Source organism: Silene latifolia, chromosome Y (assembly GCF_048544455.1).
Source record: "Silene latifolia isolate original U9 population chromosome Y, ASM4854445v1, whole genome shotgun sequence".
Taxonomy (NCBI): domain Eukaryota; kingdom Viridiplantae; phylum Streptophyta; class Magnoliopsida; order Caryophyllales; family Caryophyllaceae; genus Silene; species Silene latifolia.
This window is the reverse complement of record NC_133538.1, coordinates 291,376,815-291,448,903: the sequence shown is the minus strand read 5'-3', so window position 1 is coordinate 291,448,903 and position 72,089 is coordinate 291,376,815.

The window sequence follows — 72,089 nt, the reverse complement described above, 5'->3', positions numbered from 1 at the left end:
TGAAAAGTAGATGATTTCTTTAACCGTGTCTTATTTTAGTGGAAAATTTAAATGCCAGACAAATTTTATAACAGAAACTACCTTTAATTATAATGTAAAGATTCAATCATATCGTAATGTAAGTGAACTTGTGATACTATATCACACTCTTTTTGGTGCAGATAAAAGTCATCACTTTATTGTTCCCCATTTTAACAAAGTATTAATACTTTGGTTTTATAATATGTAGGTGTTGATACCTTTTAACATTCATTGAACTTATTCAAAGAATTTCTCTTCTTACCTCATTAAGTGGATATCAAGTATCTACCTAATTCGTTGGTAAAAGAGATTAAAAAGTAATAACCTTCTCATATTGAAATTTTATTCGACTATACACTTTAAAGTGTAATTAGGGCGAATAACTTGCTCTATTCATAATATTTTTCAAGGAAAAATCATGAATTATCTTGCTTTGAATACAAGATTCGCATACACCAAAGATTCTCAATCAAATGGTTTGGGACACTAGTTAAAACTAGTTTCTAAATGCGATTTTCAATCAAGAATTGCGAAATGATTGGGGTCACCAACTTGAGTTATATATATATGACATTTATTTTTATTTTGAATATAATTACCTTGATTTTCAAGGTCTCACGATAAACTTAATCGTGGTATGTAAGAGTTCAACGGTTGTTTTAATTGCATAATGGTAAAACTCTTTAACTTTTGTGCAAAAATCAAATTATATTCTTATTTAGACATATTCTACATCATAACAATTATTGAGGTACATTTCTAAATACAAAACTAAAATGGGTACACTACAACATTCATATGTTCAAGGATGAAATGGCAACTACACTCTTTCCATTCATGCAAATTTCTAAACTTGTTTTTTGCTAGTCGTCACACGATAATGCCAAAAACCACATATTTGTATCAAATACTCATGACGTGGTGATTGGTAATAATGCAATGTCAATGTCATAGATAATATTCAACAAGGAATATGTTGGAGTAACACGACCAACTTCCTTGATCTTTACCTATTGGGTTTTGTATCTATTTTACTGTCTAACACCTTCTCTTTCGAGCCTAGTTCTATACTTAACAAATAAGATAGGTACTTACTTCTTATTGTTTCCACTTACTTCAAGAATTTCTATTTGACGAAGACTTATCTTCATATAAATTCCTAGTTAATCCTTCACAAGGATGAACTCTATCGTGGTATTTGGTCAATGAAAATTTCTAACAAATCAATTTACCAATTTAATATTGTCATATTCTTAACAACTTAAGTGCTTGATGACAAGTGTTTAGGTTGAGCAATAAGACTTTTAAACCATGGATGCATAGAAGATATAATCAAAACATATTTTGACTAATCATTACCCCTAGTCATATTTCTTCACAAGAAATCATACATAGGTATGTTAAGAATTTTAAGATCCTAATCTTATATGACATAGGACAATTCCTATGGAGTTTTATGGAATAGAATGATTCCTATGGAGCTAGTCCACAATCTATGATACGGTTTATTTTTAGAAAGAGATTCTTTGTCGTTAGCAATAGTGGTTTAGCGGAGACCTGTGTTATAATCGAATGATATCGCATATGAGTAGGAGTAATGAAATAGAACAACATTAAAAAAAAGAACGAAATAGTGGGAAAATACAACATTCATCGTTATAATACTTGTAAATATTAATACAAGTCTAGCATTTATATAGTGATCTCTACCCAACTATAATAAATGATTCCGAGATCCAAAATTCATATTAACTTGGATGTGAGCCTACGGGCCCTCTACATCTTCACTAATATAACTTGGTGGGTTAACCCTCTTAACCGATTCTACAATTAGAACTCTCGGTCGATGATTATAAATTAAATTCATCTTTAGCCGCAACCTATTGCAGCTACGTTGGCAAAATACCTTCGTTAAGATCAATGAAACTTTCGAAGTGTAATAACTACTTATTACCTCACTTACCCTACGTCAATAGAAGCACCCCGAAAAATCGTTTTGTACGCCTTATGAAATTGAGATTCATGGGCTCCTACTATTTGGTAAAGCTAAGTCTCAATCTTTTAAAAGTAAAGGTCTTGTCAATTTATTATCTATCAATTTTAAGTGGGCTAAAAATCGAACTATCGATAATAATAATTGACACGGTCGAAGACTCGATATGATATGCATGTGTTGTTGATGGCGATTTGGCAATGCATGCAACAAATAATGAAAAATGCATAAGCAATAAATAAACTTCTTAGTATGGCCTTCCTAAAATAGAAAATCTAATGTTCTATATACAAATTCGGAAACCAACTCCTTTGGTCCCTTGAACTTCATCTGACACGCCTCCCAAGGAAAAAACACTGTGTCGACCGGAACTCCTTTCCGAATGGCTCCGTCTTTAGGAAACTCCGGAATTACAAAATAATAATAAAAATACATGGCTATTCCTATTATACATTTGTAATAAAAATTTAAATCTATTAAATTACAAAACGGTGATGCGAAATCACATTAAAATTACAACCAAATCGATATTCCATCTCATTATGGGTAATACCAATTAAAAACTAAGGCTATACCAAGATAAAATTACATAAATCAAAATTACATAAATAAAATTATGACATTCATCAAAGAAAAATGCAACATTATTATATGATCTAACATGCCAAATTAATGTGCCAAATCGCCCTAGTTAAACCTTATATCGTATATAATCCGGGTTTATGGAAATGCGTGATAATAGCTTATTAATATCACAAATCAATACTTAAATCAAATTTAAGCCCAAGTAAATTACCCTAACTCTATTAGGACTCAAAAATTAGTCTTTACTCAATTTTTGACAATAATTCAACTTGATTTTCTATTATTGCTTATTAAACTTCTCTTAATCATAACAATTATGAAATAATTCCCAGCAAATAATAAAAATTTGAAAAAATTCAAAATCACATTTTTGTATATACTGAAATATTTCCAAGATTCCAAAAACTTAATAAAATTTTCCCACAAAATATTTATAATTTATTTCATTAATAAATCGTATAAATAATAACTTTTACCATTTAATCCAAATTAAACATAAAGATTATGGAAAAATTAAAATCAAAATTTTCAACATTCTTAAATAATTTCCAGAACTTCGAAATGGCAAAATTTAAACCAAAATTTCGAATTTATTTTTATGACTAATAAAGTTTCCCTTTTATCGATTTTATCACATAAAAATCAATAAACGTACTAAATCAATCAAAATTGATCATGCAACTTTAGATCTGATGTTCATATCATATATACAACCGTAGGGAAAAATTTCATGACATAAAATTCATTTTAGCTATTTTTGCTAAAAATAGTCACTATTTATATCATTTTAACCATTAAAATTATCAATCATGCATAATAAATCATATTTATCTCAAATTTTACATACAGTCTGTAAAATAAGCATGTGGTATCATATTAAAATTTCATGGCATGTTTCGAAGTTAAACTATTTTTAGTCATTCATCCTCCATTTATAGCATTTTTATCACATAAAAATCATAACTCATGCAATATTAATCACATTAATACGAAATTTTATATACAATACATAAAATATGCATGTGAAGTCATACTAAACAATCACGGCTAGTAGTAAAGTTTAAGTATTTTTAGTAAATAGAAGTTCATTTTACTCAATAAAATGTAATTATTTCACTAAAAATAATTAAAAAGCAATAATCATCAATAAATCATCAATATGACCTAAACATATTTTAGAAGCAGAATGTATAACATGAAAAAATTTTCGTGGCTTTATCCTTATAAATCACAAAATATCTAGTTTTAATTAAGTTACATTTAACTCGGAAAAACCAAACCGATTATGCATGCAACAACAAAGCTCTTGATGCCAATTGTTAGGTTCATATACCCCTAATTAGACTCATCTAATCATTTTATAAATTACCCATAATTTATATACTAGTGGATCTAGTTGCATGCATAGCAAAATGAACAAAATAAGGAGAAAATCACATTTCTTACATTGTATATGGTTCGAATTTTGGGCACAAGTAAGGTCTCCTACCTTCACTTGTTCTTGAGCTCAATAATTTGGAATGATCCTCCAAGATCTTCAAGTCTCAAGCATAGAGACACTCTTCTTAGTTGCACCCAAGACTCTTACCCAAACCCCAATACTATTATTAACTAAATAATAGAATTAGTAACCTTCATTATTTCTAATATTCATATTATTACTACACTAGTAATCTTGTGGAAATATTAGATTTTAGAACAAAATACATGCATAAAATAATTTTTATGTAGAGAGGTTTTGAGAGGTAAGCATATGAATAATGTATATTCAAAAATGAGAACAACTTCTCATTTATGGGAGGGGTGTGCCGGTTTTGCCTCAAGAAAAGAGAGGCATGCACTAGCTTTTTGGTCTTTTCAAAAACAATAGGTAGGAGTCTAGACATGTAGGGTAATTATGGTGTTTTTGCATTAATTAGAACAACCATCATAACCCTAATAACCCTCAGCTAACCAGCCCCTTAAGATAAAATGGACATCCATTTTACAAAATGTATTTTGTCAATTGTAATGTGTGACATGTAACATGTAACATGTCATTAATGCATATTTAACTAATTAAATATCATTTTAAAATAAATAAATTACATTTAACAAATTAACTGTTAGGTTCATATACCTATTATTAGACTCATCTAATAGTGAACTAATTAACATTTTAATCATTAGTTCTTTATAGATCTAGTGCATGCATAAGTAAATAAGGAATAAAATGAGAAAACAATGGTTCTTACATTGTTATTTTCGGATTTTGGGCACAAGTAAGGTCTCCTACCTTCACTTGTTCTTGAGCTATGATTAGTAATAGGATGATCCTCCAAGACTCTATATTAGGAGCCCTCCTTTTGATTGCACCGAAGATTTAACCCAAAAATTACTACTAATATTAACTAGATATTACGTAGTAATGTTCCCTTAATTCTTACTAATATTACCAATACTACCACACTAGTAATATATCACAGATATTAGTATTTGAGTGGTTATTGAGGTTTTTTTGCATGTTGGGTAGAGATAGGCATTTTAGAGAGAATAAGTAAGAGAAAAATAAGACCAACAAATGTTCTCCTCTTCTCACTAAAGTTCCGGCCAAATGCTCTTGTTTAGAGCATATTTTTCTTCTCAAAAATTTACATGCAATTGTTTTATGGGTAATGTAATAATATATAAAGGCAACCTCACTTTTGATGCTTGTGTCATAAGGTTTTTAGACATAATAGAAGACGTAGGACAAGTGTCCTATATTGTCCAAAAACCGGTGCCCTACATAGTTTATGGGTCTATTTTTGTCTTATAATATTTGTCCCACAAATGCTTATAAGTCTTATGTTTAACTATCTTACATAATTAAATATTAATTTGATCATACAACAATTATGTGACAAATTAATAAACATATATTCACTCAACTTATTGAGTAATATTTTACCATTATATCAACATATAATGGGTCCCATAATAGCTAGTTAGTTAAATTTACAACCTCTTGTAAATATAAATAACTATTTACCTCTACCTCGAAATATTTATAAAACCTCAAGATAATTTAGTAAATTAATTTATTAATCCACTAAATCGAATCTTATTTAATCACATTACAATAAGATACAAAATCCAACTCACAAAAATAAGGGATTAATTAATCCGTATCGAATACAATTAATTAATTATTTATTTGGGTCTCATCCTATAGGTATGACCTTAATAGATCAATTGATCATCACCGTCAAACGACTGTAATGTCAAACTCTAGTTAGCCAATCATTACTGATTAATGTTGATCAGTTGACTATATTTTTTATCATCCCTTACGTATTCTAAATTTGTGATTTAAACATGTGATCGCACTATTGTTAAGAACACATACTCCAACATTAACAAGAAATTCACAATTACATGTGTATAAAATGGGTCACATTAAGTCTAGTTAATATAATCTACAATATTTTGCAATTATGATTAACTAATTACTCTTATCTCAAATGTTTCATAAATATTAATCAATTTTAGTAATATAACATTTTATTTACTAAAATAAATCTTATTTAATCCTGTTACAATAAGATATAAAATTCTCACTTATAAATAAGTTTGTTCAATTTAAGGATTTAATTCATCTGTATCAATATACGATTAATTAACTTTTCTGTTTGGAAATCGTCCTATAGGTGTGACCTTAAGGGGATCAACTGATCACCACCGTCAAACGACAGTAATTTCAGACTCTAGTTAGCCAATCGCACTATTATTAAGGACACTTACATCAATATAACCTCCCTGGAATCTTCAGCATCCTGCTCCCCTAGAGACTCGACTTCCTCCTCTTCACCTAGGTTGTGCATGTTAGGATATCTCTTAGCAGCAAGGGCCATCTCAGCTTCAGGGTTCCATTCTACCCTGACCTCCACTAGTTCAGACATGCTAGCAACCTTCCCTTTGACAAAGAAATAGACAAAAGCATCATCAAGCTGGCCTTCCAGATCATCCTTCTCAAGGTTGAGCTCCTCATTCCTATCCCAAGCTTTCTGCAGCAGCTGCTTGATGGACCCAGCTTCGACCTTGGCAGCATCATGTTCACCCTGCACTCTCATTCAGTCACCCTTAGCAGCAAGCAGGTCAGCCTGAGCAAAGGAAAGCTCAGACTTCAGCTTATCAACTTCGCAGTTGAGCATATTAATCCGGGGCACCAGAGAAGTAGCCTGATAAGAATTGTTGAGACACGCTGCTGCACCCTAAAGTCATTTTTATTCATTTTTTAGTATTATAAACAATAAAAAAACACCATAATAGAAAATATTAAGAAAACCAAAAATCACAGTAAAGATAAAATACCTCCTGCATAGATGCAAGGGCGCCTGTCAAGAGGCTGACGACATTAGCCACCTTAGCAACTGCCTGGGTGGAAGTCTCAACAGGATCTTGAGTCAGCATTACATCAGATTTGGAAGCTGCATAATCTCGAATTTTTACCCTGGCAGCATCCACATTATCCAGTCTGGCCTTCACCTTCCTAAGAGGGACAGGAATATCAGCCTCTTCCTGCTTCCTCTTGTGGGCAGCTGAACCAGTCTCAGTAGGGACATCAGGTACAACCAGAACAACTGGGACATCAGTATGTTTAATCGTCTTATCAGCCTCAGTTCCAGGACCACCACTACCCTGGGAGTCCTCTTCCTTGACTAGGGCAAGACTGGCATTCATGTCTGCCATACAAAACATGGCACATCTAATGGACGACCTGGTAGCTACAATATGAGGAACTACATAAGAAATAAAGACAAGCCATAATGAATCAAACAATGAAAAAGAAAAGAAGAAGAAAATAAATCTTACTGCCAAAAGTTGAAGTACCAGGAGCTATGATATGCCTGAGAGCCTTGGGAACACCCTCGCCCTTCAGGCAGCAAGGAAAATGCTCCACCCAGAGCAAAACGGCCATGACCTCACGACAGGAGGAATAGCCAAAAGACCAGTTATCGTCTCAGAAGGATATTCAATAGTGTTGACCCAATTATCCACTGCAAAAGAAGTCATATCCTGTTAAATATTTTCCGCTTTACTTTGAACTAACAAAATATGCGCAGGTCAGGTAAAAGTTGTAGGATACTTACCACCAACGCAAGTGTTTTATCTATATTCTGCGCAGGGCTGAATCAGGTCACGGTAGAGAGTTTGCAGGGTTAACTAGCTCGTTTATCTTAAGTATAGCTGCAGGGCAGGCTCAATAAAATGTAAATAAAAAGGAAATAAAGAGACCAATTAAGACAATAATTTTTGTACGTGGAAAACCCTTGAATGGGAAAAAACCACGGGCACCAAGCCAAGAGAGGTTTCACTATAATATTTGGAGAATAATTGTATATTTAGCACAACAACGTATTTTGCTCTTAATAATGTAAAAAGTGCAGCTTGAAGTCTTGTTATGGAAAGTAGGATGAGATTGAATCTCTCTTCAAATGGTCTCAAGTCCTCCTTATATAGTAATCTCCATATGGCTGCACAATCTTCCTCTTAATGGCAGAATATTCCCCTTTAATGATGCCATTAATCACCATTTTTAATGTGCTTAATTACCCAGATGAATGATCCATAATAATGACCAAATATTCTTCTTGATTGCTCTCTTAATTACTGAATTTATATGATAATTATTTCATATAATACTCGTTGACTTGGTCAAATATGATCCATATATTTGTCTGTTATCCTTTTCTGCCTGGTACCAAGCCTGAATTATCTTTGGGGTTTCTATCCTGGACGTTAAGCCAGGGCATGATAGTATCCTGAATATATCGTTGGAATATCAGGCTTAACAATTTCCGCTTTATCTTCTCATTGTCAGTGAGTCAGGTCAGTAATGAGAAGAAAAACATCATTAAGTAACTTGCTTTAGACGGTTGAGTGTAATCATTATAGAGAAACAGCTAGTTGATATAAATGTGAGAAGTGTCTATTTACTGCAACTTCCTAAATAACTACGTGCAACTTGCAGTAACCCTAGAGTTTCACCGCACTATAAATACTCTTTTTACTCTTGTTTCATCCTTCACCAAAAACCCGATTAATTCCTCTGAAAATATTCTAATTTCTTCTTCAATCTTCATCTTTGACCTCTGTTCATCTTCCCATAAATTACCAGAAAATAAAACAATGGTTGTAAAAAGGAAATCCACCAGGGGAGCACTTGCTTCTGGTACTCCTGACGTTCCAAACCCTGAACAAACCTCTGAAAATAAACCTGAATCTTCTGAAATTCCGTCTGGTACTCCTGCTATGGAGATAGTGTCCATCTTTCATGGCGAATTCGAATTTAAGCCAACAAAAGCACTTAGCCAGCACCTTAGCCTTCCTAACCTTCTCAAACCTCAGTTTAAGAGTATTTTGAAGGATAAGGGAGTTATCCCTGCTGATTGTGAGGTCTGGATCCCTGAAGATTCACTGATCAGGGCTGACTGGGCTTGTCTTGGTTGGTTCTATATTCATGATTAGGCTTTTAGGGCTGGTTTTAAATTGCCTCTCTCTTCTTTGATGGTGGAAGTGATTAAGGAGATTGGTGTTTTGTCGTATCAGATCATGCCTTCAGTTTGGAAGGTGGTTCATTCAATCGAATTTCTGTGTGGGAAGCATAACTTGTGCTTCACTTTAGGTGACTTGAAAAGTTGCTATCTTTTGAAGACCCATAACTCTGGTAGGGTTAATTTCAAGGCTAGGCCTTCGACTACTCCTCTTTTTAGCAATTTGGACAGCGATGCTGATAAGAATTGGGCTGGTGGCTATCTGTTTATCAGGACCAATTTTTTTGGGCCTGACCTGGCGTATCTCAATTATGATGCTTGTGTTGCAGGTATGTTGCCTGTTATTTTGTCTTTCCTACACATATTTTGTTAGTAAAAAAGGAAAGCATGAAATATTTAACTGAGTGTACCTTGCTTTTCAGTGGATGATTGGGTGTGAAATGTAGATTATCCTTCTGAGAGGGTAACTACTTTCCTGGCTCTTCCTTCTATTGAAAGGTCATAGCCATTGATACCGTCGTTTAGTATCAAAAATAATATTTATAATTCCGAGCTAAACTAACAGAAGCTAGTGGTAGCACGAGTCGAACCACAGGGAGGAAGGGAATTTCAGTTGTCTAAATCTGGTCTAATGTAACAGTTGTGGGGGTTTAATTGATTCGGTCTATAGCTAAGAGTAATAAAAGACAATAAAATAAATAACGGATTAAACAGATAAAGAAAGGTACTAGGAGGGTCGGTTCACTATAGTTTCGGCGGCAGCATACTAAACAGGTCTAAATCAAAACACATGAGGCGGGAAATAAAGAGGTCCTCTCGGTCCACTCTTAACAAATAGCATCTTTCGATCTCGCTATAAGTCCCTAATATCACTAATACGACTCTCGTCCTGAAAAGTGACTAATCATCTAAACTTTACCTATCTTTCGATCTCAAAGATAGTTTAGTCATTTTAATTGGTGATCTAACAACTGTCCCTATCTCTCGATCTAATGGGTCACCAAATCCTAAACATTCAACTAGTCGTGTGCACTCGATTCGTCGAATTAAGAATTAAAACAATTAAAACGAAGGTAAACCTCACGTGGTCAGTCGATCGACCATGTATGGCGGTCGATCGACTGACATGCGAATTCAGTCCGTGTTCATTATTTTGCCGCCTACACTATAATTCCCCTACATCCTAGCACGAACTATTTAGCTACTCATGACAATGATGAAAACTATGACAACATTCAAGATTAAGACTAAGGAATTCATGCTTGAATTAACGATATAAAGAAATTGCATAAGATGATAATTACGGCTTTCGGGAAACTAACTAGCAAATCTATCTCTACGAATGCAATAAAGATGAACTGAATTAAGAACAAGGAAATACCGAAATTGCAGAGGAACGATTAAGAACAAGAACAAAATTCCGATGCTCACAATATCTCCGAACCCTAATTATTGATAAACTAAATTGAATATGAAAAACTCGCTAAAAAACTGAGATGATGGACTTGATGTTCTAGGTTACGTTATATAGAAAGTGTACGTAACATTATTCCTAAACCTAACATAGCTTTGGGCTTCAAGTTTCTCGATCTATTGTTTTGCGTCAGACCCGTTGTTCAGTCGATCGACCATAATCATCAGTCGATCGACCAACCTATACTGAACAGTAGCTTCTGATCTCGTGCTCTGGTCGATCGACCATAAGCATCAGTCGATCGACCAAGGTTGCTGTACAGTAGTGCATTCTGACGAATTCTGCAGCGCGCACCGATCTTAAAACAGCTGCCATTTCTTCGTTCCTTGGTCAAATCAGGCGTTCTACGCGGCGTTGAAAAGCTAAGAGGATAAGCTTTCACCTCCAACTGGAATTACTCGATTATCAGGTCTAGAACTAGAGATATAGCCATCTGAAGCAGGCTGCAATGTCGAGTAGCACTTCTTCGCTTGTTAAACTCGTACGCACCCATGCTTTTGCTATCTTTAGGCCTTGAAACGCGCACCAAGCTCATTCCTCGAGTCAATACTTCATGTCAAATGCAATGTTAATTACTTAGGGACGGATTTGGCTCGATTTCCGCTCAATTCTTCATATTTCTGCAATAATAGACAAAAACACAAAAGTAGAGGAAAATAGGGAAATAATGGCATATATTGCACATTTGAGCTCTGAAATGCGTGTAGAATAAAGTGTGAAACATCATATTTTAGACACGCATCAAATCTCCCCAAACCAAACCTTGCTTATCCCCAAGCAAGAACTAGACTCGATCTAAAGGAACGAGTTCAAACTCAGAGCGAAATGCAATATGTAAAGCCTAAACCAATTTAATGCACAACCAACAATCAATTAGCAATGTGAATCATGCAAACGAATTATGAAGCCGTTAAAAAACTGCTGAACCGTCAACCATAGAGACTTATCAAATTGGACTCTCACGGGTCGCTCAAATCACTCAAATAAGAACAAGGTGAATATATAAGAGGATAGAAAGAATTTATTTTGTAAAGACTCTCACCTAACTACGACCTATGAAGACATGCCACCAATAAAATATGAAAATGAACTCTATGACCGTACATATGCATTCCAACCAACAAATGACCATGACACATGCCGAGGTATATATGGATATGTGAGGTAAAGGGTAAGAAGGGGCTAAAATGAATTTGGATATGAGGAGTAATAAGCCAAGCTAGTACTACAATCCAAACTATAAACGAATCCCAACTTCAAGCTCAATATAAATGATACAATACGGTGCCAATTCAAGGCACAAAACTCACAATCTCCACAAAATTTGACTCCCCAAAGAATACAAATGATAATATGGGAGTGGAAATCACCAAATCATAACAATTGCAACATGTGATTTTTTCAACTTTTCTTTCTCTCGGGATGCGATCGATCGACCAATATGGTCGATCGATCGACCGGATTCTACAAAGACTCATCTCTTTTTTTCTTCTTTTTCGAGTCATTTTTCTTTTTTTTTTTCTTTTCAATTCTATTCTTTTCTTTTTTTTTTTTCTTTCCTTCCACCATTTCACCCAACATCTCGAAATGAGCATATAACCAAACCGCAAATAAACACATTCCCAAAACTAATACTACTAGCTTGACAAAGGCAAAGCAAATATAGGATGTAGTTAAGGGACAAAAAGGCTATTTTTGGCTATGAGGGGTTCATGGGTAAAATGAATAAAGGGAAACCTCTACCACATGTGTCAACAAACCACAACCCGAATGCATACAGGTATTAAGTAGATCAAGTTCATAATTATGCAAATTAAGGAAACATGTCTCATAAGGAGTACTACTCACATTCCTAGATAAACTGGTCATAGATGTCACCAGTTATAGGCTCTAATACTCAGAAATATGATGTAGCTTGCCAAAAATCCAAGTCAAGTCTCAAGTTCAGCAAGAATGTAACGAAAACTCGTAGATATGCATTTACAATTCTACTAATAACATGTAAGTCAAGCAAGGCTCAGGCAAAACAGATGCAAAGAGCAATATCATCCTTGAAATACTACCGTTCCGACTCGACCTAAATGCTAAAATAAACGTGCATTTTATGGAAATTTTTGAAATTTTTTCAATTTTTTTGAATTTTGTATAAATATGAAATGAAATAAACAATGCAAAACAAAAGTAAACGTGAATGCAAAACAATGATATGCGACGCAAAACCCTTCCCCAAACCAAATCGCACAATGTCCCCATTGTGCAAAATCATGTAATGAAGAAAAGAGAAATGGGAATTTGCGATAAAAGAGAAATAAAAACACAATGACATAAAGTAAAGACTTGGGAACTCACAAGACTTTAAGCGCGACAAAGGAAACCTCCCCAAACCAGCGTGAGCTAGGAGGTTTCAAAAGAGCGTGGCAGCCAGATGCTACCAAAGAAGAGTGCCCGAGAGATAGAAAATACCACGCATAAGACCGAAGAAAACAATTTTGAAGCGTAAAATTGTGCACAAATGAGACAAAAGAAGAAATAGATAATTCGACGGAAAATAAAGTGGAGTAGAAAACTCCCTTAAGTCCGCATATCGACCAAACACAAAGCAGGGGAGAGGTCGTGAACGAATATAGCGAAGAAGAAGTGGTCGATCGACCTAAAGAGGCGATCGATCGACCAGGTGTGGCATGAACGATAGCTCCTCAAACCAGCAATTGATCGATCGACCATGATGGCCAGGTCGATCGATCAAAATCACTTCTTCAGTCGTCTTATTTCTTCGTAATTGCTCAATGATTTGAGCTACAAGCTCGAAATACCTGCAAATGCACAATAGTACGCGCCCAAAATTGCGCAAAACCCAGAACGAAGTCTAAAGTACTTAAAATCCTAAGCAAATAAAGTAAAAGCGAAGTTTTCGCGCACACAAAAGCAATAGAAAATAGTTCGAAAGCAATAAAATGAAGTTTATAACGAACTTGATCAACTAATAGTTGATCAAGAAGGACCACGTATGGCCCACTTCACGCTCGGCTTCGGCTACATGAGGTAGCCTCGGTGCTCATCTTCTCACCGCACTCTTCTCACCCCAACATCCGCAAAACTCAATGGATCAACTTGGTCATCTCCCCAATCAAGGATTTCCTTGGACTCGTCAGAATCCAAATCAGACTTCGTTGCTTTGACCGGCTCGTCATCCACTTCCTCATCAGTCCCATAGCTCAAGCAACCAAGACCACCCCTTGAAATGATTGGCTTCTTTGCAGCTGGAGCAACTTGCAGCTCACCCTTCCCCAAACCAGCTCTGCAATATCGTAAAATAGACAGATCTTCCTCCAATTTGCTCCCAATTTGGGGCGGAGGTGTTAACACAGCAGTAGTAATAGGGATAGGCAATTCAGGAAGCACAAAGTACGATTTCTTTTCAGAAACCGTATTGCAAGTGACCGGCCACATGGGGTCTTTCTTCTTAGCAGGCTGAGTAAAAACGATGGACTGTTTCCCTACTTTAAAGGTCAACGTCCCTGAGCCTACATCTATAACCGCACCAGCAGTGTGCAGAAATGGTCTACCCAAAATAATAGGAATATGAGCATCCTCGGGTATATCAAGTACAACGAAGTCAACAGGGAAGAAAAACTTCCCTATTTGGACAGGAATGTCCTCTAGGACTCCTATTGGCTGGACCGCAGAACGATCAGCCATCTGTACTGTCATGCTAGTAACTGCAAACCTAGTCAAATTCAACTTCCTAGCTAGACTCAAAGGCATGACACTTATACTGGCTCCTAGGTCACACAATGCCCTCTCAATTGAGAAGGTACCTATGTTGCAAGGAACAGAGAAACTGCCTGGGTCCTTTAACTTAAGGGGCGTAGTGTGAGACAGATAGGAGCAAGACTCCTCAGTAAGTGCGACAGTGTGCACTGTTTCAAGTGACCGCTTTTTGGATAACAATTGTTTCATAAATTTAGTATAAGCGGGCACTTGGTTAACTAACTCGAGAAAAGGAACCTGTACATTCAGACTACGAATAACATTTTCAAACTTATTAAATGATACCTGTTCCTTTGTCGGCACTAGTCTCTCCGGATATGGGGCTGAAAGAAGTAATTTAGCCCTCTCCTCTAAGTCTCTCGCACCGGCATTAGTGGATTTAGGCTGAAAATCCACTACCTTCTCTTTGTTGCAGCTCGACCCTTCTTCAGACCGTCTCAAATGTGAGCCATTAACCGACATGGGGTCATACCTTGGAACTGGGACTGACCCATCAGCACTCGGGTCTTGCCTCAATATTTTCGGAGTTGTCGTACCCCGAAACAAATGGTCTCTCAAGTCATTAGGCATTGGGGGACGGAACTGAGCACCTTCAGCAGCTTCCTCGGTCGATCGACTAGATTGGTCGATCGATCGACGAGGTTTTCAGTCAGTAGCACTGAAAGTCGGGGACTGGTCGATCGACCATGATGGTCGATCGATCGACTGTCCTCGTTGTTTGAAGTTTCTGCTTCGTTAATCTTCTGCCACTGTTCTTTCAAGGCGGTCGATCGACCATGATAGGCAGTCGATCGACTGCCTATGCTGCTAGTCGTCTTTATTTTGCCATTATTAACAGACGCCTTTTCTTTCTTCTTCTCAGACACTTCTTTCGCCACAGCGGACCCGGCAATATTAGACCCGCTCCTCAGGGTTATGGCATTCAGAGTCTCTTTTTGCTCGGTCTCATCTTTATCAACAATACCAGCAGTAGGCGATGTCGATTGACTTTCAAATGCAGCAATTCTACTCCTAACGCTATTCTTCTGCTCCGAGAGTTCAGCCTCTTCTCTTCCCAATTCATCTTTATTAATTTCCGGGCTTACCCTTTCCATAGCAGCCTTTCGGGGTCGACCCATTATGACCGCGTATAGCATGCACGGTCTCCATGTGTTGAAGAGAAGAAAGGTCGGCCATTCGGGAGTGAGTTGATTTAAACCATGTCTGCGCTTTGGCCGAAATCTCTTGTATCATAGCTTTGAGATCCGCTATCTCGTTAGAGGGAAGAGGGATTTGCGGAGGTGGCGCAAAAGAATATGAAGGCTCTTGAAAGCCTTGATGATAGTACGGATGGGGCGGCGTATAATGACCTTGTTTATATTGCCTGTAAGCATAAACTTGGTCCATAGTTGCTCGGCATACAGCAGAATCATGCCCCTCAGCACCACATCTCTCACAAAATTCCACCTGCTGCTCCCAAGAACGGAACATGGTGAATCTTCCTGAAGTACTGCTAATATGACCTATAGGACCTATCGAAACAACACTAAATAGGAAGGTAAGAACTGCCTCAAGGTACTCGCCTCTTCCTTGAGGCTAAAGACAGACCAAAATAAAAACAACTAAAACTAGCGCTACCTCCCCGGCAACGGCGCCAAAATTTGATACCGTCGTTTAGTATCAAAAATAATATTTATAATTCCGAGCTAAACTAACAGAAGCTAGTGGTAGCACGAGTCGAACCACGGGAGGAAGGGAATTTCATTGTCTAAATCGGTCTAATGTAACATTGTGGGGTTTAATTGATTCGGTCTATAGCTAAGAGTAATAAAAGACAATAAAATAAATAACGGATTAAACAGATAAAGAAAGGTACTAGGAGGGTCGGTTCACTATAGTTTCGGCGCAGAAGATACTAAACAGTCTAAATCAAAACACATGAGGCGGGAAATAAAGAGGTCCTCTCGGTCCACTCTTAACAAATAGCATCTTTCGATCTCGCTATAAGTCCCTAATATCACTAATACGACTCTCGTCTCGAAAAGTGACTAATCATCTAAACTTTACCTATCTTTCGATCTCAGCATAGTTTAGTCATTTTAATTGGTGATCTAACAACTGTCCCTATCTCTCGATCTAATGGGTCAGTCAAATCCTAAACATTCAACTAGTCGTGTGCACTCGATTCGTCGAATTAAGAATTAAAACAATTAAAACGAAGGTAAACCTCACGTGGTCAGTCGATCGACCATGTATGGCGGTCGATCGACTGACATGCGAATTCAGTCCGTGTTCATTATTTTGCCGCCTACACTATAATTCCCCTACATCCTAGCACGAACTATTTAGCTACTCATGGCAATGATGAAAACTATGACAACATTCAAGATTAAGACTAAGGAATTCATGCTTGAATTAACGATATAAAGAAATTGCATAAGATGATAATTACGGCTTTCGGGAAACTAACTAGCAAATCTATCTCTACGAATGCAATAAAGATGAACTGAATTAAGAACAAGGAAATACCGAAATTGCAGAGGAACGATTAAGAACAAGAACAAAATTCCGATGCTCACAATATCTCCGAACCCTAATTATTGATAAACTAAATTGAATATGAAAAACTCGCTAAAAAACTGAGATGATGGACTTGATGTTCTAGGTTACGTTATATAGAAAGTGTACGTAACATTATTCCTAAACCTAACATAGCTTTGGGCTTCAAGTTTCTCGATCTATTGTTTTGCGTCGGACCGTTGTTCAGTCGATCGACCATAATCATCAGTCGATCGACCAACCTATACTGAACAGTAGCTTCGATCTCGTGCTCTGGTCGATCGACCATAAGCATCGATCGATCGACCAAGGTTGTTGTGTACAAGAGTGGTGCATTCGACGAATTCTGCGCGCGCACCGATCTTAAAACAGCTGCCATTTCTTCGTTCCTTGGTCAAATCAGGCGTTCTACGCGGCGTTGGAAAGCTAAGAGGATAAGATTTCACCTCCAACTGGAATTACTCGATTATCAGGTCTAGAACTAGAGATATAGCCATCTGAAGCAGGCTGCAATGTCGAGTAGCACTTCTTCGCTTGTTAAACTCGTACGCACCCATGCTTTTGCTATCTTTAGGCCTTGAAACGCGCACCAAGCTCATTCCTCGAGTCAATACTTCATGTCAAATGCAATGTTAATTACTTAGGGACGGATTTGGCTCGATTTCCGCTCAATTCTTCATATTTCTGCAATAATAGACAAAAACACAAAAGTAGAGGAAAATAGGGAAATAATGGCATATATTGCACATTTGAGCTCTGAAATGCGTGTAGAATAAAGTGTTAAACATCATATTTTAGACACGCATCAGCCATATTGTAGTGGGGCTGCTTATTTTCCACGTTGCTTGAAAGCTGAAAATGTTCCCAGGGCTCTCAAGCCTGCCAAGCCTGCTAAGGTTTCTATTTCTGGTGGTATGGTTTCTTCTCCTTTGGTCTTTTTCACAAGGAAATCTGTTTGTAGCGAATTCTTCCTTACTGCTGATATTGTGTCTCGTCTTGCAACTACCAGGTAATCTTCTAGGCGTGGCAGGTTTGGCACGGCTAATCTAAATGCCAAGATTGCTCAGATCAAGGAAGAGAGTTCTCAGGGCAGTGGCGGTCCTGGTACTGAAGCTGACAAGCCAATTGACTTGACTTATATGCCTGCGATTCTGGATACTACTGTTGCACCTTCTGTAACTGTTGAGACATCGTCGGCAGCCAAAAAAAGGAAGAAGGATACGGCTGGTATTGTTCCTCCTATCAGGGAGGTCAAGGCCAGGGTGGATAATATGGATGCTGCTAGGGAGACGATCCAGGATTTTGCTACCTCAATCTCTCATTCAACCCTGTCAATGGATCATGTTGAATCTTCTACTAAAGTAGTTGCCGTGGTGGATCATGTTGTCAATCTTGTGACAGATGCTCTTGCATCTTTGGGAGAGGTAGCTTAATTCTTCTTTTAGCCCGATTTTTCATCTTGGCGGCTTCTCGAGTTGTGTTATTGATAATTTGGTTTTATTTCCATATCCAGGCTGCGATGACATGCCTTCTCAATGCTTATCAATCTACTTCACTGGGGGCCAGGGTCAATTCACTTGGCTCTGAATTTCATAAGATAAAGTCTGAGTTTTTCTTTCCTCAGGCTGACTTAGCTGCTGCCAGGGCTTATTTGAAAAGGCAAAGATTGAGCGTGATGCTGCCAAGTTGGTGGTCGGATCTGCCAAACAGCTGTTGCAGGAGGCTTTGGAGAGGAATGAGGAGCTCAACATGGAAAGGGATGATTTCGAAGGCAAACTTGATGATGCTGCTTTCAACTTCTTCGTCAGGGGGAAATTTGATGCAATGACTGAGCCTGTAGAGGCTAGAGCTAAATGGGACCCAGAAGCTGAGATGGCTCTAGCTGCTAAGAGGTATCCTGACCTGCACAACCTTGGTGAAGATGAGAAAGTAGACTCTCCGGCGGAACAGGATGTTGAGGTTGCCAAGGAGGCTAAGGGTGACGGTGTTGATGCTGCTTCTCAGGAGAAGCAGTAGTTTTTAAGAAAATTTAATATCTTTGGTTTGGCCCATCCAGGGGGGATGTCCCTGGATAAACAATCTGATATTTTGTTTCCTCTTGTTAGGGAAGGTATCCCTGACTAGTTAAACTTTTTGTTGCCTTTGTCCCATAGGGTAAGGGTTTGGTATTAATCGCAAGTTTGCCTTTCTGACTTTCTTTTTATTTCTGGATTTGTCATTTCGTTGCTTCTTGACTTGGCAAATTTTTACTTCAACCTGTTAACCTGTTGAAAATAGTTTTTGACCTGTTAACATGGCATATGCTTTATTAGTTCTTTAATCATATGCAGTTTTTCTGTTATGATTAAAGTGGGTGGGACCCGACGTGACTGGAGGGCTTATGTCCCCTACCTGGCTGGAGGGCTTGGTATTCGGCCTGTCAGGAGGACATTTGGACGGTCGTCAGGGTCACTCACCTTCTTATACTCCAGTGCTGCGTCGAGCCGTTGTAGAGGTGTGCAGTAAATACCTATGTTGGGCAATGTTCATATTTATATTTACCGTATCTGGTGTGGGTTACCAACTTTCGTTTGGGCACGACGTGGTGCAGGAAATTTTTGAAAGGTACTTTGAAAAGTACAGCTAAAATTGGGTAGCCCTCAATCCTGAAGATTTTATTCATCCAACAATAATTCATGTATAATATTTTAAGGATTAAAATATTATATTAAAGTATGTATAAGCAAGGTTGAGCATATAAGTTTTTTCATACAGGGTACACATAGAATTTGCATATTGATCATATGAGGCATGCAATTTCATCAAGCAAAGTGAGAAAAAATCAAATAATTATGAGTTTAAATTTGAATTTTACCTTGTCAGGACAGGGTATAGTTGTTTTCATTCAAAGAATCATATATGAAATAGTTTCAAATGAGTTACATTCCAGGACCTTGGGATCATTTCTCGTTCTAAGGTTAATAGCATGTATGCTCCATGTCCGACGATTGAGTCTATTCAGTATGGACCTTCCCATGCAGGGGCTAACTTGCTTGCTGATTTTTCTTTTTTGTTTGGGAATTCTTTTCGTAGGACAAGGTCCTCCCCTTCTCTGAAAACTCTGATTTTGACATTCATGTTATAACTTTTAGCTACTGTTAATTGATATGAGGCCATCCTAATTTTAGTAGAGTCCCTAAGTTCTTCTGTTAGGACTAATTCATCTTGCATCAGGTTGGTATTTGCTTCGATGTTGTTCAGGCTATATCTTCAAGTTGATATGTGTACTTCTGCAGGGATGACCGCTTCACAACCATATACCAGGGAATAAGGGGTCTGCCCTATTTATGTTTTTGGAGTTGTCTTGTCTACCCAGAGTACTAGTGGAAGTTCTTCAGCCCATCTGCCTCGTCTAGTCTTCAGCTTCTTTTTTAGGCAGTTAATGACTACCTTGTAGCTTGATTGAGCCTGGCCATTTGCTTTTGGATAGCCTGGGGTTGAAGTCACCAGCTTGATGTTCCATTCATCACAGAAAGCCTTGGTTCTTTTCCTAACGAACTGAGTGCCATTATCGCAGACTATCTCTGAAGGGACTCCATACCTGAATATGATATTTGTCCTGATGAAGGATATTACTTCCTTCTTAGTAACATGCCTGAAAGAATCCGCTTCAATCCATTTGGAGAAGTAGTCCGTCATGGTTAACATGAATACTTTTTGGCCTGGCGCTATAGAAAGTTTTCCTACTATATCCATGCCCCACTTCATGAATAGCCAAGGTGCAGAAATTGAATGTAGTAGTTCTGATGGTTGATGAATAATTGGGGCGTGTATTTAGCAGGCCTCACATTTTGCACAATAGTCAAGACAGTCGGCCCTCAGGGTTAGCCATTAATAGCCAGTCCTGAGTACCTTGCTTGCCCGGCTTCTTCCTCCTTTATGGTTGCCGCAGTATACTTCATGAATTTCTTGAAGTACTTTCTTGGCTTCATGTGGTTCAAGGCACCTTAAATAGGGTCAAACCTGAGATCTCTTAAACAAAGTGTTATTGATGATGGAATAAGAAGAGGCCCTAATTTTAAAAGCCCTGGCTTGGTGCCTGCCCTGAGATAGTATGTGTCGTAGGAACCAGTCATAAAAAGGTTTAGTCCAGGAGTCGCTGTCAGTGTTGACAGGACTAACTTGTTCAGGTTTGCTGATAGCGGGTTCAAGTATATGAACAAAAGGTATCTTATCAAAAATAGTAGGGGTAAAATTCGAACGAAGGCTGGCCAAATCATCAGCCTGGGTATTCAGGTCTCTTTGTATTTGCTCAATGATAAGTGCATTTAATATAGCCTTTTTAGTCTTATTTTGAACGTATTTCTATGCATTTTTAAACCGTTATGTATTGCAATATGCCCCGAATTGGCTACTTTGGTTTGTTTTGTCTGAATTGCATAAATGAACCAAAAAGTGGTGAAACCGTACTCTTTTCGTCCTGTTTTGCATCCATTTTTAAGAGTCGGGAATGTTTGAGCGAGAGTTATGCATTGGGATACCTGAAGGGTGGTCAACGGAGTAGTCAAAGACGATTTTGAAGCTGATTTGGAGGAAGAACACTTGATCGAGAAGCATTCTGGTTCGATCGAGTGGTTTGGGAAGTTGAAGAGGTCGATCGAGTGCTTTCCTGTGCTCGATCGAAATGCTGTTTAGTGGGTTTCCTCGATCGATTAATCTTTTTACTCAATCGAGAGGATAAGCTGCTGAAGACCTCGATCGAGTGGTTTTATATCACTCGATCGAAAGGTTTTGGATTTTAGACGGGCTTAATTAACCCATGTTTTGTTATTTCGTGATGGACTTAGTTTTCCTATTTAAGCATTCAATAATTAGGTTATTAAGGACGCTGGTTTTTACGCTACTTACACATTATTCATCTCTGAAACTATAAATCTCTCCTTTGCAGTTTCTACTGTAAACTCTCTTCTCCTCAATCGTTTGCTTAGTGGATTTAATCTTTACGTCGGAATCGCTTGAGATTGTAATCCCTCTTCTCCTTTTAATCTTACTCTCATTATTTCCTTACTTTAATCCTTGTTTTATTGTCTTAATTATTCTGCCCTAATTTAGTTTATGCATTATTATTGTTATTTCATCATGCCTTCAATTAGTTTATTCATTACTATTATTATTAACAACATTAGTAATATGAGTAGCTAAATTCTTTCATGTTGGGATTAGGGAATCCATGGTAGGATTGTGACGATGTAGCGAATAGACTAGATTGTTTACTTGTAAGAATCTGTATCCATGGCAATTTAACTATAATACCGACTTAGTTGAGTGCACGCTTCCAAGTTACTTTTAATCTGGTTAAATTTACTCCTGGATCGGAAGATTGGACTAAATAAACCTGCCATGAACAGTAGACTACCCTGACAAACACGGAAGTTAAGTTAGTGGAAATCTAGGATAGAAAGTGGACCAGAAGGACCTTTCCTATATCCGTCTCACAATAGATTGTCTAGGCTATTTGCAGCTGACTCGATAGACTACCATGGTGAACCGAAATCCTGGCATGCTCTCTCTATTTGATCGTTTTATTTATAAATCTCTCACCTTTATTGCTCTATCTTTACTGCTCTTCCCTTTAAAACTTTCATTAGTTTAGAAATCAAAATCAAACCCCCCATTTTTTGACAAAATAGACGGACCTTTAACAAAGATCTTGCCTCCCTATGGAGATCGACCCGACATCCCTAGCTATATTAGTTAGTGCCAGTTGATTATTTTTGGTAGGTACACGACTAGCCTGTCACTCAACGTCAAATGAAAGGAATTTATCGCAAAGTTTTTTGGCATATTCTAAATATAAAATCATTTTTTCATCCTTTGCTGTATAAATGCCTTTTATTTGATTTGCAATTAGAAGTGAATCAGTTTTTACCTTTAAGTTTTCAACACTGAGGTCTAGACATAGCTTGCGTCCTGCAATGAGGGCTTCATATTCAGCCTCGTTGTTAGTAGCTTTGAATTCACAACTCACAGCCTGGGCTATAGTGTCCCCTTGTGGCAATTTTAGCACTAATCCTAATCATGTTCCCCATACATTGGATGCCCCATCTGTGAACAGGGTCCACTACTGGTCTGAGGTTTTGTTTTCTAATTGATTGACTTCCTTGGCTAGGTCTGATTCTAGGTTAGGGCTGAAATCAGCCACAAAGTCTACTAAGGCCTGTGATTTGATTGTTGTCCTGGGTTCAATGGTAATATCATAGGTGCTAAGCTGGACTGACCATTTGGCCATCCTTCCTGACAGCTCTAGCTTGCGTAGGACAACTTTTATAAGTAGGTTGGTCTTAACTATTGTAGGGTGAGACTCAAAATAAGGACGCAACTTGGCACATGACATGATGAAAGCTAAAATATACTTTTCAAGTAAGCCATACCTCATTTCTGCATCTAGTAAGCTTTTACTTACATAGTAAATGTTGGATCATATAGCTTATATGTTTATGTTTTGATGATGTCAAGGTGTTTTACATTTTATATACTTGTTGCATGTAATCGTTTGTCAAGTGTTTTAGAATTAATTTATTACAAACAAGCAACAAAGAAGAATGTGACAATTGCATGTTAAGTTAAAGCCTTCGTTCAAAGATCAAACGGTTCAAAGATTGTTTCAAGAATTATGTGCAGACGAAGTTCGTCTAAAGATTAATCACGCTTGGATGATGACGTAGCCTATACTCGAAGATCTACATGAAGATTAGAATAGTATAGGTGATTATCTCGTAATGGTAATCAAGAATGAGTTTCTTGAATTGGTAAAGTTATAGCTTTGCAACTATAACATTACTAGTAAAAGAGCTCAATGTTATAGCTCCCCTACTATAACATTGAGATGGTGAGTTTTTACACACGACTTATATTGTTTCGAAAATTGTTTTTATAATTGTTTAAAGTTTATTTTAAATGTTTTAATGAATGTATTTATATAATAAAGCCCGGTTTAGTGAGGAGTTCGGCTTTGTATTGGACGTTGATTAGTAGTCGTGATGGATCAACTTATGAGTTGGACTTTGCTACTAATTAGGGTTTCAACATAGCCTCTATTAAAACCTATATTCTAAATCATATGTTAAGGCTAGGGTTTGCAGGAGTCACGAGGCATATGGGCCGTGACATCTCGTGTTACCTAGGGTATATTAGGTAAAGATTTTATTCTATAATAATATCTTTACATATCTTATATATCTTACTTAATATATTTGTTTATGATAAAAGATATTCTTGTTTTAGGAAATTTTATCATGATCTTAGAATTTATAGTAAAGATAATATTTGAATAGATTATATTCTATCTTTTGGAATATTCTTTACTATCTTTTAAGGCTTTTAGGAAGGAGATAATAAGAAGATATGATTTGCTTTTATATCTTATTATTTCGGCTATTAGGGTTTGTGCAAAACCGTGTAGCCTACTCCTTCCTTCCCTATAAATAATTTGATATTTACAACATCTAAAATAGAGACCTTAAGCATAAAAACTGATTTCAACTTTACAAAACAAACAGTGTGTTTTCAAAGAAAACTCGTTTTGTTATTTTTAAAGGTCGTGTGTTTTAAAACTCGTATACTTGTTCTTATTTTATCGATATAAGATAATAGTGCTTAGTTGATTTCTTAACTTGTTCATTAACGTGAACCTTTGTTAAAATCATTAGTGCTTTCTTATTAGCGTAAGTTAGTCACTCGAGTATTTAACGGTACTCATTGAGTTATAGCTAGAGTTAGTTGTACGAGTTGGGTTAGTAAATTTGCAATCCGTAGAAAGATACTAAATTTATTAATCGAGAATATTGGACGTAGGTTTCGACTTGTGAAACTGAACCACTTCAAAAACCGTGTGTCTTTTCGTTCTTTCGTTTATTCCGTTTATTCCGTTTACTTTCATTAGTTGATTAGTTAAAGTTTAATCAATAAACTTTAAATAATCAATTATATACGCATAAACGAAATAGTTTTAAAAAGTTTTTAATCCTCAATTCACCCCTCTCCCCCTCTTGAGTATTTTGGATCAATAGACTCTTCAATTGGTATCAGAGCCTCGTGCTCTTGATTGCCTAACCGCAAAGAGGCCGATCTATCTTGTTTTTCATTTATTTTATCGTTTTATATTCCGCTGCCTATCACGTGATAAATGGATTCCAAATATCTCAAGTGTCCCGTCTTTGGCAGGAAGAATTATGGATTGTGGAAAAATATGATGACTCACTATGTGAAAGGTCAAGATTGGGAGTGCTGGAGGATCATTCAAAATGGACCGCACAAAATTCTTATGGCATCCGAGGAAGGCACTACCTATGAAAAGAAAGAAGAGAACTATGTCGAGGCCGACTACAAGAAGGCCGAAAAGAACTCCAAAGCAATATGTCTCCTGTAAAACGGAATGACTTCTACTGAGTTTGATCGGTTTTCTTCATGTTCCACGGCCAAGGAGATATGGGATGGGCTTGAATTAGCTTATGAGGGTACTTCCATTGTTAGGAAGCACCAAATAGATTTGCTTATGAAAAAATATGAGCTATTCATTATGGAGCCTAATGAGTCCTTAGATAGCATGTCTACAAGGTTTTCAAGCATCATAAACAAACTGAAAAACCTAGGTAGGAAATTCAGTACTCAGGACATTGCTAGAAAGGTTCTTAGGAGCCTTACTAAGAAGTGGCGTGCTAAGGTCACTGCAATGGAGGAACCACAAGATCTTGAAACCCTTTCCTATCAAGAACTCATTGGTGCTCTCATGGCCCATGAAATTAATCTTAACAAAGATGACGCTAAACCAAGTCGCAATAAGAGTATGGCCTTAAAGAGTAAAGAAGTTGACTCTGAACTAGAGGATAAAACTGTTCTGTTTGCACGCCGTTTTAAAAATAAGATATTTCGAAACAAACAAACAAAATCATCCTACATCAACAACAACAAATCGTCCAATAAAAAGGTTACTGATTCAAAGTCATCGTTCGCAAATAGAGGATGCTTCAAGTGTGGAGAATCTGGTCATATGATCAAAGATTGTCCAACATGGGAGAAGATAAAGGACAAGACAAAACGTGAGAAGACAAAGAGAGAATTCAAACAAGTTATGATGGCTTCGTGTTGGGGAGACCTTGACTCAGAAGATGATGAGGAATCTGAAGACGACGAAGTGGCCAACCTTTGTCTCAGCAGTGTTAGTCTTGACCTAATCTCCGACAGCGACGATGAAAGCACAAATTCTCACTCAAACTATTGCTTTCTCGGAGAATCAGACGAAGATGACGATGAAGAGGAAGAAGTGAAAGAAAACAATCAATGGTATCTTGATAGTGGATGCTCAAGACACATGACCGGAGATAACAACCTGTTTCTTTCACTCAAGCCCTTCAACGGAGGAAAAGTGACGTTCGGGGACAATAAAAAGGGAAAAGTCATCGGCATTGGCAAAATCGGAATTTCTAAATCTCACGCAATCAGTGATGTTTATCTTGTGGACGGTCTAAAGCATAACTTGCTAAGCATATCTCAACTATGCGACAAAGGTAACAAAGTATTTTTTCATACTAATAGTTGTCGCATTATTATTGAAGGAATTAGCAATGTTATTCTAGAAGGCCTCAGGAAAAGAAATGTTTATATGGTAGATTTAAATGATGTGCCTACTAACTCCTTTTCGTGTATGAAAGTCACACTTGATGATCCTTGTTTATGGCATAAACGTTTTGGTCACATTAGCTCACTAACCTTGAACAAACTCAAGAAGTGGGACTTGGTTGAGGGGTTACCTAAGATCAAGTTCGACCAAGAAAATACGTACGACACGTGTGCAAGGTGCAAACAAGTAGGATCATCGTTCAAACCAAAAAGAGTAGTAAGCACAAATCAAGCCTTGGAATTGGTACACATGGACTTATGTGGACCTATGAAGGTAAGGAGTAGAGGGGGATCAAGGTACGTCTTTGTTCTTGTAGACGATTACTCAAGGTATGTATGGCCTATCTTTCTTCATTCAAAAGACGAAACTTTTGATGAATTTGATTGTCTTATGAAACGTGTTCAAAACAATTATAAGACTAATCTTGTATCTATTCGTACAGATCATGGTACCGAGTTTGATAATCAAACCTTTATAGAATATCGTAGAGTTAATGGTGTAGGGCATAACTTTTCTGCACCAAGAACTCCTCAACAAAACAGTGTCGTTGAACGTATGAATAGAACTTTAGAAGATATGGCACGTACAATGCTTTTGTGTAGTGGTTTACCTCGTAACTTTTGGGCTGAAGCCATTAGTACTTCTTACTACATCCATAATCGTGCTATGATCCGACCTATTCTCTACAAAACCCCCTACGAACTCCTTAGAGGTCAAAAAACTAATATCTCCCATCTTCGTTGTTTTAGGAGTAAATGTCTTGTACACAATAACGGTAAAAACCGGTTATGTAAGTTCGACCCTAGGAGTGATGAGACTATTTTCATAGGATACTTAGATCATAGAAAGGCTTACAAAGTCTTCAATAAAAGAACTCTTTGTATTGAAGAAAGTGTCCACGTTATTTTTGATGAAGATAACGTGTTTGATAAGCCTTTACAGGATGAGGAAGAAGACTTGGATGAACCCGACTTTCGTCTTTCAAGAGACGATCCCCCGGAATTGGAATTGGAGGACAATGAGATTGAGGGAACGAATGATGAGCTTGATCGTTCCTCAAAAGATAAAAAGGAGAACAACAAAGTTATAGTTGATGATACTATAACATTGACTCAAGACAAGAACTCCCAAACCAATGTTATAGATGATGTTACTATAACATTGAATCCAAATCAAGGTGTAGAGTCCGAGGTTATAGTCGGCTCTAATACAACACCCAGATTGGATTCAGGGGGAACTTCCTCTAATTCCGAACCAAATGAAGTTGGGTCAAGCTCAAATAACGATGAAGAACCAAGCACTTCAACAAAGTGGAAATACAAGAGCTCACACCCCAGGTACAATATTCTTAGGAATATTAAGAAGGGTGTTCAAACAAGACGTTCCTTAAAAAACTTCTGCTCTTTCTACTCTTTCCTATCCATGATTGAACCAAAGAACATCAATGAAGCTCTTGCTGAATCAGATTGGATTATAGCTATGCAAGAAGAGCTACAACAGTTCGAAAGAAACAAGGTTTGGCATTTAGTTCCTAGACCAAAAGATCGTTCAGTCATTGGAACTAGGTGGGTCTTCAGGAACAAATTAGATGATGCCGGAGTCATTGTCAGAAACAAAGCAAGATTGGTGGTCCAAGGGTATAATCAACAAGAAGGAATAGATTATGACGAGACTTTTGCACCTATTGCTCGTCTTTAAGCTATTAGACTTCTGATAGCATTCGCAGCACACAAGGGTATGAAGCTCTTCCAGATGGATGTCAAGACACCATTCTTAAATGGTTATTTACAAGAGGAAGTCTTCGTTGAACAGCCCCCTGGTTTTAAGAATATCAAATTTGAAGATCACGTATTCAAATTGGATAAAGCTCTATATGGATTAAAGCAAGCACCTAGGGCATGGTACGATCGATTATCTAAGTTTCTACTTGACAGTGGATTCAGTAGAGGATCCGTCAACAATACCCTATTTCTAAAAACTGAGGGTTCTGACCTTTTGGTTGTTAAAATATACGTCGATGATATTATATTTGGATCGACCAATCGGAGCCTATGCAAATATTTTTCTGAGTTGATGACTTCCGAGTTCGAAATGAGTATGATGGGAGAATTGAAATTCTTCCTAGGTCTGCAAATACAACAAACTGATGAAGGCATTAAAATCCATCAACAGAAATATATCAAGGAGTTGATTCGGAAATTCGGAATGGAAATTTCACATGCTATGCCTACTCCAATGGTCGAAAACAAGAAATTGACATTGGATGAAAACGGTAAATCAATTGATGAAACTACTTACCGTGGAATGATTGGGTCACTGTTATATTTGACCGCAAGTAGACGCGATATTATGTTTAGCGTATGCGTTTGCGCGAGATATCAATCATCTCCCAAAGAATCGCATATGACGGCCGTAAAACGAATTTTACGATACTTGATTGGAACGGCCAACTTATACCTATGGTATCCAATGGAGTTTAATTTTGATTTAGTCGGTTATTCTGATGCCGACTACGCAGGATGTTCTCTAGACAGAAAAAGCACGTCGGGTGTCGCCACGTTTTTCGGACAGTGTATCATCACGTGGGGTTCGAAGAAACAAAATTCGGTTGCTCTCTCAACTGCTGAAGCCGAATATATTGCTGCAGGACTGGTATGTACTCAACTTTTATGGCTTAAGCAACAATTACATGATTATGGTGCTGACGTAGGATGTATTCCTATTTTATATGATAATACAAGTGCAATTATAATTTCTAAAAATCCCGCACAACATTCACGTACTAAACACATTGAAATAAGACATCGTTTTATTCGAGACCATGTTGAGAAGGGAAATATAAAACTTGAATTTTGTAGTACTGAAAAACAATGGGCAGACATTTTGACAAAATCATTAGCTAGAGAACGTTTTGAGACTTTACGGTTGGAAATTGGTTTAATCGGTGGTACAGTTTCTGTATATGTTCAATTTTCTTATGACTGACTAGTTAAGTTAAGATTGTATGACTGTGTCCGTATATTGCGTTGCATGAATAATTTCGTATGTAGGAATATTTTTATCATAAAATTCTATTTGTAATTTAGAATTTAATTGTTATACAAACTTATTCCTTATCACAATAAACAAAGCACACCATATCTTTTATCCTTCCAATTCACAAAAATCTTTCCTAAATTGCTTTCCTTGTACACACCTAAATGTACTCCCCATACAATTCTATTTCCTTATTCTTATCTTTTACCATAATAAATATACCACTTAAATTCCTATACCTACCATAATTCCTATTCCTAATTACGACTTACCATAATTGGTCTCCACTTGTTAAACCTGGACCTAGTCTACACCTATATCTACCCCCCTTGCGTGTAACCCGTCCAAACAACCCCACTTGCATACTTTTCTTCCTCTTAAAATTTTACCATCATCACAAATCTCCTTCTTTACTCAAACCATCACCATCACCTCCTTTTTCAACTATCACCATCATCATGAATCCAACCCATGCAAAAAATACCCTATCTTCAACCCGTGACCACCAAAACCGCCACTTTCATAACCAAACATCACCACTACCACCACATGATCCTAGTTCCACTAATTTTCCTTCACCACAACCAAATCAAACTACGCCCCTGTTTCGTGGTCGGGACGAGTCGTTGTCCGAAGGCAAAAGACATCGTCTTTTTAAAGGAAAAAATAAGGTAGTTGTCGATGAAAGTGAAGCTATGGAGGAACCCGAGGTTATAGTTCGGAATGGTGTTGCCCGTACCTTGCTTAGGGATGTTTCGAAAGCCGCGACCAAGGAAGGGTTGAATCGTGTTCGGTTTACTAATGACGAAAGCATCCTAGTTAATCGAGTTTTGAGGTATTCCATTCATGGTGGAAGGTATTATCCGAAATCTTGGTTGGTTAATGTTCCCGCTCTTGCTTTCTTTGTTAATTTTCTTGATTTTCAAGGGTGGAGTCACATTAGTCAGTTTTCGGGTCCTATTTATCCAGTTGAGGTGGTTCAATTCTTTGCTAGTGTCTCAATTAAGAAAGGAGTCTTGCATGCGGTTGTTAATGGGTTAATGTGACGGTCTCTGTTTCGGATTTTTGCTCTGCTTTTTCGGTTCCCGATGACGAAATTGAATTAAATCCGAGTCTTGAATGGTCTAATGTCGTAAGTGAAAAGGAGTTGTTAGTGAAAAAGTATTTTGAGAAGATGACGGAAGGAGGTAATATCGTGGTTCGTCCTCTCTCGGCAAAAATCAAGTTCCTCATTAACTTTTTGTGAAACACTGTGGTGCCGAGGAGAGGAGGCCATGATAAGGTGTCGAGCTATGAAGCTATCATGGTCTATTCTTTGTTGGAGGGTCAGAAAGTGAATTTGGGTAGTGTCGTGTTGCACCGTATAGTTCAAACAAGTCTCACGGTAACAAAAGAAAAGTTGAGCACCACAATCGACTTACCATATGGGATGTGGTTGTCTCGGTTGTTGGAGATAAAGTGAGTGGTGGAACAAGATAGTTACGGTGTTAGTGCACGGGATTGTATGTGTGATAGGTTGATCAAGCTTATGGGTCTTGTTATTGATGGACCCGAGTTGCTTCTTGTTAAGGATGTTGAGAAAACCCCGGGTGATTCGGGTTTAGCGGCTATGGAGGCGAAATTGGAAGGGTTTATGAGTGGTTTAATGGAGAAGTTTGAGGAGCATTCCACGAATTTGGCTACGGTGGTATTGTCTCGAGTTGGACCATCACGGTCTTTAGACTCGGGTTTGGATGCTTCTGGGGTGTATTCTTGGATGGAGGAAGTGGATAAGCGGTTAGCGAATTTTGAAAGAGAATTAAGGCAATTCGTGGGGAAGTGTTCCCACACGGTGATCGTCTTACTTTCCTTACAAGTCAAGATGGAGCATTGGTTATGCACGGGAATGCCATGGCAAGTGATCAAGCGTTCACATTGGAGGCCACGAAAGCTCTCTCCCTGAAATTGCTTAACTTTGAAAGGAGTATTCAGATTCTTTCTCAGCTTGTGCGGAGTTCTTTCGATCGTCTTGATGTCTTAGAGCATCATACTAGACCCGACTACGTTAACCCGTATAAGACCCGCAACATTTGATTTCCTCTCGCCTTACCATATCTAGCCCTTACCTTATTTAGCTTTCTTTTTATTTTATTTTCTTGGTGTGTTTAAACATTCTCATTCGGCCCATTTTGGCAATACACTTGAGGTTATGGCCCAAGTGTTTCATTAGACATGTGTTCATTCGGCTCATTTTGGCTTAAACATGTTTAATTCCTAAGTCTGTATGATACTTCTCTTTTGGATGCTTATAGTTTTGTGTGTTATTTTTATTTCTTATGGCGTTTTATCTCTTGTCTCGTCTTATTTTATTCTAGTCATTTTTGACTTGTTCTTAGCTTTTCGATGATGTCAAGAGGGGGAAAGAACGTCTATAGTAAGCATCTACCTAAGCTTGCTCCTTATCAAGACCAATTGTCTCTTAAAGTCCTTAAAGTTTCGGTTTTTGATAAATCGTTTTGATCTTGCATTGATCTTTATTATTGAGATGACGATGTTATATTGAGGGGGAACTACATACTTAGTCACAATTTTAGGAGACTTGCCATCATCAAAAAGGGGGAATTTGTTGGATCATATAGCTTATATGTTTATGTTTTGATGATGTCAAGGTGTTTTACATTTTATATACTTGTTGCCTGTAATCGTTTGTCAAGTGTTTTAGAATTAATTTATTACAAACAAGCAACAAAGAAGATTGTGACAATTGCATGTTAAGTTCAAGCCTTCGTTTAAAGATCAAACGGTTCAAAGATTCATTCAAGAATTATGTGAAGACGACGTTCATCTAAAGATTAATCAAGCTTTGATGATGACGTAGCCTATACTCGAAGATCTCCTTGAAGATTAGAATAATATAGGTTATTATCTCGTAATGGTAATCAAGAATGAGTTTCTTGAATTGGTAAAGTTATAGCTTTGCATCTATAACATTACCAGTAAAAGAGCTCAATGTTATAGCTCCCCTACTATAACATTGAGATGCTGAGTTTTTACACACGACTTATATTGTTTCGAAAATTGTTTTTATAATTGTCTAAAGTTTATTTTAAATGTTTTAATGAAAGTATTTATATAATAAAGCCCGGTTTAGTGAGGAGTTCGGCTTTGTATTGGACGTTGATTAGTAGTCGTGATGGATCAACTTATGAGTTGGACTTTGCTACTAATTAGGGTTTCAACATAGCCTCTCTTAAAACCTAAATTCTAAATCATATGTTAAGGCTAGGGTTTGCACGAGTCACGAGGCATATGGGCCGTGACATCTCGTGTTACCTCGGGTATATTAGGTAAAGATTTTATTCTATAATAATATCTTTACATATCTTATATATCTTACTGAATATATTTGTTTATGATAAAAGATATTCTTGTTTTAGGAAATCTTATCATGATCTTAGAATTTATAGTAAAGATAATATTTGAATAGATTTTATTCTATCTTTTGCAATATTCTTTATTATCTTTTAAGGCTTTTAGGAAATAGATAATAAGAAGATATGATTTGCTTTTATATCTTATTATTTCGGCTATTAGGGTTTGTGCAAAACCGTGTAGCCTACTCCTTCCTTCCCTATAAATACTTTGCTATTTATAACATCTAAAATAGAGACCTTAAGCATAAAAATTGATTTCAACTTTACAAAGCAAACCGTGTGTTTTCAAAGAAAAACCGTTTTATAATTTTGAAAGGTCGTGTGTTTTAAAACTCGCATACTTGTTCTTATTTTATCGTTATAAGATAATAGTGCTTAGTTGATTTCTTAACTTGTTCATTAACGTGAACCTTTGTTAGAATCATTTTTTTTTTTTTTTTTTTTTTTTTTTTTTTTTTTGCAAAAAGATATCATTTCATTTCATTGAAGAAAAGAAATTACAAATTGCAAGGATATCACACTAGCAAACTACTTAAGTAAAACACTTAAGCAAAAAAAAAACTCTAAAAATTAAGAGCTAAGTCTAGCTAACAAGACAGCAGAAATGATTAGTGCTTTCTTATTAGCGTAAGTTAGTCACTCGAGTATTTAACGGTTCTCATTGAGTTATAGCTAGAGTTAGTTGTACGAGTTGGGTTAGTAAATTTGTAATCCGTAGAAAGGTACTAAATTTATTAATCAAGAATAGTGGACGCAGGTTTCGACTTGTAAAACTGAACCACTTCAAAAACTGTGTGTCTCTTCGTTCTTTCGTTTATTCCGTTTACTTTCATTAGTTGATTAGTTAAAGTTTAATCAATAAACTTTAAATAATCAATTACATACGCATAATCGAAAAAGTTTTAAAAAGTTTTAAATCCTCAATTCACCCCCCCCCCCCCTTTCTTGAGTATTTTGGATCAATACTCTTCAGTAGACAAGGTGTTGCTGGCCTTTTAGCTCCTTTACTAAGACTGCACTTACCGCGGTTTGAGTGACGGAGAGGTATACCCATAGGGGTTCCCTCTTTTCTGGCTTGGCCAATAAAGGTGGAGATGAGAGATATAATTTTAAACTTGAAAGGCTTCTTCATGTTCAGGGGTCCATTGGAACTGCTTATTTTTTTTTGAGTAGGTTGTAAAACGTTTTGCACGTTTCAGATGACCTGGATATGAACTTGTTCAGGACTGCTAATCTTCTTGTCAATTTTTTAATGTCTGACAGACATGGGTGACTGTAACTTTAGTATGGCCTTGATTTGTTTTGGGCTGGCCTGTATACCTCTCTTGGTCACCATATAGCCTAGGAACTTACCTGCAGAAACTCCGAAGTGGCATTTTGCACAGTGGAGCTTAATGTTGTATCTTTCTAGGATTTGAAATGCTTGTTCCAAGTGCTTCACATGGTCTTGTGCATTTTTGGATTTCACTACCATATCCTCAATGTAGACCTCCATGGTGTCCCCTATCAGCTCCTTGAACATCATGTTGACCAGGCGCTAGTATGTTGCCCCTGTATTCTTTAGACCGAATGGCATGGCAGTGTAACAGTATATGCCTTGGTCAGTAATGAATGCAGTACTTTCCTGGTTAGCAAGGTACATTTTTATCTGATTGAATCCACTGGAAGCATCCATAAACGTGAGCATTTCGTGTCCTACTGTTGCATCTACCATGGCATTAATATGTGGAAGAGGGAATGGACCTTTTAGACATGCTTTGTTTAAGTCAGTGTAATCTACACAGACTCTCCATTTGCCATTCTTCTTTTGCACGACCACTACGTTTTCTAGCCATTCAGGGTACATTACTTCTTTGATCATGCTCATGTCAAGGAGTTTGTCCACTTCTTCATTGATAATGGTGTTTCTTTCTGGTGCAAATTTTCGTCTTTTCTGTTGCACATGCTTCAAATATGTGTCAATATTAAGCTTATGAGTGATAACATAAGCACTAATTCCAGTCATATCAAAGTGAAACCAAGCAAAATAGGAAGATTTATTTTTAAGAAAACTTACTAATTCTGGCTTGACTGAGTCAGGGGCATCAAAGCCAACTAGAACATACCTATCAGGATACCCAGGGCTGAGGATTACCTAATTTGTTTTCATCTTGGGTACCACAACATAAGTGCTCCTGATAGGGTACGGTAATTGCTATGCGAGAGACTTACCTGCCTTGGAAGGCTTTAAGGCCTCGGTATAGCATTCTTGGGGTAACTAATACTCACCTTTGATAGTTGCTACTCCCCAATATATCGGTATCTTGATGCACTGGTGATAAGTTGATGGGACAGCCTTGACGTTGTGAATCCAAGGTCTACCTAGGATGACGTTGTAAGAGGACAGGCAGTCCAGGACTCGAAAACTTTCGTAGGATGCGACGCCTTCAACCTAAGTAGGAAGATAGATCTCTCCCAAGATGTTATTTGTCTCGCCACTGAACCCTACTAAGACACTGTATTTCTTAGTGATTCGATCCTCTTTGATCTTCATGGCTTTGAGCACATCTAGCATGATCAGGTTCACTGAGCTGCCTCCGTCTACTAAGATCCTCCTTATATTGGCGGTTTCGATTTGCATGGAAATTACCAGGCCATCGTGATGAATGTCAGGGATGCCCACCAAATCATAGTCACTGAATGTGATAGGTGGTATGTTGCCAGGCTTGCACGGTGATTTAGTTTAAGGTGTCCTTGCTATTTTCTTTGTTGTTGAACAGGTCACGCCACAAATCTCTGATCCACCATCTATAAATTTCACTTCGTAGAGTGTGGGTGGTGGAGGGAGATTGCGTTCCTGCCTCTGCTCCTGATTATTTTTGCTGGGGTCTTCAATTCTGCCCCGCCCCTTGCCTTGATCAGGTCTTTGAGGTATCCAACTTTCAACAAGTAGGCTACTTCCTTTCTGAGGGTAAAGCAATCTTCTGTCGTGTGTCCCATATCCATGTGAAATTCGCACCATTTGGTATGGTCCTTCCTTGGATTCGGGTTATCAGACTTCCTTGGCCACCTGACTACTGGCCGCATGTTGTCTAGTCACTTGATCAAACCTGCAATGTCAATGTAGTAGTTATGTTCAGACATAGGTGGATGAATTTTAGCCTTACCTTAATGTTCTTGTGTCAGGTTGACTTCTGATTGATCAGGCCTGGTATATGGACCACTCTGGTAGTTGTTGCTCCTACCGCCACTTTTCTTGTTCGGCTTATCATAGTGTTTTGAATTGTAGGATCCTCCAAACTTGTAACTCTTATCTTCCTCGAGCCTGATGTAGGCAAGCGTTTTTGCCTGAACGTCTTCGAAGGAGTGACAGGGATACTTTGTTAACTCAACATAAAGATCACTGTTGGGTAGCAATCTCTGTCAAAACGCTTTCACTGCTATGCTGATGTCACACCTGGGTATTAATACTTTTTCCTTGTTGAACCTATCAAGGAAGCTTCTAAGGCTTTCATCTTTTATCTGGGTAATCATGTATAGGTCACTGAAGCGTTTTTCCAATTTCCTGCTACTGGCGAACTGTTGATTGAATGTATTGACCAATTCAGCAACGGACTTGATACTTCTATTTGGCAGGTTAATGTACCATTGCAGTGCAGGTCTAGTCAGGGTGGTTCCGAATCCCTTGCACATGCAAACCTGCCTAAACTCACTGGGAATAGATCCAGCCAACATTTTTTGTTTGTAGAAGGCCACATGATTATGTGGATATGAGGTCCCATCATAAGTCCTTATATATGGAATCACAAACTTCATGGGGAGATCCACTCTAGCTATCTCGTCTATGAAGGGTGAATCAGCATAACTCTCTGGGCAGCTTCTTCCATGCTGGCAGGGACTTCAGCTATTTTTCCGAATTTTTCGTTGAGTTTCTTGATCTCCTGGACTATTGCCATTATGACAGCTGCTCGTGTCTCGTCAGGGTTCTCGTTGTCATCTCTAGGAATGTCATCATCATCAATGTTGATCACTTTCTTAGGACCACTTGGACTTCTAAAGTTTGAAAAATCAAAGTGCTTGATAATTGATGAGAATGGAGTTCCTGGGTTGATCTTGGAGTTGATCTTTACGATTTTTCAAACTTCTGTTTTAAGGCTGACTCAGATTCTTTCAATTGTTGGATTTCAACCTCGAATGCCACTTTCTGTAATGCCGCAGCCAATTGCTCCTCTATGGTTGGGGTGGCCATTTATAGTTTCTTTTTGGAATTTCTTTGTTAAAAAAGGAGGAAAAAGATATTTAATGAGCTAGATGCCCCCACGGTAGGCGCCAATTATTTGATCTAGATTCTGCGCAGGGCTATCACGTTAGGGTAGAGAGTTAGTAGGGTTAACTAGCTCGTTAATCATATGTATAGCTGCAGGGCAGGCTCAATAAAACGTAAAGAAAAAGGAAATAAAGAGAACAAATAAGACAATAATTTTTGTACGTGGAAAACCCTTGAATGGAAAAAAACCACGGGCACCAAGCTAGGAGAGGTTTCAATATAATATTTGGAGAATAATTGTATATTTAGCACAACAACGGATTTTGCCCTTAATAATGTAAAAAGTGTAGCTTGAAGTCTTGTTTTGCAAACTAGGATGCGATGGAATCTCTCTTCAAATTGTCTCAAGTCTTCCTTATTTAGTAATCTCCATATGGCAGCATGATCTTCCTCTTAATGGCGGAATATTCCCTTTTAATGATGCCATTAATAACCGTCTTTAATGTGCTTAATTACCCGGATGAATGCTCCATAATAATGACCAAATATTCTTCTTGATTGCTCTCTTAATTGCTGAATTTATATGATTATTGTTTCATATAATACTCGTTGACTTGGTCAAATATGATCCTTATATTTGACCGTTACCCTCTCCTGCCTGGTGCCAAGCCCGAATTATCTTTGGGGTTTCTATCCTGGACGTCAGGCCAGGGCATGATAGTATCCTGAACATATCGTGGCAATATAGGGCTAAACATCAGGCATCAAAATTGAGAAGGTCAGGCCCAACCGAGTTGGTCCTGATGAACATATAACCTGCAGCCCAACTCTTGTCGGCATCACTATCCAGGTTGTTGAGAAGAGGATTAGTCGAAGGCCTAGCGTTGAAACTAACCCTGCCAGGACTATGTGTCCTCAAGGAGTAGCAGCTCTTAAAATCATCCAGAGTAAAAGACAATTTGTGCTTGTCACATAAAAAGTCAATAAAATGAATCACCTTCCAGACCGTGGGCATGATCTGGTAAGGAGGAATACCAATTTCTTTGATCACTTCAACCATTAAAGGGAAGAAAGGCAACTTACAACCAGCCCTGAAGGCCTACTCATGAATACAGAACCAACCAGGGCAGGCCTAGTCAGCCCTGATTAGAGAATCTTCAGGAACCCAGACTTCAGCATCAGCAGGGATAACCCCCTTCTCCTTCAGAATTTTCTCAAACTCGGGCTTCAGACGATTAGGAAGAGCAGACTGTTCATCAAGCGCCTTTGATGGCTTGAATGCAAAATCTTTGTAGAAGATGGACACCATCTCCATAACAGGAACAGAGGATGGATTTTCTGAAGATTCAGGCTTATTTTCAAAAGTATGTTCAGGGTTTGGGAAGAAAGGTGTGCCAGGAGCTACAACACCCCTGGTTGATTTTCTTTTTATAACCATGATTTGATTTTTTGGTGAATTCTTGGAAATTAGACGAAGGTTGAAGATGGAGATTGAAGAAAGATTGGGAGAATTTTAGAGAAATTGATCGAGTTTTGGTGAAGAATAAAGCACGGGTTAAAGAGCTATTTATAATGTGGTTAATACCTAGGGTTTACTGCAACTTGCACGCAGTAACTGAAGCAGTTGCAGTAAATGGGACACTTGGCATATTTAAATTAACTAGCCATTTTTCCTATAATGATTATAACTCAACCATCCTGAAGAAGTTACTTAATTAACTGGATAATTATCTTCTCATTTCTGGCCTAACCCAGTGACAATCAGAAGATAAGGGGTAATTGTTGGGCCTCATATTTCTGCACTACATTCAGGATACATTTCTACCCCGTCCTGACAATTAGGATAGAAATGTCAGGGTAACACGAGACTGGCACCAAGCAGGAGAGAGCAACGGTCAAATAAGAAGATATTATTTGACTAAGTGAAGGATAAATATGGAGAATAATTATGCATTATTACACCAATTATGGAGCAATTAAGCAGAAGATTTTACCATAAATATCAAGCATTACACCGGGTAATTAAGAGCAGTAAAGGAGCAATCATTGGCGTTATTAAGAGGGAATATTACGCCGTTAAGAGTGAAGATTATGCAGCCATATGAAAATCACTATATAAGGAGCATCAAGGATCATTTCAGCATACATTCCAACACATTTCTAGCAACACGATTGCAATACTTAGGCAGAAAACTCTATATTGTGCTTATTATATTACTATTTTCCAAATTCGTGGTGAAACCTATCCTGGCTTGGTGGCCGTGGTTTTTTCCCAATTAAAGGGTTTTCCACGTACAAAATCTGTTGTCTAACTTATTTACTTTACTTTACATATATTTTATCCTGCCCTGAAGTCTTAGCCAAGGTAGTCCAGCTAGTTAACCCTTTGATAAACTCTACCCTGATCTGATTCAGCTTTACGCAGAATCCACCCAAAATAGGCAGCATACTTCAAAGCTGGTGGCAAAGGGGTCAATGTAATCTTCTTTTTCCCCAACTTGAATGAGTAAGTATTCTCCCTTCCCTAATGAACACAATCCCTGTCAAATTCCCATGGTCTTCCTAGTAATAGATGACAGACATCCATTGGCAGCACATCACACATGACCTCATCTGAATACTCTTTTCCAATTGAGAAAGAAACCAAGCATTGCTTATCAACCCTGACTTCAGCTCCCTTGTTTAACCATCTCAATTTGTATGGTTGAGGATGGTCCAAGGTAGGCAAGCTCAGTTTCCCAGTCAGAGTTCTTTAGGCAACATTGGTACAACTACCTCTATCAATTATAAAATTGTAGACCTTTTCCTTGATGGGGCATCTGGTTCTGAAAATTTGATGCCTTTGATCCAACTCAAGTGGTTGTGGTTGTGGTTGTGCATGCAAAACTCTCCAGGTTACCAGGTTTAAACCCAAGTCAGTCATCACTACCATCTCAGTCTCCCCCACCTCCTCAACTGTCTCAGTTTCAAGCTCCTCTTCGTTATCACAGACCAAGATTTTATCATCTCCCCATTGCACCACTTAAAGAGTACTCAAAGCTCTCTTGGTAGGACATTCCTTAGAAAATTGACCATATCCTTGACATTAGAAACACTTCTTCATGGGAATGATTTTCCTTTGACTAAGATTAGTGGCCTTCCCCTTGTCAACAACAGGTGGCTTAGGAATTGTGGTAGGTTCCCTAATCTTTACCCCAATAGGTGGCCTATAGAATGATGGTCTGGCTGGGGCTTTGGTCACAACAGCTTTCCCTTTACCCAGCTTTTCAACTCTTAAGGCTAGGTTGATAGCTTCCTTAAAGGACCATACTTGTTTCATTCTAACCTTACCATAGATTTTTTCACTTAAACCCTGAATGAATCTAGCAATAGTTTGCTCAGGTTTCTCAGTAATTTCACATTGTAAAGTGAGCTGCTCAAACTCCCTAAGGTAGGCTTCTACAGTTTATTGTGGCTCTTGTTTGAGTTAGGTTAGTTTAATGAACATATCTTGGGTGTAATCCTTGGCTATAAACTTCTCTTTCAGTTTCTTTTCTAATTTAATCCAAGATTTAATTGGTTCCTTACCTTCCCTAATTATCTGATTTTATTTATTTTCATAACATAGAGGCATAACCCTTAAGTTTCATGACAGACACCTTGAACTCTTTCCTATCTGTGTATCCTTTAAATTCAAAGACTCTCTCAACAGACCTAAGCCAGTCTAATGAATCCTTAGGCTTTAAACTACCATGGAAATCAAGAATTTCTACCTTTAGGTCCTTGTCTCTTTCCATGTAGATCCCCTCTGCCATGGATTCATTAGAACTTGAGTTCATCTCTTCCTCAAAGTGCAGCTTGCCAATTCCTGCTCCTACAAAGCTTCTACCCCTGCCTGTGCCTATGTTGGGTGGTGGCCTTCCTCCAGGAGGGTTTGGTGTATTCTCCATCATGGTGTTTAATGCATTTACCATGATGTTAATAGTTCCTTCAAGCTGCTCCACTTTCTACTCAATCCCTGCTAATCTCTCTTCACTCGCTGGGTTGGTTTTTTGTATTTTTGTTGTAGTTAGGGAAATAATGAATCTCTCTCTCTCTCACTCTCTCTCTCTCTCTCTCTCTCTCTCTCTCTCTCTCTCTCTCTCTCTCTCTCTCTCTCTCTCTCTCTCTCACACACACACACACACACATACACACACACACACACACACACACATACACAAGACTCATCCCCAGACTAACACAAGATCGAATTGTGTTAAACCTGGCTCTACTTACCAGTTTAGACTGCAATTAAGGGTCTAATTAACCTAAAATCACAGAATAAACACTCAATTAAAAGATTAATCTACCTGGGTGCAGTTAAATGTTTAATTTTGTAAAAACTAGTAAATGGCCTCCTAAAATCCTGAAAATTAAGGAAAATTTATTTAAGGGGGTAAACTAGAACTGTACCAAATTTAGTAATTTTTAAGGACCTCTAATTATTTTTAATAATTGCTGAAAGATGATACTTAGACAAACTTTCTGAAAATCTATTGAACTTACTATGAACATGGTAGAACCCTTCTTAAAGCACTAAGCCAATGAGAGAGGGGTGTGAATAAAAAACACAACACATAGCAAAGGTCCAAGCATCACTAACCCAGCACTAACCAAAGGTTAATTCTCCAGCACACATCCAAGAGAGTTATTTCAGAAACAATGGTTTCAGAAATCTGATATTTTGGTTAGAAATTAGTTTGTTGTTCTCATTGCTGTTGCTTGGCTTATATAGGCCAAGTAAAAGTAGGTTACAACGTTTATGAATGATCATCTAAAGGCTCAGATTGACCCTTGCTACCACACAAGAATAACAGCTATGGTTTTTGGAAAATATAACACAAAGGGACTGAAAGTCATTGTTGTAACACCCCCACATACCAAGGTGCCTTACCAAGGACCACCCTAGCATGAGAAGCTATTACCATCTCAGTTGCCCGAGGTTAGTATATCAATAGTAACCATTCAGAAACATTTATTAAAGTATAAGTTTAACGATTATATGTCTCAAAGAAATACCAAAACAAAAGTGTAAAAAATCACAATACAACCAAAATCCAACACATCTAAACTCCTAACAGCGGAAGCTAGACTCGAAGGGATGACATTCTATCCTTGTCCCAGTAGCTAAAGACAACCATCACCTATCACAATCTGCTCACCATGCCCGAATGGATCACCACAGTTTTACAAAACAACAACGGGGTCAGTTCACTGCATCATTAAAATAAGTAAAATACAAGAATAACAATGACAACAACTCTACAATCATTTCCATTCTCAATCATGTCTCATAACTGACTACACACTAAGTGTGTAGTCACTAAGTGTGTAGTCCTGCCAGATTACTGCCGCAACAGTTAATCCACACCGCCAGTAGGGGACCGCACCCTTGCTGGCCTAAACCCCGCTCATCGCAACGAGCAACAACCCATGTTCCTTAATGTGCACATCCGCCTTGTGGCAAGTTCCACAAGGGGCGAATCAAGGGCGTGAAACCACTCCCGCAAGTGACTCCACTAAGCCGGGGGCGCACCTCGTCATTATAGCCAAACCACCACAACTCCAACAATCAAGAAATACAAACCAACAATAATGCTAAACATGCCAATACAATCACAATCACCACATGTTAAATTAATTATGCAATCAACTGAGTAGGGAAACCCTGACTTAGCACAGATCCGAATACGAGTCTACAACGGAAGCTGGAAATGCTCTTCTACAAATCCTTCACCTAACAACAATCACAACAATCCTATCACAACATGAAATCACCTCTTTTCCCAAAATTCCAATACTTGGGTAAAACCCTAAAAGACAAATCTAACAAAAGATATAAGACTAGTGACTTACCGACGCAACTGACGCGAGAAAGATGAACAAGACTGATGAACAATCAAAGGTCTTGGGAGTGATTAGGGATGATTGGAGAACGTAGAAATGATTTAGGTTTTGGTAAAAAGTGAAAAGTGAAACTGTTAAATGTAATTTATAACTCTAATCATCCTTAACCAAACCGAGGAAATAATTCCCGTCAGACCGGATACTCGGTTGAGTACTGAGAGTACTCGGTCGAGTACCCCTTACTCGGCTGAGTATGGACAGTAGCATGACCAGAAAACATACGACACACTACTCTGGCGAGTTAGCCCTATTCGGCCGAGCAACCAAACTCAGAAAACCGTGGTATTACATTCTTCCCTCCTTAAAAAGAACTTCGTCCCCGAAGTTCATACCATACCCAAAACGAAACACCCAGCACCACACTAACTTCTCAAAAACAACAACCACAACTACTCAAATTATCAACAACTTCCACTATACATGACAAAACACTCATCCCAAACTCAAAAGGTGACAAAAACATAGCTATGTTGACCTCAACTAACCCCAAAAACCTGCATGCGACCATCTCCTACCCCCTCTTAAAAGACAATGGTTACATCCCCGTAACCAATCATACCTGATCGAAAAGGTGAGGAAAACGCTCTCTCATCGCCTCCTCAGGTTCCCATGTGGCTTCTTCCACATTGTGATTAGTCCAAAGTACCTTTAGTAAGACGGTCTTAGTGTTCCTTGTCTTGCGCACTTTTCGTTCTAAGATCTCCTTGGGAACCTCCGCATAAGTTAGAGACTCATCTAACTCTATGTTCCTAACCTCAAGCACATGTGATGGATCGCTCACATACTTCAGGAGTTGCGAAAATGAAACACGTTGTGGACTCGATCCAGCGATGGTGGTAAAGCTAGTCGGTAGGCTACTTCTCCTATGCGGTCTAGGATCTCATAAGGACCGATAAACTTCTGACTCAACTTCCCTTTCTTGCCAAACCTCATCACCCCTCGCATAGGTGATACTTTCAAAAGGACCTTGTCACCTACTGCGAACTCAATGTCCCTATGGTGCAAGTCTGCATAACACTTTTGGCGATCTTGAGATGCTTTCATCTTTTGGTGAATCATGCGAACCTGCTCAATCATATCATGCACCATCTGTGGCCCAAAAACCACAGTCTCAGCACTATCGTCCTAACATACTGGACTCCTGCACTTCCTGCCATACAAAGCCTCAAAAGGTGCCATCCTAATGCTGGTGTGATAGTTGTTGTTGTATGAGAACTCGATCAAGTCCAACCTATCTTCTCTACTTCCACCAAACTTCATGGCACAAGCCCTCAACATATCCTTTAAAATCTTGATAGTCCTCTCAGTCTGATGATCTATCGCAGGATGAAAAGCTGTATTCATCTTCAAGGTAGTTCCCATCAAATCCTGTAACTCTTGGCAAAACCGTGATATGAACCTCGTATCTCGATCTGACACTATATCCTTTGGCACCCCATTTAACCGAACCACATGCTTCCTATAACACAGAGCTAACTATATCTTAGTCCAAGTACCCTTCATCGGAATGAAGTGAGCTGACTTTGTTAAACGGTCGACGATCACCTAAATCATATTGTTACCTTGATAATCCTTGGTAACCCCACGATGAAGTCCATAGAGATCGACTCCCATTTCCATTTTGGTACCTCAAGTGACTGAATCTTACCTTGTCGTCTGTGTTATTCACCCTTTACTCTTTGACATGTTAGACATTTAGCCATGAACTCGGCCACATCTTTCTTCATGTTAGGCCACCAAAATGTTTTATTTAGGTCTTTTTAAAGCTTGTCACCACCCGGATGAACTGAATAAGGAGTGCAATGAGCCTCCGTTATGATCAACCTTTTCATGTCCGCATCACTAAGAACACACCATCTCCCATCAAAACGAACACTCCCATCTGTCTGGATAGAAAACCTCGAAATTGTGCCACTCTCTACCCTTGACTTCCACTCTTGAATCTTGGAATCCAGCTCCTGTTTCCTCTTTATGTCATCATAAAAATCAGGTTTAATAGTCAAGTCCTCAATGGCAACCCCCTTTCGAATTATATGGATCCCCATCTTAGACATCTCATCCTTCAGTTTCATCAAAGACATAGCTGTACAAAACGATTGTACACTCTTCCTACTCAAAGCATCTGCCACCATATTGTCCTTACCCTTGTGATTGATGATCTCCATGTCATAGTCCCCAATCAACTCCATCTATCGTCTCTGTCGCATGTTCAACTCTTTCGGTGTGTAAATATACTTTAGACTCTTATGATCTGAAAACACCTTAAAGGTCGCTCTATAAAGATAGTGTCTCCAAATCTTTAGAGCAAAAACAATTGCACCCAGCTCTAAATCGTGAGTAGGATAGTTCTCCTCAAATGGCTTCAACTGCCTCGACGCATAAGCGATAACTTTCCCAATATGCATCAACACACAACCCAAACCATTCTTTGAAGCATCGTTGTTTACTTCAAATTTCTCACTTCCCTCAGGTAGGGCTAGAATAGGAGCTGTGGTCAAACGCTCCTTTAAGGTTTGGAACGTCGTTTCACAACTCTCATCCCAACGAAATCTGGTCTCTTTCCGTATCAAAGCTGTCATAGGTCTTGCGACCTTAGAAAAGTCTTTCACGAACCTCCTGTAATAGCCAGCTAAACCCAAGAAACTCCGAATCTCGGCAACATTCTTCGGTGATTCCCACTTAGTCACTGCCTCAATCTTGCTAGGATCCACCGACACACCCTCCTTAGATATCACATGACCCAGAAAGGCCAATTTCTCCAACCAAAACTCGCAGTTGGATAACTTCGCATACAACTGACTATCTCGCAAAGTCTGCATTACTAAACTCAGATGCTCCTCGTGCTCCTCCTTAGTCTTAGAGTAGACCAAGATGTCATCAATGAAGACGACCACAAACCTATCCAAGAACGAGCTCAAAATCCGGTTCTTAAGATCCATGAAAATTGTTGGTGCATTCGTTAACCCGAAAGGCATCACAACGTACTCATAGTGACCATATCGTGACTAAAAAGCTGTTTTAGGAATATCCTCATCTACTATCCTCAGATGGTGATAACCCGACCTCAGATCAATCTTAGAAAACACCCTTGCGCCACTCAGCTGGTAAAAAATATCATCAATCCTTGGCAAAGGATACCTATTCTTCAGCGTGACATGATTCAACTCCCTATAGTCGATGCATAGCGTGATACTCTCATCTTTCTTATTCATAAACAACACTGGTGCTCCCCAAGGTGACATACTAGGCCGAATATACCCTTTGTCTAACAGGTCATTCAGCTGCTTCTTCAACTCTTCCAACTCTTTAGGCCCTATACGGTACGGTGCTTTAGATAAAGGTCTCGTCCCCGGTTTGAGCTCAACATTAAAGTCGATATCTCTCTTAGGTGGTAACCCCGATATCTCATCTAGAAAAACATCACCAAACTCCCTAACCACAGGTATGTCAGATGCCGATGGCTCCTCCACACGCATATCCCTCACTTGACGAAGGATCAAAGGACACTTGTTCCTCAAACATGACTTTAGAGTCATCACCGCGTTAAACTTAAGCTTAGGTCTCACCACGAACCCCCTATATGATACTTTGACTCCTTTAGGCCCCTTTAAAGACACCCTCTTTTGTCTGCAATCTATCTTAGCATCATACTTGCGCAACTAGTCCATCCCGACGATGACCTAAAACCCATCCATATGAAACTCTAACAAGTTGACTAGTAAGTCTACCTCCCCCACCAACATGAACTTATCTCTATACAACGTATAACATGACACCGAAACCCCTGAAGGTATAAACATGCTATCTTTCACCAGTTCATATTCTCGTAAACCCCTAGCTAAGGCATGACTCCTAAACACAAAAGAGTGGGTTGCCCCCAAATCAAATAGGATAAAAGATGGCGTATTATGAACAAGAAAGGGCTTTTACACTTAACTCAGAATCCCCTCCAATAACCAAGAACGAGTCTTTAGTCCTTCTCAAGTACTTAAGAATATTCTTGATGGCCAGTGACTCTCATCTGGATTATTTTGGTAACGACTCGCCATACTCAAAGCATACAAGACGTCCGGTCGGGTGCACATCATAGCACACATGATCGTTCCAACAGCAGAAGCATAAGGAATCGATTTCATGCGTTCAATATCATTAGGTTTAGTGGGACACTGTGACTTACTAAAAATAATCCCACTACCCATTGGCATAAAACCCCTCTTAGAGTTTTTTATGTTGAACCGATCAAGAATCTTATCAATATAAGCTTCTTGACTCAAAGCTAGTATCCTTTTGGTTCTATCCCTATAGATCCGGATACCTAATTTGCTCTGGGCTTCTCCCAAATCTTTCATTTGCAAATGATTTTCCAACCATTGTTTTACCGAAGTAAGCATTGGCACATCATTTTCAATGAGTAGTATGTTATCTACATACAAAACAAGGAATACTACCTTGCTCCCACTGAACTTCATGTATAAACACGGCTCCTCGACACTTCTAGTAAAGCCATTCTGTTTAATAACATGATCTAAGCGATGTTTCCAACTCCTTGATGCCTGCTTAAGGCCATAAATGGACCTCTTAAGCTTGCATACCTTGTTAGGATTTTTAGAATCCACAAAACCTTCAGGTTGTGTCATGTACACTTCCTCTTCAAGAAACCCGTTCAAGAAGGCGGTCTTGACAACCATCTGCCATATTTCATAGTTATGAAATGGAGCAGTTGCTAACATAATCCTAATTGATCGAAGCATTGCAACTGGTGCAAAAGTCTCGTCATAGTGTAACCCATGAACTTGAGTAAATTCTTTTGCCACCAATCGCGCTTTGTAGACATATTTATGTCCATCCATGCCCTACGCCCAATAAGACCTTCAATAACGGTCAGATAATGCAATTACCGTTATTAAATAGAAACACGGAACCGTAATTGCAATTACCGTTGTTAATATATATCACGGTTGTATACAAACACGCGACCGTTATATAACATCAATAACGTTATATAACATCAATAACGGATCTATAATACCGTTATCACAACTCAAGAACCTTATAAAACTGTTGTTAAATATGTTTATAGCAACAGGTATACTTTTAAGAAACCGTTATTAAATATTATGAACGGTTTCAAATGCGTTGTCCTAGTTTACTCTTGACAACGGTTTAGTGGTTACAAAACCGTTGTTAAATATTATATATGATAACGGTTCATTTCGTTATCTTATTTAGTTAAATGTCAAATTTTAACAACGGTTTTATTGCGTGCTAAACCGTTGTTATATTTATCAGTTGATGAATCTTTGACAACGGTTCTTCTTAAATAAACCATTTTTAACATTTTGAACTCGACAACGGTTATCGTTCGTTATCTTATATTTTTGGCGGTTTGAATGGGAGGGAAAAGATGTCAACGGTTATTTATCCAAATAAAACCATTGTCAAATAATTGTTTGCAACGGGTTGTTTTTAACCTTTATCGTTTTTAATTTTTTTTTTTTTAAAAAAATGATTTTAGCTTGTTCTAGCAGCTGCTGAAATGCTATTTTTTCAGCAGCGTTTGTAGCAGCTGCTGGAATGCTATTTTTCAACTGCTGCTGAAAATAGCATTCCAGCAGCTATGCACTGCAAAAATTCAGTCCTGCATCAAAATATAACACCCCGTGATCAGTTAAACCTAGTTTCAAAACAGTACAAATAGGATGATCAAAAGCCATAAAACACAACTTCCTCAAAAAAACGAAAGAAGCCAATACACTATGGCTCTATATATACACACACACACACGTACATAAAGCATGAGCAAACTATTGAGACTCCACTAATGAAACAACATAACTGGCCCACATATTTCTCATCTGATTGATGTCCTCTGGCGAATATTCTGGGGCTTCGTTGAGTATTAGTGGAAACTACAATTCAAAATATATATAATCAAAATAGGTATAATACATAAATTGAATCAATTTACGTCAGAAATAGTTTTAAATCACACTAACCCGTATCGGAATGGTAGAAAGTTTTTCGTCGATAACCTTCCACATGGAGTGTCAAACGTAAAAGCTGCATTGTTTGTCGTCTGATGCTTTAGGAGACTATTATATAAATCACACACAAATCAGCTGAATTAGATAATCAACCGCCCGCATAAACATTAACTAAATGATACGAGTAATTATTAAGAATACATTTACTATTGGCGTGATAAAATTGGGATTAGTGTTGCTTTCATATTTCCCAAGTGGACATAATCTTTTTTTTGCTTCAAAAGCACAAATTCATAAATCTACACACATGCCAATGTTATTTGCATATATATGGCTCAAGTCATACAATAACAAATGACATTATTAAAGGTTGTAAACTTACTAAGTTATCATCATTACACAAATGTCAGAGGGTTTGCCTTCGCGAGAGTCAATCCAAAGATAATCGCTTTTTTTTGTTTCTACATGGATTGCCGATGTGACCAATGCTTCCTATTCATTTGGGACATTGAACTGTTAGTTCATTTACACGCATTTAACCATGTTAATAATAAAAGTATAGAACCGTGATTCATTACAATAATCACGTACTATACATACATACATTGTAGGAGGAAAGCCATAGTTTTTTGGACGACATCAACCGACGAGCAATATTATTGATTTTTTCTTCGTCTGAAATTCTGTGCACAGATAACGCCTTAGGACTCAAGAATCCGTAGGCATGAATTAGGACCTTGCACTCCGCGAACTGATTATTGAGGTACATATTACGCCACATGGAACAAAGATTGTTATTATAATTAATAATTTAACCAAACATCATCATTTGTACATGGAAATGACTAAATCGTTTTATTAATAAAACTTACTTCACCCAAATAAAAATGTAAACAACATTTAAATTGTCAAGGTCGACAAATTCCATCAGTTGCTTCGGGTCCAGTATGTCTATATCAGCTGCGCCCATAACTTCCTTGTCAATGTTAATCATGACTACATCCCTTGTAGGTGACCTCTTTACAGCCAGGTTGTGCAAAGCCTTCAACGAAGCAGTTTTCATATTTTCCTTATATTCACACGATTCATAATAAGAAACATAAGCAGGCTTGACTGCAACAACTTTCGTTAACGTAGTAGTAATTGATTTAGCTGCCACCATGGCTTTGCTTATGTCCTGCAAATGTAAAAATTAAAGTATTTACGATATGTAAATATTCCTACCCTAATCTACTTGAAGATTAAGTAATAATTAACGTCTGCATATAGGTACCTCGGGGATGACAACATTGATGAGGTTGCCAGGCCATTGCACATAAGAGCTTAGGGCTTCTTTCAAATAAGTGACTCCTCATTAGAAAATGGTACTTGTACTTCCCCATACTCGTCTTTAAATAATTGGGACATTTCCACTTTCTTGCAATTGTGACGAAGGGGTATACCATGAACCTTAACATGCTGAAGCCGGTCGTAATTGAACACGTATCCCCTGGTAACAACAACTTTATGTTTCCCCAGTAAATAGGACTGTGACACCCTCATTTTTTAGCATTAAATAAACACGTAAATTCTACAGAAAAACTGACAGGATATGTTTGTAATTGGTTCAACTAGATAAAACCTGTAATTTTTAAAACTTTTCTAAACCATTCACAAACATTTCCAAATGAAGAGTGCCAAAACCTGCAAATACTAACAAACTAATTTACATAACAATACTAAGTCGTGAGAATAAAGTGATACAAACCAAAGTAAAAGAGGGAGACATATGTCCCTCCAAAATATAAACACAACCATATGTTTAAAGGTTTACTACAAAATATAACCAAACTAAGTCCAAGGTTCTTTTGCTCACTAGCTCGTCCGTGTACCCCATCTAATCATCATCAACCCACAATCGCATTTTATACAAACACGAAAGCCACAATTCAGTGGGGAGTAACTTCGAGTCCTCCCAGCCACGAAATGTCATATTTAATGTAACATGTAATGTAACATGTAAACAACATCATAAATAAACTAATTATCGAATATTCTAACATATGAACACTAAACTGACCAAATTAAACTATCATGTGAAACATATAACAAGCAGTAATCCAAACTTTATCAATTGTAACCGGCTTGCATCTCACCTATTACAATTCATAAAATCACCATACAAGAAAGGGCAATATATCAAAGACAGGCATAAGTTCTTAGCACCGTCAATAGTCACTCTGTAACTCGAGTCTATACCACGAGGTAGGGAAGGTAATCGAACCGGTATCTTGGCTCAGAGGTTCTATCAAAACATGGCCAAGACACAACACAACCCTAGTCCTAAATCTGCGCAGACCTAGACATGCGGATACACACCACCGCACCCAAGACCCACAATTTTATAAAACCATGTGAGTCCCCTAAGGAGTCCACCAAAGGGTTGGCTAGTACTTAAGCCGACCACTTACCCTCAAAATAAGTAACGAGGTCATGCCCCAACTTGGATATAAACCCACCAAGTCAGGAACACAAAGGCTATTAAGCAGTGAACATATACTTGTCAAAGACTATAAAGACCTATCTATGACAAACACAACAACCTGCAAGAAGTATTCAATACCAATTCCATTTCAAGCAATATTAACAATATTAAAGGTTTCAGGGAATCTAAGGCCGTTTCTACAATATAAGAACCCATTCCAAATCAACCAACAACATATGTGAAATAAAAACATAATTAATGGCCTAAAACAAGAATATGGCCAAATATCCATTTTTCACAATATTTTCATCCAACCGAATTTTTACCCGCAACCCCAGCCCTGCGACAGGTACGGGTTCAATCGCGGCTGACCAATCACATAATTGACTGACATCGATTCAGTCAAAGGGACTAAGGCTCAGTTTTCGGCATAATCATCCAAACATTAAAATTATCGTTATAAAATTCATTTTAAGCCTATTCATTACAATTTCATATTATAACCTATCCTAACATGTGCCAACTACCAATATAAACATAACTTTACCATCAACATTATATTTACTACTAACATTATTCATTTCATAAGACTACCCATATGTTACTTATATTAAATATAACATTAATACGCCCGAAACGACGAACAACGCATGAAAAACCGCGAAACAAGCAACGGGCCGACCCGGGCCAACCCCAAGGCCGCTGGGCCTGCGAGACTCTGGCCGGCCGCCACCCCCTTTCCTTCGTTTCTCCGTTTTTGTTCATTTTAACATCGTTTTAAGCATCAATTAATCATTCCCATTTCATTTCCATACTAATATGTGAACTTAACATACAAAAGACATGAATTTAACACATATTTTCATGTGAAATAAACTACTCAAATAACAATCACAAAATCATACAAAAAAAAACAAAGAATGTGACATTAATTCGTCGAGTAACTCGAAATATGTTACCTTTAGCAACAAAATGAGCAATTAGCGCCTTGAACACCAAACCCTAATATGCAATCTAGCCACTATCTTCAACTATATACGAGTCTCCAAACTCGTCTTCTAAATCTTCACCTAAATAAACAATAAAAACACAATTATAAGCACTAATAATCAAAACCCTAAAAATGGTGGACAAAATAAATTTAGGGCAAATGAATTTAATACATACTACGATGTTGGAAATGAAGAGAGGATTCCAAATATGTAATCCTTATGAAATTTGGAGTAGAAACGAGTAAATTACGATGAAAATTAGCTTAGAAAAGCTTATGTTTTGTTATAAAAATGGTGTTTTAGTGTAGAATAGTTTAGAACATTCAAGGGAGATGAAGATGAAAAAGAAAAAAAAAACAAAAAGGAAGGAGGGAGTAGTGGTGCCGTGAGAAGGGGGGGAAAGAGCGGGATTTGGCGGAAATTTTATTAGTCGGTTTTTGGCTGCGTTTAAATAATAATTAAACCGTTTGTCAAACGCAAATTCCGACATTGCCAAAATTCTTAAACACGAGTTTACAAGAAGATTGAGTACTCATATGACCCATTTCCAAAATCGTTTGCCCAATTTTCAAAAGAATTGCCATTTTTCCCGATATGCCCTTATTTCGATATAAAAGGTTTTTACATGGTTTAAACTATTTTTAAACATTTCGAAACTATCAAATTAAATAATTTACTTCAAAATATAATAGAATTACATTTCGTTGAATTATTATTACTTCAAATACATTAATATTAAATTCAACTTGATTAATAAATTACTTTAAAAATAATAATCGGTCCAAATTACGGGGTGTTACAATCACCCCTCCTTTTAAAAAGTTTCGTCCTCGAAACTTAGAAGGAGAAATTTTAATAAACAACATCTTAATAATTTAATCATAGGTAAAATATAGGTATCTTTTCAATGAAACGGTGATACTCTTGTTGATCAGACAAGAACATCCACATTTCATATCCAGATATATAAATATTTCTACACCAATAAATGAGAAAACCCATTATTGGGACGTCACCAATAACGAGATTTAACACTCATTAATGTTAAAACCATTAAAAATCATAAAAGCATTTTCAAAATTTTATTTTAAAATTCTATAATAAGAATAATATCTTTACTAATTATGATTAAATACGGCTTAGTAACGCGGAAAAAGAGTAAGAAAAAGGAATACCTTACGAGAATAATTCAGGATATTTAGCTAACATAGAAGCTTCAGTCTCCCAAGTCTCTTCTTCGACATTTCCACAACGCCAAAGAACTCGGACTAGAGGTACAACTTTGCTCCTAAGTTGCTTGTTGGCTTTTTCATGAATCCGAATTGGCCTTTCTTCAACCGCCAAGTTAGGTTCCAATTCAAGAATCTCTTCTTGGATGATATGGCTAGGGTCACTAATGTACTTCCTCAACTGAGAAACATGGAAGACATTGTGAACCTTGCTCAGATTTGGGGGCAATTCTAAACGGTAAGCAGCAGGACCAATCTTTTCAATCACCCGGAAAGGTCCAATATATTTAGGGCTCAGCTTCCCTTTTACGCCAAACCGTTTCACCCCTTTCATAGCTGACACTTTAAGAAATACTTGATCATCAAACTCAAAAGAAAGTGGTCGACGACGGACATCGATATGATTTTTGACATCTGAGCGCTTTCATCCGCTCCCGGATGATTTTAACTTGTTCAATGGACTCGGTCACCAAATCAGGTCCTAACATTGGAACATTTTGGGTTTGATCCCAACAGACTGGTGTACGGCATTTTCTACCGTACAGAGCTTCATATGGTGCCATTTTAATGGAGGCTTGATAGCTGTTGTTGTAAGAGAACTCAATCAGAGGTAAACATTTCTCCCAGGAAGTTTGGAAATCTAAAGCACAGGCACGAAGAAGATCCTCTAAAGTTTGAATTGTTCTCTCGGTTTGACCATCAGTGGCGGCGTGAAAAGCAGTGCTCATCAATAGTTTACTACCCAAGGCCTCCTGTAATGCAGTCCAAAAACGAGAACAAAATCGAGGGTCCCGATCTGAAACTATATCTTTAGGAACCCCATGATAACGCACTACCTCATCCACATAGACACGAGCTAGAACTTCTAAACTCCAGGTCTCTTTGATGGGAATAAACCGAGCACACTTAGTCAATCGGTCCACAACCACCCAAACAGCATTCTTCCCAGTGGAAGTCCTGGGTAAAGCCATCACAAAGTCCATGGAAATAGACTCCCATTTCCAAAGAGGAACATCCAAGGGTTGAAGCAAACCCCCGGGCTTTTGATGCTCTATCTTTACTTTCTGGCAGGTGAGGCATTTACTGACATACTCCACAACTTCAATCTTCATCCTAGGCCACCAGAATTGTAATCTCAAGTCTTTGTACATTTTGGTACCTCCCGGATGAACGGAGTTAGGAGAGAGGTGTGCTTCATCAAGAATTCTTTTTCTCAAATCAGCTGCCTCCGGAACATAGATTCTACCATGATAACGAAGATACCCATCATCATCAATCTTACAATCCTTAGCTTGCCCAAGTTGAATTTTAGCTCGAATGGATTTGAATGTAGGATCATCGGGAAGGCAAGCACGGATCTCACGATAGAAGTTAGGTTCGGCTGACATGGCATTAAGATGATTAGAGCCCCTTTTTACAAGACTTATTCCCAATTTTTGAAGTTCTAAAGCAAGTTCAAGAGGTAATTCCCGAAAAGAATTCAAAGAATGACAAGATTTTCTGCTAAGAGCATCGGCCACCACATTAGCTTTTCCTTCGTGATAAATTAGATCGGCATCATAGTCATTCACCAATTCCAACCATCTTCTTTGCCTCATGTTCAGATCTTTTTGGGTAAAGAGGTATTTCAGGCTTTTGTGGTCGGTGTAGATGTTGCAATGGACTCCAATGAGGTAGTGTCTCCAAATCTTCAAAGCATGCACCACCGCAACTAATTCAAGATCATGAGTCGGGTAGTTAACTTCATGAACTCTAAGCTGTCGAGAGGCATACGTAATGACTTTCCCTTTTTGCATCAAGACACAACCTATACCATGCTTAGAAGCATCACAGTAAACATCAAAGTCCACTCCTTCTTCATGTAAGGTCAACACCGGAGCGGTAGTCAACCTCTTTTTCAATTCCTGGAAGGCATTTTCACACTCCTCAGACCACACAAATTTAGACTCTTTCTTCAGCAACTGAGTCATCGGTCTAACAATCTTTGATAAATCCTTCACAAATCGCCGATAGTAACCCGCCAAGCCAAGGAAACTACGGATTTCAGAAACATTGGTCGGACTTTTCCAATTAACAACGGCTTCGATTTTGGCAGGATCTACCATAACGCCCTCTTTCGAAATGACGTGCCCAAGGAAGGTCACTTTAGGTAACCAGAATTCACATTTAGAGAATTTAGCATACCATTTTTCACGGCGCAGAATCCCCAAAATAGCACGAAGGTGTTTGGCATGTTCTTCTTCAGATTTAGAATAGATCAAGATGTCATCAATGAACACCACAACGCATTTGTCAAGGTGTTCTCTGAAAGTACGGTTCATCGATCCATGAATACAACTGAGCATTGGTCAATCCGAATGGCATCACCGTAAACTCGAAATGACCATATCTCGTACTGAAGGCGGTTTTAGGAATGTCAGCTTCTCGGACTGGAATTTGATGATAGCCCGAACGAAGATCAATTTTAGAAAAAGTGGAAGCACCTCGGAGTTGGTCGAAAAGATCATCAATTCTAGGAAGAGGATATTTATTCTTGATAGTAACCCGGTTAAGTTCACGATAATCTATGCATAACCGCATAGATCCATCCTTCTTCCTTACAAAGAGAACAGGAGCACCCCAAGGTGAAGAGCTAGGTCGGATAAAACCTTTGGCAATCAAATCATCCAAATGAGTCTTGACTCTTTCATTTCGAGACGGTGCCACCTATAAGGAGCTTTAGCAATAGGGCCGGTACCGGGAATAAGATCAATAGTAAATTCGACTTCCCTTTCAGAGGAATTCCCGTAGCTCATCCTAAAAACATCGGAAATTCACATACCACAGGAACATTCTCTTTAGGAGGCAGAGAGGAAGAATCTGAAGTAATCACCATACACAAGAAGGCTTGATGACCCTTTTTCATCGCATTGACAAACTTCATAGCAGAAATTAATTTAGCACCGGTTTGTCTTTTAACCACTTGATAAGACACACGGTGACCTGAAGGGCTTGTAAGAATTATTTTCTGGTCTCGACATTCAAATCAAGCATGATAAGTATGTAACCAATCCATGCCCAAAATGACATCAAATTGTTCAAGCGGAAATCGGAAAAGATTTGCTGGAAATATTGATCCCGCAATAGATATAGGAACTCCCGGATAGATTTTAGAACAGGAAAAGACATCACCAGAGGGTAAGGATATAGATGTACTTTCTTCATGTGATGATTAAAGTGATAACTTATCGGAGAGTTTCATTGAAATAAAAGATAAAGAGGCACCCGTATCAAATAGTACCAAACAAGGAACATCAAAAATAGAAAATGTACCCGTAATGATATCAGGGTGTGCTTTTGCTTCAGCTCGGCTCATGACAAAAATCCGGCCTTTCGGCCTCTCTGGGGCAGCAGGAGTAGTAGGAGCCGTCACCTTCTTCTCCGGGCAAATATTAGCCTAGTGGCCCGGTTTGTTGCAAGAAAAGCATATGATAGGATCAACGAAGCATTTACCAGGATGTGCTCGTTTCTTGCAGTTATAGCACACTCGGTCTTTAGCACCTTTATTGTTGTTAAGAGCCGAAGATTGACCACCCCGGTTAACTTGCACAGTAGGATCAAATCTCCTCTTATTTGGGTAAGAGGGAGAAGAGGTGAACCTGGGTGAAGGAATATAGGGCCTAGAAGATGGATATAAAGGCCTCTTGCCAAGACTGGAACTGGTTGCACGAGCTTCATTTTCAATGTCTTTCAGGGAATTCTCAGCCCATAAAGCATCATTGTAAATTGAAACAAAGCTGGTGGAGTCTCGGCGGACCATGCTTTTGATTTTAGGAGAGAGCTTTTCAAGATAAAAGAAAGCTTTTTCATTGTCATCCTTCACCAATCTAGTAGCATAATGAGCCAACTCGTTGTATTTATCAGTGAAGGCCTGAACAGGAAGGCTTCCTTGCTTTAATTCCATGAATTCCTTCAACTTCTGCTGTTTAAATTCTTGCGGATAGAACCGGGCCTCCACTAATTCCTTGAAACGTTCCCAGTCAAAACCCGGTTCGGATGAAACAAGAGGCCCAACATAGACCACCATCGATCTGCTTCTCGTACTAGGAAGTGAGATGCCAGCTTCACTTTATGTTCCTTCTGGACATCATACAACGAAAAGCTTTTCTCTAACTCTCGAAACCACCCCGCAAGAGCAACTGGATCAATTTCTCCACCATAAGTGGGAGTGTTGTTTCGGGTTAATTGATTAGCCACCCAAGTATAGGTGCCTGGAGTACCCTCAAGAGGCGGGGGAGGAGGAGGAGCTTGTTGATTCTGCTGATTTTGTTGGTTTTGGAGTATAAGAGTAAGAGCTTGTAAAATAGCATCATCAACTCTCCTTGGTGGAGCCATCTTGCAAAAGAGAAAATTTAATTAGTACCTAACAATTAGCAATCACAAACAGACTACCACATAAAATCCTAAATCTACCCATCCTACCCATCTCTCAAGTTTATTATTTAAAGGTCAAGTGATTTTAAGTGGGGTGCACAAACGTGCGTCGGGAGCAACAAGCTCTGATACCAACTGTGACACCCTCATTTTTTAGCATTAAATGAACACGTAAATTCTACAGAAAAACTGACAGGATATGTTTGTAATTGGTTCAACTAGATAAAACCTGTAATTTTTAAAACTTTTCTAAACCATTCACAAACATTTCCAAATGAAGAGTGCCAAAACCTGCAAATACTAACAAACTAATTTACATAACAATACTAAGTCGTGAGAATAAAGTGATACAAACCAAAGTAAAAGAGGGAGACATATGTCCCTCCAAAATATAAACACAACCATATGTTTAAAGGTTTACTACAAAATATAACCAAACTAAGTCCAAGGTTCTTTTGCTCACTAGCTCGTCCGTGTACCCCATCAAATCATCATCAACCTGTCAATCGCATTTTATACAAACACGAAAGCCACAATTCAGTGGGGAGTAACTTCGAGTCCTCCCAGCCACGAAATGTCATATTTAATGTAACATGTAAACAACATCATAAATAAACTAATTATCGAATATTTTAACATATGAATACTAAACTGACCAAATTAAACTATCATGTGAAACATATAACAAGCAGTAATCCAAACTTTCTCAATTGTAACCGGCTTGCATCTCACCTATTACAATTCATAAAATCACCATACAAGAAAGGGCAATATATCAAAGACAGGCATAAGTTCTTAGCACCGTCAATAGTCACTCTGTAACTCGAGTCTATACCACGAGGTAGGGAAGGTAATCGAACCGGTATCTTGGCTCAGAGGTTCTATCAAAACATGGCCAAGACACAACACAACCCTAGTCCTAAATCTGTGCAGACCTAGACATGCGGATACACACCACCGCACCCAAGACCCACAATTTTATAAAACCATGTGAGTACCCTAAGGAGTCCACCAAAGGGTTGGGTAGTACTTAAGCTGACCACTTACCCTCAAAATAAGTAACGAGGTCATGCCCCAACTTGGATATAAACCCACCAAGTCAGAAACACAAAGGCTATTAAGCAGTGAACATATACTCGTCAAAGACTATAAAGACCTATCTATGACAAACACAACAACCTGCAAGAAGTATTCAATACCAATTCCATTTCAAGCAATATTAACAATATTAAAGGTTTCAGGGAATCTAAGGCCGTTTCTACAATATAAGAACCCATTCCAAATCAACCAACAACATATGTGAAATAAAAACATAATTAATGGCCTAAAACAAGAATATGGCCAAATATCCATTTTTCACAATATTTTCATCCAACCGAATTTTTACTCGCAACCCCAGCCCTGCGACAGGTACGGGTTCAATCGCGGCTGACCAATCACACAATTGACTGACATCGATTCAGTCAAAGGGACTAAGGCTCAGTTTTCGGCATAATCATCCAAACATTACAATTATCGCTATAAAATTCATTTTAAGCCTATTCATTACAATTTCATATTATAACGTATCCTAACATGTGCCAACTACCAATATAAACATAACTTTACCATCAACATTATATTTACTACTAACATTATTCATTTCATAAGACTACCCATATGTTACTTATACTAAATATAACATTAATACGCCCGAAACGACGAACAACGCATGAAAAACCGCGAAATAAGCAACGGGCCGACCCGGCCAACCCCAAGGCTGCCAGTGGGCACCCGGGCCTGCGGCCTTTGCCGCCGCCACCCCTTTCCCCGTTTCTCCGTTTTTGTTCATTTTAACATCGTTTTAAGCATCAATTAATCATTCCCATTTCATTTTCATACTAATATGTGAACTTAACATACAAAAGACATGAATTTAACACATATTTTCATGTGAAATAAACTACTCAAATAACAATCACAAAATCATACAAAAAAAACAAAGAATGTGACATTAATTCGTCGAGTAACTCGAAATACGTTACCTTTAGCAACAAAATGAGCAATTAGCACCTTGAACACCAAACCCTAATATGCAATCTAGCCACTATCTTCAACTATATACGAGTCTCCAAACTCGTCTTCTAAATCTTCACCTAAATAAACAATAAAAACACAATTATAAGCACTAATAATCAAAACCCTAAAAATGGTGGACAAAATAAATCTAGGGCAAATGAATTTAATACATACTAGGATGTTGGAAATGAACAGAGGATTCCAAATATGTAATCCTTATGAAATTTGGAGTAGAAACGAGTAAATTACGATGAAAATTAGCTTAGAAAAGCTTAGGTTTTGTTATAAATATGGTGTTTTAGTGTAGAATAGTTTAGAACATTCAAGGGAGATGAAGATGAAAAAGAAAAAAAAAAACAAAAAGGAAGGAGGGAGTAGTGGTGCCGTGAGAAGGGGGAAAGTGCGGGATTTGGCGGAAATTTTATTAGTCGGTTTTGGCTCGTTTCGACAATAATTAGAACCGTTTGTCAAACGCAAATTCCGACATTGCCAAAATTCATAAACACGAGTTTACAAGAAGATTGAGTACTCATATGACCCATTTCCAAAATCGTTTGCCCAATTTTCAAAAGAATTGCCATTTTTCCCGATATGCCCTTATTTCGATATAAAAGGTTTTTACATGGTTTAAACTATTTTTAAACATTTCGAAACTATCAAATTAAATAATTTACTTCAAAATATAATAGAATTACATTTCGTTGAATTATTATTACTTCAAATACATTAATATTAAATTCAACTTGATTAATAAATTACTTTCGCAAAATAATAACGGTCCGAAATTACGGGGTGTTACAAGGACAGACGACAAGCCACCTTGCAATCGCCCTTCAAGTCAGCTTTAATCAATTACTACACATACATTCACTACCTTTAATAAATTTCATAAGTAAAAAACGTGTATGATATGAATAATTATAAACTAGCAGCTATTACCTTTTTCGGTGTTGAGAAGAACATCTGATCATCAACTACGTCCACTTCATTTTGTGTCACGGCCTTCCTGGCATCCTGTTTCTCTTCAACTGCCTGATATCGATCCTCGGCTCCCACTTCAATCTCCTTTCCCATTTCCCACTCCCTTGTCATGTCATCCTCGGCTTCCTTCTGTAAATTAACACTTGTCCATATAACACGTACCGATTTTCCAAATTATATAACACACTGAATATAAGACATAAATATTATTACCTCTTTTTCCTCCTCCTCCTCCTCCTCCTCCTCCTCCTTCTCCTCCTCCTCCTCCTCCTTCTCCTCCTTATCCTGCTGCTCCTCCTCATCCTCTACTTCCTTTATAACTTGTTGAACCATATCCAACTCCTTCTCTGATGGCTTTTCCCCAATTTTCAACATTCTCACCATCAGCTTGGCTATTTTCTGTAGCTGTGTAGTAGAAATTAATGTCAATATATATAGTTGTAAATTAATTACGTTGGTTCAAATACTGTATTTATAGATTACCTTCTTGGAATCATCACCACGTCGAGTAGTTTTTCCAAAATACTTAGTGATACCGACATGCAATCCTACGCCTCTCACACGACCTGGATGCTCTGCTTTGCCGATTGCCCTAGCAAGAATGTCATCACGTCCTTCAGGCTTCCATTTCCCTTCTTGTACCTCCTTCTCACAGATCCTCTACATACACATAAAACCATTATGCAACTCACAATTATATAACTCCGACCACCAGCAGTATGTGTGACATATTTATTCAAACTTACAATTTTCTCTTTGATGTCCTTATCATATTCAGTTTCCGTCTTTCCATTCTTAGGAGTGTGACCTTCTACCCAAGCGTCGTGATGACCGAATTTTCCAAGCTTTGCCTACAATTCATTCATCACATTGATATCCTCTCAAAATATGTATGATTACTATGAACATATATAACATTCATCACCTAATAGTCTAATACTATGAGAATTATGTACTTACAAGTTTCTTCTTAATAAATCTATAACCACCTCGAGAGCCGTAAAAGACGGTCTTTTTCTTTGAAATGTTCGCCTTGTTCATCTCACTCATAGCCTTCGTCAAATAAATTGTATCAAGAAACGTAAGCATGACCAAACACTAAACTAAGTATACTTCTTTACTTATTATTATTATTAAGTTACCTTAAACTTGTCATGCTGCCTATATGCGATATAGCTATCCCAATGGTCTTGACTGACATACAGATACTTCTTTTTTGGTGGGTTCTTGTTCATCTCCCCGGTTTCCTTGTTGAACAAGTGGTTCTCTGCAATCTATAACTTCCAAGATCGGAGGGCTTCCCGTGTCTTTTTTTTTAGGTACTTATCAAACATTTCTGGGACAACGTAAGCTAACTGCATATATGATGAGCGTAGTTGGTACAAGTGTTTTGGCTAATACACATATCAAGTAGTAACTTAATTTCAGCTAAAACATTTATTATTGTATATACATACCTTTATTTTGTTTATTAGCATGGTGTTCCTTATATTACACAACAACCAATCCAACTCGCAAAATACCCGGCATACTCACCATATGGCAGCCCCGTATCTTTATCCCACTGTAAATGATTAGGTATCTTTGAATTTATTGCTTCTAGGAAAACCCTGTGGCGCATTCTACCCGCAGTGTGTTGCAAATTATTCTCATCACATGAGTCGTCGCCTGACGCATTTCCATCGTTTCTTTTGCGCTTTTGGACCATATCTAAAACAGAAATTAATAAACAAATAATAACAATGAATACTTATAATAGCAAACAAATCTCTAGAGAGGAGGGTTTATTACTTCTTTAAAGAGGAGAATCCGGATTGATCTGGCGGCGGCAATGGCTATGATGACGATGACTGCGACGGCGATGGGTTAGGCTGGTGGTTGAGGGGAAGCTCAATGTTTGAGGATATTATGTAGGGGAGGGGAAGCTCAGAGTATATATGTGTGAATAATACAACACTTGCAAGACCTTATTTATTGGAAAGTAATAATCATGGTATAAGAAAAACCGTTGTATTTTGTTCCCAAATAGACAACGGTTTTGTTTGAAACCTTAATTGATTAGTACTATCTACTACGGGTTAGAAATAACCGTTGTCTGTAATATTTTCAAGTTGTTTGATTTTCCCGCCAAGAAATAAAGCATCATTTTTATATACATAACAACGGCCTGAACCATTATAAATATACACGTCATGATTAACGGTTTAGGTATAACCGTTTTACTTTATATTTCATTGTGTTTGATTTTACCGCCAAGAAATAAAGCGTCATTTTCATATAGATAACAACGACCTGAACCGTTATAACTGTACATGTCCTGAACAACAGTTTAGGTATAACCGTTTTATTTAATAATTCATTTTGTTTGATACGATATTTCCCTAACCCTCCCGCTGCAACAGCAGAAAAAGTTTACAACAGCAGAAAAAGTTTACAACAGCAGTTTGATATATAACAGCAAGATAATAATTACACATGACGTAAGATATCTTGATTGGATTGTTGATATTTTCATGGCTGCCGGGAACGTTTTCTAGATTTGCTAGTCTCCTCATAAACCCAAATACCTTCATCATGATCATCCCGTGTATATATGTTTGGATTGTTAACATTTTTAACATCATTACCAAATTGCGATATAGCACTGTGATCAAGTCCTTCAAATTCGACGTCTTCATCATCTAGAATTCGGCGATGGCAAGATAGAACAACTGACCACTTTTTATCCATGGGATCGGTAACATAAAACACTTGTTTTGCTTGTGAGGCTAATATAAAAGGGTCGTCCTTGTTTCCAACCTTGTCAAAATTTACTAATATGAATCCTAAATCATCTTTTCTAACACCATTGTTGTTATTAACCCACTTCCACCAAAATAGAGGTATCTAAAAATCCATGTAGTCTAAAACCAATATCTCTTGAATAACACCATAATATTGCATTGTACCCAAAATAGGATTTTTATCCTTTGAGCTAGCAAAGTATATTGCCTCAGAATCTACGCAAACTCCACTATTTTGCATTGTGCATGCCTCATCTTGAATGTGGGTGTAGAAAGTGTACACATTGATCGCATACCCACAATAAAAAGTTGCACAAGCATCAGGACCGAAAGCGAGATGTCGTAGGCTGGTTGAGCAATCATCAATTGGGTTGTCATCATCGTAAATAGTATCCTTAAACCAGTCATTAAATTGCTTGTAATGCTCATTTGCATACCACCTTTCGTTCTTATGAGGGTGTTTTCCCTTAAGGTAACTCTGGTGTTCCATACTGTAAGGGTGGACATGATCATTGTTGAATAGAACGTATGTATGAGCTCTATGTCGCATGTCAGATGACATATCCTTGGAAACACGACCCCTTACACCTTTTCCATTCATCCAGTCACTATGACAATTCGTAGGAGCTCCAATTAACTCATCCAAGGAGAGGTACGCGTAGCAATACGAAAGAGCTTTATCGATAATTGCTCGCTCAGCAATACACCCCTCTAGACTATACCTATTAGATGTCTAATGCTTGTTAACATTCATCTATCGTTCGAATGGGTACTGATATCTCAAATACACTGGCCCAAGATACAAAACCTCCCGGGCTAGGTGGACAGTTAAATGAACCATGATAGTGAAAAATGAGGGAGGAAAATACATTTCAAACTAACAAAGATTGGTGACGAGGATCTCCTACAAAGTTTCCACTTCATCGGCATCATTGACTTTACTGTTGATTGATTTGAAGAAATAGCAAAATCTAATTATAGCATTCCGAACCTTTGGAGGTAGAATGGAACGAACGGCAACAGCTAGTAGTTGTTGCATCAATGTATGATAGCCATGTGACTTTAAACTAGTAAGTTTTAGGTCCTGCAACGAAACAAGGCTTCTAATATTAGATGAATAGCCCTCTGGCACCTTAATACCATGCAAGCATTCGCAAAACTCTTTTTTCTCCTTTTTTGAAAGAGTATGAGCTGCAGGCGGCAAAAAAGTCCAATTTTCTTTTGTTTTAGCTGCCAGCTCGGGCCTAATACCCATCTTAACCATATCATCCATAGCTGCCTTGTTGTCTTTTATCCTACCCGTAACATTCAGCAGAGTATTGATTATATTATCATAAACGTTCTTTTCAATGTGCATAAAATCTAGGCAATGTCTAACCGGGAGGTCACGCCAGTACGGAAGTTTGGTAAAAAAATATGTTTTTTTTATAACCACGAGTAGACAACTTAGGTACCTTCTTCCCATACGTTATCTCAATATCTTTCACTTTCTCATACACTTCATGTATGGCAATATCCGTATAAGACCCTTTAAATTTAGGACTATAACGTAAATTTAACATGTGAAATATGGTCATAAACGAAATACAATGAAAAACGATTAAGCGCAAGGATTAACCTTCGGTCCTAGTGCAATTCGGCAATGAGAGATCAAAGTAGACCTCCTCCTAATTATTGCACCCAAGAACGTCTGAGAATATGCCCTTGTGCTAGAAATGTGTTCTCTAATTGCCTTGCAATATTGAGAGAACTTGATGTGAGTTTTTACCAGATGTGAGATCTAGGTTTCAGAGAGAAATGATCTCCAAAACCCTAATTTTGTTGTAAAAATGAATTAGGTTTCAAAAGGAGAGAAGGCTCTCCTTTTGTTGCCTCGGTCCGTGGGTTACTAGAGGAGGGAGTGGGCTTTCCACTTTCTCCTCATTTAACTCGTGATCCGACTCGTCTCGCTAAAATGTATATAACGCGGTTTTTATTATAAATCGTCATCGGTTATCGGCTATTAAAATATCAACTAATAACACGGGTTAGTTGAAGTATTAATACATGTCCGACAAAGACGATATTGTATAATTAATTTATTCAATATACATTAATCGAATATAAATCGTTTACATTCAATTTACGAATTAATCGCTTAATTCGCTTTTAGCCCATTTTATTTAATCCGTATTAAATAAAATATCTCAACATCACGTTTGACTAATTACTAGTCAATAACTCGGACTAATCGGTTAGTCAAAATTGGCATCAACATGATCAGTATTTTCATATTGTCACATCTCTCAAACGTATCCTATAGGTGTGACTTTTAGGGACCAGTTGATCACCGCCATCCGTATGACAATAACGTCAAACTTATCTAGCAAGCCAACCGTTATTGATAAACGTGGATCAACTGATAATAATACCAAAAGTATGCCCTTTGATCCTTTTAGAGATTTATAAGTCCTTGCACTAATTGTTAAGGACACCATCCCCAACAAGCTCCCACTTGTCCGTACAAGTGAATGTGCAATGACGTTATCCGCACTAACTGGAGGACACAGCTCCAACAAACTCCCACTTGTCCGTACAAGTGTATGTGCGATAACCGATTCTCATATTCATTTAAAATTTCTCCCACTCAATGTAAAACAATTTGCAGATCCGGATCCGCAAAGGTCGTATTCTACAATCGATCTGTATCAAGAGTGGTTTCCCCGACTAGAGAGTAACTTAACTGATAAAACGAATCCGTATCCGAGCATGGCCATGCATTTCGATTCTGACTCCTCGAGTGGCCCTGAGAAATATCGAGTACCCGATAAAGGCTGAATATTTCCTTCAACTCGACTCCTTCCGATCTAAGCACGAAAGATGAAATGACCTTAAAAATCTACTTGGCCCCCGTTACTTACGGATGACCGTGAGAAAGAAACCAAAGTCACCCAAAATCTGCCGTAGTCTCAAGAGACAGTCGATAGTCAAAAGAATCGACTCTTAGGATCACCATGGAGGTCCTATCCACGACCGGGCACCGAAAGTTATAAAAAATTTAGGACTCCACGTCGATGTCACAATGGTGTCCTACGAGATATCCGTATAACTCGCCTCTGTGATTGGTCAGTCAACCGTTTGACTTATGGCTTGTTGAACCCACCATCAACCAACGTCACAAAATAATTGCCAGAGTTATCAGCTCATATGGGCAATTAAGGACCAAAAATATAATGTTTGTTCAGTTCACTTTGTGGTGTTCAAAATTGTCGTACAAATTCCACATGAAAAACAAAATATATAAATATCAAAACGATGATGTCGTATAGAGTACATAAGGGAATGAATCTAATCCATAAAAGAGTACTACAACTTAGGAACACGTTTAATTCCCGTGGAATTAACGTGCCCTTCATGCTTATCTTGTCGTAATGGTTTAGTGAGAGGATCTGCTATGTTATCATCTGTAGCAATCTTTTCTATCACTACTTCCTTTTGCTCCACGTAATCTCGGATTAGATGAGCTTTCCGTTGTACATGTCTAGACTTGTTGCTAGACTTTGGCTCCTTAGCTTGGAAGATGGCACCACTATTGTCGCAATAGATGGTGATCGGGTCATTCGAACTAGGCACTATAGATAGTCCATGTAAGAATTGACGCATCCATATCGCTTCCTTTGTAGCTTCAGACGCGGCATAGTACTCGGACTCAGTCGTAGAATCTGCTGTAACAGTTTGTTTGGAACTCTTCCACCTGACTGCAGCGCCATTAAGAGTAAAAACGAATCCAGACTGAGATTTCGAGTCATCTCGATCCGTTTGGAAGCTAGCATCTGCGTAACCGGTTGCGCATAGCTTTTGAGGGCCTCCATAAGTCAATGCCCAATCTTTAGTCCTCCGTAGGTACTTAAGAATGTTCTAGACAGCCAGCCAATGTGATTCACCTGGATGCTGTTGGAATCGACTTGTCATGCGCTCTTTCTCTTCCGGTGTCTCTGGTGCCTGAGACTTGCTCAAATGCACCCCTGGAGCCATAGGAAGAAACCCCTTTTTGGAGTTAGTCATGCTGAATCTCTCTAGGACTTTGTCTATGTAAGACTCCTGGCTGAGATATAACATCCGACGTGATCTATCTCGATAGATACGGATGCCCAAAATTCTTTGTGCCTCACCCAGATCTTTCATCTGGAAATGGTTTTTCAACCATACTTTCACCGAAGTTAAGAGAGGTATGTTATTCCCAATCAAGAGTATGTTGTCAACATACAATATTAGGAAGACAATCTTGCTCCCACTCGACTTGATATAAAGACATGGTTCCTCGACTGATCGAATGAATCCATTTTCTTTTATCACTTGGTCGAAGCGATGATTCCAACTCCGAGATGCTTGCTTAAGTCCATAAATGGAACGCTTAAGCTTGCACACTTTCTTAGGATGTTGTGGATCAATGAAACCTTCGAGTTGTACCATGTACAACTCTTCCTCCAAAAAGCCGTTTAAGAAGGCGGTTTTCACGTCCATTTGCCAAATTTCATAGTCATGAAAAGCGGCAATCGCTAAGATAATCCGAATGGAACGCAGCATGACTACGGGTGCAAAAATCTCATCGTAGTGCAAACCTGGCACTTGGGTGAAACCTTTAGCTACTAGTCGTGCTTTATAGATATCTTGTTGACCTTCCACAGAATGCTTTATCTTGTAAAGCCATTTGCATTGAAGGGGACGAACCTTGGCAGGTAAGTCAACAAGATCCCATACGTTGTTCTCACACATGGAGTCCATCTCGGATTGCATGGCCTCAAGCCATAGCTTTGAGTCAGAACTGGTCATGGCACCTTTATAGGTTGCGGGTTCACTACTCGTTAAGAGTAGAATGTCATCTATGTCATGTTCCTCGACCATACCTATGTATCTGTCCGGAGGAATAGAGACTCTTCCCGACCTCCTAGGTTCCTCAGGAATATTCACCGCATCCGGGATTGAAGGAATTGGTTCCTCCAATATTTGCTCGGTGTTTGGTTCTGGAATCTTCGACAGGTCGAAGGTTCTATCACTCTTTGCATTCTCGAGAAATTCCTTCTCTAAGAATGTCGCACTAGCCGCAACAAAAACACGTTGTTCGGTTGGCGAATAGAAGTAATGACCAAGTGTTCCTTTAGGATAACCTATAAAGTATGTCTTGACCGATCGCGGGCCGAGCTTATCCTCGTGTCTCCACTTGACATAAGCCTCGCAGCCCCAAACCCGTATAAAGGACAAGTTAGGGACCGTTCCCTTCCATAGTTCATATGGAGTCTTGTCAACAAACTTTAGACGGACTTCGGTTAAGTATTAGAGCGGTGACAAAGAGCATAACCCCACAATGAGTCGGGCAACACGGTGTGACTCATCATGGATCGAACCATATCAAGTAGAGTTCGATTTCTCCGTTCGGACACACCATTCAACCGAGGTGTTCCGGTGGAGTTAAGCGTAAGGCAATCCCACAGTCTTTAAGGTGTTGATCAAACTCGTGAGAAAGATACTCGCCACCACGATCTGAACGTAGTGTTTTAATCTTTCTACCCAGTAGGTTCTGTACCCTATTCTGGTATTCTTTGAATTTCTCAAAGGATTCACTTTTGTGCTTCATTAAGTAGACATAGCCATATCTACTTAAATCGTCCGTGAAAGTGATGAAATACCTATAGCCTTCTCGTGCGGTGATTGACATAGGTCCACATACATCCGTGTGTATGAGTCCTAATAGGTCAGCAGCGCGCATTCCAACACCTTTGAAGGAAATTCGAGTCATCTTACCGATGAGACATGATTCACACGTGCCAAATGATTGAAAATCAAAGGCCGAGATAGCTCCATTTTTGATGAGCTGTTTTACGCGTTTCTCATTAATGTGTCCCATACGGCAGTGCCATAGATACGTTTGATCTTTGTCACCAACCTTTAACCTTTTATTCATTACATGTAATATTTCGGTGGTCTGATCTAAAACATAAATTCCGTTCATGGAGACTGCCTTGCCATAAATCATATCATGTAATGAGAAAATGCAAGTATTATTCTCTATTACAAATGAAAATCCAAGTTTGTCAAGTGCAGAAACTGAAATAATGTTTTTCGAAAGACTGGGTACATAATAGCAGTTATATAAAAATAACTCAAATCCGCTAGGAAGCTGGATGACGTATGTTCCCCTCGAGACGGCAGCCACTCGTGCTCCATTCCCGACACGCAGGTCCACCTCACCCTTTACGAGGGGTTCGATGTTTCGGAGCCCCTGCACATGATTACAAAGATGAGAACCACAACCAGTATCAAGTACCCAAGTTCCGTAACTTGCGTGGTTAATCTCAATCATATGAATAAAAGTAGAAAAGGATGAAGACATACCAACAGGTTTAACGCGACCTGCCTTTAAGTCCTCATGATAAACAGGACATGTACGCCTCCAATGCCCAGTCTTGTGGCAATGATGGCATTCCATGTTTTCATTCTTGCTCTTTGTCGCGCCCGATGAGGTGCTCGACTCACCAGGCCCACTCTTACCCGAACCCGACTTCTTAAACTTCGGTTTGCCTCTCTTGCTAGGCCTGGCTGAACTTTGCCCTTACCCTTGCCCTTGTTTGACACAACGAGAACATCCTGTTTCATGCTCCCACCGAACTTCATGTCCTTCTCGGTCATACGAGAAGGGAGTGCGATTCATGGGGGTTTTTCTTCAAATCATTCATATAGTAATTCGCTCTAAAGAGCGCAAAACCATCGTGGAGTGAATGAAGCATGCGGTCAATCACAATGTTCTCGCTGATCTTACAATCAAGCGTCTCCAGCTTCTCGACATTCTCAATCATGCTGAGAATGTGTGGGCTAACTGGTTGGCCCTTCTGGAGTCTCTCATCAAAGAAGCGAGTGGTATGCTCATAGGTCACGATTCTCGGTGCTTTCGAGAATTCCTTAGTGAGCGTGGTGAAAATCTTGTTTGCACACCATGGGCTATGAAGCGTTTACGCAAATTGGGTTCCATTGCAAAAATGAGTACGTTTTTAATCGCACCCGCTTCCATACAGAAATCGTTAAACTTGGCGATCTCATTAGCTCTAGCCGTGGGACCTGGGTTTGGCGGGATGGGCTAAATTAGATATTTGAGCTTTCCGTCAGCAGCGGCAGCATTCCGTAATGCCGCCTCCCAGTCCGCGAAGTTTCATCCATCATTCTTCAGTCGAGTAGACTGATTCATCTGATTCATGAAGATCCGAAGCCAGGACTCACGGTCCAATGTGGCACTTGGCATTGGGTCGTTAGTAGGACCAACCATTTCGTTATAGCAGTTTAATTGATCGTGTTCTACACTGAAAAAGAAAGAAAAAACAAAAACGAAATAAGCAACTCATCGAGATGATTTAAGTCTATTTAAAATTCATTTTAGACTCATTGCACTTGCATAATTGATCTCCCTCAAGAATAATACAAGTGATCCCAAGACTCAATTTCCGTAAATTGATAAGCCAACTGTTTAGCTAATTCTTCCGTAAGAACTCTTGGTCGATAGATTTCCGTAAATCCTATCTATAGTCCACCATAATCACAGGATCGTACGAGTGACCATAGTGTTGAGATAAAAATAGGTCAATCGGTTCCAACTTACCCGACGTAGAAGGGGTCATATTATGCCTACCGACGAAGAAGGGACTCATTGGAGTTTGACCTATAAAGACCGTTCTCAATTTTGTTTATACGAGGAAGATCCCATCAACTTAATTTTAATTCATTTTAAGTGAACAAATAACTAGCGTCTGCGTAAATGAATTAATTTAGGTGATGGCTTAAAATCGTGTGACATATGAATGTCATAGAAAACTAACGCGTGACCTCTATATGAGTTAGTTTTCATGCAATTATTAGGTGGTTTGGTATTAGGCGGAATATGATGCAAATTATCGTTACGAAAAATAAATAAAAGAATGCAATACGCAAATAAAATTCCTAGTGTGGCCTATCCTAGTAAAAAGAACATGATACAACTTT